Consider the following 72089-nt stretch of genomic DNA (forward strand, 5'->3'; position numbering starts at 1 on the left):
TATGCCTTTAAATGAATCCTGTTGCAGACCTGACATTTTAGCAAGAAGCTGGATGGAAACTTAGTTAATTGGTTCATTGTGCTGGGGGAGCATGGCTAGCAATTAGAATATAGGCTCTGAGCGTGTAAATTCTGCTACACTGTAGGTGGAAAGGGAACCTCCAAGGTATTTTCTACCTTTTTGTAGTAATTATGTATAAAATGGCTATGTCTCAAAATCATAGATGCCAGCATGAATTAATTTATTTGTATGGAATACAAAGTAAAAATCACCTAACTGGTCAGTGTTCATTTCTGTTTGTTTGGGCTGACACAAGCAACAGTCAATAAAATAGGATTAAGGGAGGAAGGTGGTGCCCCACTATAGCAAATTCTGTACCCCAACCAACCTGGATTCAAGTCCTGACTCTGCTGCTAATTAGCATTCTGACCATAATTAAATTACTTAAATCTCTAAGACATACTCTCCTCTAAAATAGAGATGATAAAAATAATATCTACTTTGAAGGCTGTAAAGTTAAATAAGAAAATGAATGTGAAATACCAATATGCCTAGCGCATAATTAAGAGTCAAGGATGATTAGCTATTGCTACTTGTATAAAATAATTTTTACTGGTATCAGTTATGAAAGTAAAAATCATGAGAACTTGAAAGCAACAGATGCAAAAACTTCAAAAACAGGTCAGCATCTTTTGGAAGAAGTCTTTCTTAGTCACCTTGTCTTTATGGTAAGTTGTAAACATTCTTCACCTTTTTCTGTACCCACATCCTGTGTCCTGTGACTTAGCAGCTCCTTCCTTCAGAAGGTAGAGACTTTGGCCACAAGAATAAAGCAGAAGTGACCCTGTACCCATTATAAGCCTATGCCTCGACAGCACTACACATGTCCCCAGGCTGTTTCTAGGAAAACACGCCAGCAGAGGCCGGTCTGCTGGAGGACAAGAGACCACGTGGGTCAGAGAACAGATGACTCAGCTGAGATAATCCTGGACGAGCCAGCTAATTTGCCGCTGACCACAGACACAGCAGAGATGGGCCCAAATCAGCAGAAACACCAAACCACAGGCTTGTAAAAATAATAATAATAATAATAATAATAATAATAATAATAATAATAATAATAAAATAAAAGTGTTTATTGATGTATCATTTTTGGGAGGGAGAGAGAGAGAGGGAGAGGAAAGCATCAGTGTGAGAGAGACAATCTGCTGCCTCCCATACATGCCCTGACCAGGGATCAAACCTGCAGCCTGGGTATGTGCCCTGACCAGGAATCGAACCAGTGCCTGAGTCACACTCCAACCAACTGAGCCACACCGGCTTGGGCTACTGTTCTATCTCATTGAGGACTCTACTAGTTTATTATTCATCATGATTGTGGCAACAGATTATTGTTCATTCTCTCTGTGTATAAGAATCTGAATGCATCTTTGATGAAAGCAGTGGGGAAAAAATGCCTGATTTGTGACTGAAGACTTAAATACCATCAAAGAAAAGAAAAAGGCAAAACAGTAATACAAGTTACCATTTGGGCACTAAGTGGTAGATAGTGTCCTAAATAACACACATACATATAAAAATATAGTACACACACACACACACATAAAATGTAATTTCATTTAGTTCTTATGAGAAGCCTTTGAAACTGAGGAGAAACCAAAGCCGAGGAATTTAAGTAACCTACCCAAGCAGTCGCTGTGATTTCTGCTCAGGTTTGTCAGACTCCAGAGGTGTATTTCAACTCCTCTGTGACGCTGTCTTCCAGGGTAGGTTTTTTCATAACTCACAATACCTCTGCACTTGTTGACTAGAGGCAGATAAATACATAGCTTCATCAATGACTTAGAGATGCCGTTTCTAGGTTAATCATGAATTATTACACCAAACTGTTTTGGGCTCCATTTACTAGAAAGCAAGAATCAAAATAAGTAATCTAGATAAATGCAAATTTGGCAAAACACTTTCTAGTAATGATACATTCTTTATATTGTTAGCAAAGTAACACATTCTAAAGAATTTCAAAGTGCAGTTGAGGACTCACTGATCCAACCAAGGTGAGAGGGGATGAGACAAACCAGGGGAAGGGATATTTAACTGTCTGCTTTCAAAGCCTTCAGAGAGCAGCGTCTCTTTCCTCAAGGCCTAAATACATAAGATAATTTTGTGGAAATTATTAGAAGAGAGGCAAATGATGCAAACAGTTCCACAAACAGAAGGCACTCCCCTTTGGAACGGATGATCTTGAAATTTTATGGACTTAGGACGATTACTGTACAGTGATCCTGGGAGAATTAGGGTGTCCAATTTAAAGAAAAAATGTCATCAGCTTTGCCGAATGAAATGTTCTTGTGCTGCTTACTCCCCAAAGAAAAGGGAAAGTCTGTTTTTCTGTTCTAGACGCTGCCAGTCATGCAGCAGTGAACAGGAGCCATCATATGTCACTTTCCTTTCAGCTCTAATCTCTTCTCACAGTGACAGATGAATCACAGAAATCAATCTCAACTCTGACTGAAAAATCTTCTGCAGGGTTTTTATTTGAAGAGATTAAGGGCACCCTAGGAGGCAAAGTGAGTGTCGCCTAAGTTGGGTGCAAGTGTGTGCTGAAAGGGTTTCAGAGCTCTCTCCAGCATTTTGGGGAGAGCTCAGGCTCTGGAGGCAGGACAGGGCTCCATATCCTGTCCCACGGCATCAGCTGTGTGAGCGGGTAAGTCAGTCAGCCTCGGTGGGACTCAGTTTACTCATTTATCAAAAAGAAAATAATATCTACATAGGTCGATTGTGACGAGTATTAAACAACATATTTATGTTTTTGTTGCATTCTAATAGAAGCATTGATCAAAAATCAAATAACTGCTGATCAATTCCATCATTTGACACTATATTACTTAGTGCTATAAAAAATTCTGTTTTGCTACTTTCTATGTGAATATGTTTATTCCACTGCCCTACTTAAACAGTTGTTTCTAAAAAGGATTGCTTTCTATTTCTTTTTTAATGTACCCATCAGTTCTGAATACTCTGAAGGCACTCTGCCCATAGAAGTCAATAAATCTGGTGGATAACATTCGAGCCACTTTTTTTTTTTTAATGAGTGATATATTGCTGATCTATGTATTTATATAGATTTAGAAGGCATTGCAGGAATGATACCAAAACAGAAACAAAATTAAACGTATACTGATGCTATTTCTGTTCATTAGCAAAGTTTTATGCTATCTCCATGGTTTTCTCCTGAACCAGTGCCTTGTGGCCGATCTCAAGGCATGCAATTTGTTTCCCAGTCATTAGTGAGAATTAGTAAGGTAATACTGGGTACCTCAGTGGAACTTTTGCTGAATACTCTGGCCTGTCTACTTATTAGACATAATTACCTCTTCATGGTTGCTGAGCTCCCATTGCTACTCATTAGAAAATTCTGGAGCCAGGAGCAATACAGAAGGAAAGAGGTTTATTAAGGTTCATTTTTTATGCTGAACAAAAGTTCAGTTATTAGCACACATTGAGGCATTCCAGTTTATACTAAATTAGCTGCCTTTTAAAAGACACCTGTATGCAATATCATTACATGAAAGTAGTGTTTGAAGGGATCCTTGATCTGTCACAGAACTTCTGATGAATGACTATGTCTTGCTGTAAATAAAATGCAATGTAAACATGTCCCCAAGTGAATTTTAGTGGATGATTGTTAAATGTAAATAATTATAAATACAGAAGCTACTATTTTGTGGTTAGTCCCATGGGATCATCACAATTTTCAGCTTTGGCTTTGGTTTCTTTTATTCCATTTTTTCAATCTCAGCACAGAAGTAGTTGTATTTGAGTGTGTATATACGTGTGTATGTTGTGTAAACAAACAATTTTCAAATGATTCCAAATGTAACTTTAGATTTTAAAACTCACTAATTGGCAACCTTTTTATACCCAGGTTGTTCCTATAACTTGAAAAGGAAGAAGAGTAAAAATATGAGAAAAAAATTATACTGAGTAAAATATTTTAAACCCTCCCCCTCCAAATGAATAGCAAACTTTTAATTTTAAATTATAGCCATTAAAGACAAAGGTAAGTATATCATTAGAGAGTGATTTGCCAAGCCTTAGGAATTGTTTTATTTTAATCCTTTGATAATATTCATCTGCAATCTCTAAAATATAGATCTTAGTTTATTATTATATCGCCATCTTCTGGCAAACAGTAAGAAAAGCAGTTGGTTTTGTATCCAAAAAGTATTGAAATCATTTAAAGAATTTAATGAAAAATTGATCCATTGTAACAAATGTCCAGAATTGCATTCTGCAGGGCTCTCTTAACTGTTCAGTGTTATATTAATTTGCTACTTAATAATTTTGACTTCTAAAGTTCTCCAAGAAGTTTAAAGTTGTCAAGTTGCTACAACATGGCATAAATTCAATTAAGCCAAATTGTAAGATAAAGTTATATATATGTCTTTTATATATAATATATAATTTAATATATAAATATATATGTAATACAAAATACATGCATATGTAAAAAAAACTAAAGCTAAAAACAAAATGCCAGTTTTGAACTGCAATTTGAGGAAAAAATAAGACTATTAATTTATTACTTTAGGAATATAAATTTGTACCATATTTCTGAAGAATTATTTGGCAATATGCACCAAAAGTTTTTTAAATGTATATATCATCAGAAAATACTCTAGCATATGAGAAACATATAAAAAGAAAACTTAACATTTTTAGTTTAGTTTTTCTTGTTTGTGTTATACACACACATAGGGACTATGTTTAGAAATGAATGGAAAATCTTTGGAAACAATCCAGATATCTTTTTAAAAGTCATTTATGTAAATTGATAGAATGATTTTATTAATTGATAGAATAATGTTCACAATATATTGTTCAGAGAAAAAATAAACAAAGTAATATATATATTACAATCTCATGAAAATGGGGGATGGAAGTACATCAATTACTCACAGGTCATCTCCAGGTGTTGAAATTATAGATGAATTTATCTTTGTATTAATGCATATTTTCTATGTTCTAAATACTGACTTACTTAGAAAAATAGAACTAAAAATAACAAATAAATTTTCAAGCGCACAGAAATTAATTTAATTTTCAAGCACACAGAAAATGAGATAAATCAGTAAATAGTTAAGAGCCTACTTTTTGTGGAGTAGCACGAATTATAATTATACCCGGTATAACTGAGGAATGAGAATTACAAATCTACAGCATAGCAGGGCAGATGAAAATTACTATACAGTAAATGTATCAATCAGGCCATCTTGGTTTTAAAAACCTGAAACATGGTTGAATGTGCTTCAGCAAATAAAGAAAAAGGCAGATTATTTGCTTAAACAAATGGAAAGGGCAAAAGTAGAGCTGACCTTACATACGACTGTAAAGAACTTCAAAGCAGACAGGCCTGGGTTCTGTTTCTGTCCGTGTGACATCTTCATTGTCTAACGTCAGCTTCTCCATGTGGTGGTAGCAGGAAACATTCCTGAGCAGCTTAGGGCCATATAACTCCATCAAGAGAGGTGAAGTTAAAAATATTCTAACTGGTTAAACTTGTATTACATCCGTGCCCTATAGCCCAGGGCGTGGGTTAACATGATTGGCACTCTCCATTGTTAAAAATACATATTCTGACACTTGTTAAAATAGTAAGAAAGACTTTATTCAGGACTGTTGTAATAGGTGTCAAGGCTATCACAGCAGGAGAGAGAGATCAGGCACAACTCCAAATACAGTAAAGACAGCTGGGGATTTATAGTCAAGGAGCAGAGTGAGGGGTCCCTTGAAAATTACAAAGAGGAGACATCAAGGGTGAGGGGATTCTTGCTAAACCCACTTAACAGGACTCCTGCTGAAGGCAGGACGGGGCGACTAGGCTCCAAGGGCAGAGGATTCTTAATAAAATAACAGCAGGATCCTTGCTACGGCTGGACTATGCAGGCTGAAGACAGGGCCCAAGGACAAGGTCTAGTCAAAAAGTGGGCTCAAAGGAACATGACTAAAGTTTGGTCAAGGAGAGTGTCTTTGTCGTCACTAAAATCAAGTCTTTGAAAGGAGCAGGGTATGCGGACAGAGTTCTGTTCAAAACAAGTAATTAATATTTAAGCACCACAGTAAAACTCAATAGACACTTGTAAGAAATCTGTCCTGGGATAGTCTGCTTCTAGCTTAAAGGTTTTTAAAGAAAAGATAAATACGAAATTGAAAATTAATCAGCACTTTATAGGCAGAGATAAGAGCAGGGAGGAAGCTATTGCTAAGGAAGTAAGTTGTGAACAAAGACAGGAGAGCAAGAAAAGAGGGGTGAGTCTGTGTGAGGCCAAGTCAAACGGTTTGGCTGAATAATATTCCATTCTCTGTATGTTTATGCATATATCAAATCATATCATATCATCATATCTTCTTTATCTATTCACTTATTGATGGACACTTAGGTTGCTTCCATATCTTATTATAAATAATGCTGCAATGCAAATAGGGTAAACTTATCCTTTCAAATTAGTGTTTTCATTGCCTGCAGACAGATGCCCAGAAGTGGAACTGCTGGGTCATATGGTACGGAAGGACAAACACCATATGATTTCACTTATACATGGAATCTGAAAACAATAAACAAACAAACAAACAAACAAACAAAACAAAAAACTCATAGATACAAAGAACAAACTGAAGGCTGCCAGAGGGGAGGGGGATCTGGGAGGAAGGGCAAAAAAGGTAAAGGGGAATCAGAGGTACAGATTTCTAGAAATAAAATAAATAAGTCACGGGGGCTATAATGTACAGCATAAGGACGACAGCAAGCAATACTGTAACAACTTTGTACAGTGACAATGGTTACTAGACTTATGGTGACACTTCGTTAGGTATACAAATGTTGAACAACTACGTTGTACACCTGAAATGAATGTAATATTATATGTTAATTATATTTTAATTTAAAAATAAAGTGGGGATAATAGCTCCCCCAAAAAAGAATACAGTAGTCCCCCTCTTATCTGCAGGGAATGTGTTCAAAGACCCCGAGTGGATATCTGACCACAGGCAGTGCCAAAGCCTATATATACTATGATTTTTCCTGTGCGTACATACCTGTGATAAACTTTAATTCATAAGTGAGGCACCGTAAGGGGTTAACAACAACTAATAATAAAATAGAACAATTACAACAATATACTGTAATAAATGTTATGAGAATGTGGTCTCTACCAGAATATCTTATTGCACTGAATATACAGCATAAATAAGCTGGGCGAAGATGATTCACGTCGCAAGTGAGACAGAGCAGAACAGTGCAATATTTCACCATGCTGTCAGAGTGGTGGCATGCAATTTAAAACTTGTGAATTACTTCTGGAATTCTCCACTTAATATTTTTGGACCACAACTGACCATAGGTAACTGAAACCACAGTGAGCAAAACTGTGGATAAGGGGGGACTACTGTATGTAGAAATTTTCATATAAGAAAATGGGATACATCAATCTCAGGGAAGTAAATTTGAAAGGGGACATAACTGAATTCTGTAAAAGATTGAAAACAAGATAGAGGTAATAATAGGTTATGGAACAATAGCACCCACTAAGTGCTGGGAAATTGTATTTACTATAATCTATTCTATTTTTTATTTTCTTTATTCATTTATTTTACTCTTTAGAGTTTACATATAAGTGAAATCATATGGTATTTGTCCTTCTCTGATTGATTTATTTCACTGAGCATAATACCATTTATGTCCACCCAACCTGTAGCAAATGGTAAGATTTCATTCTTTTTTATGGCTGAGTAATATTCCATTGTGTATATGTAGCACATCTTCTTTATGCACTCATCTATTGATGGGTACTTGGGTTGCTTCCATATCTTGGCTATTGTAAATAATGCTGCAGTGAACACAGGGTGCATATATTCTTTGGAATTAGTGTTGTGGGTTTCTTTGGATATATTCCCAGAAGTAAAATCACTGGGTCATAAGGCAGTTTCCTCAAAAAATTAAAAACTGACCTGCCATTTGACCCAGTGATCCCACTTCTTGGAATACATCCTAAGAATCCTGAAACACCAATCACAAAGAACTTATGTCCCCCTATGTTCATAGCAGTGTAATTTACAATAGCCAAGCTCTAGAAACAGCCCGAGTGCCCATCAGTAGATGAGTGGATAAAAAGCTGTGGGGCATTCACACCATGGAATACTATGCAGCTGTAAAAAAGAAGGAGCTCTTACCCTTTCAGACAGCATGGTGCAGCCTGGAGAGTATTATGCTAAGGGAAATATGCCAGTCAGAAAAAGACAAGTACCACATGATCTCACTCTTATGTGGAATCTAATGAACAAAATTAACTGATGAACAAAATAGATCCAGAGACAAAGAAGCTTGGAACAAACTGAGGAATCTCAGAGGGAAGGCAGGGGTGGGTGGGTGGGAAGAGATTAACTAAAGAACTTATGTGCATATATGCATAACCCATGGACACAGACCTGGGGAAGGGTGGGGGGCAGGGAAGGGGTAGAAAGGGTCAATGGGGGGAAAAGGGGGATATCTGTAATATTCACACAAAAATTAAAAATGTATTCTATTTTGAGAATAAAACTGATCATTATTATTATTATTCTAACATTTTAAATGAAGAAACTCAGGCTCAAAGAATTTGGGGATTGTCCCATAATGAGTGAATGAAATAGTGTCAGGTAATACAAAAGAAAGCAATACTTTACCCCCAGTGCATTGAAGACAAGAGGTGTTAGAGGCTGAAAATAAAATTACATATAAGTGAATAAAAATTCAAGGAAAACTCAGCATAAGTGCTAGCTTCATCGTGAATAGTGAGTACATGTTATGAGTTACGAAGTAGAAGGCTAGCCTTTGAGATTGCAGCATGGAAAATAATTGGGAAGCCTTATAACCACCCTCTGGGCTCTCTCAGGAGCAGCATGTTGAGTGTGCTACAGCCTGGTAAACGTCAAAGCTGTTTATGTGTAACAAATATTTATCAAGCACAGTGCTTAGGATATCTTAACTCAGTGAACATCCCTAATAGGACATCAATATGCATAACAAATACCTGCATTAAAAATACTGTTTTCTTTTTTACCAATTGCCTTTCTTGGTCCTAGAGACCTAGAACTAGACTGTAAGGCTACCCACAGGATCCATGCCATGGGACTCTATTACAAATGAAGCTTTGGTAGAATGAAATGCTTTTAGTATTTTTAGTAATAAATCCCCTTGGATAGGATCAGAAACACATCCACACTATCCTAAATTCTGCACTCTCCACAGTAGTGCTGTGAGGCTCCCACCTTACATCATAAATGTAAACCCTCAAAATTTTTTATTTGGATGGAAAACCTAAGAATTGTCTTTAATATGACCGTGTAATGCTACACAGAATTCCAAGTAGCTGTTGTATAACTGCACTCTCCTGTCTCGGGAGATCTATGTACCAAATAATAACTGCCAACCAAGTTGAATTCAAAGGCAATTTCTAATTCATTACTTGAGAGGGAGCTTTGAAATATGCTTATTTAAAACTTTGCTACATAGCAGTAAGTTCCGTGCCACCCTTCTGCAATGTCAGTATAATATCGCCAAGTACGAGAGTGAAGCACAAATGTTGACAGTTAATTATGGATATTAAATTCAATCTCCCATTTTAGATATATGCCAAATGTCACCATGTTCAAGAGTTCATAAATGATCAGTTCGCTTCCGCTAGTCAATGTAATATGAATTATAGGGTGAGATATATTATGTTAAACCACTCCTCTTTGGTTACACATCTATAAAGTATTCTTTTGCATCCTAGAAGTTCTGAATCCCAGAAACTTCCCAAATACTTTGTCCATGACTATAATATAGTTACCCCTAGGGTGTGATTTCAACAGTCAAGGGTGAAATGGAGCATAACAGGTCATCACTTCTTACTAATTAATGATTTAAATTGTTATGCCTGGCAAGCTTGAGCATTTTTCAAAATGAGAATTGCAGTAGCCTATTTTTAGAAGCAGGACAGTCTAAATTACAGCTACATATCTATATATGTGTGACTTTGCAAAATAAAAAATATGAAAGAATGTGCTGGTTGTAACAGGGATATTTAGGGTCATCTTTTCATTATTACCCGGATGTTCATTTGCAGGAACTAAAAAATAAGGCTTTATATTTAGCATTCTTTGACAACTTCAGTTGTGCACTGAAAGGTTAGAAGTTATATCAAAAGTTAAAGTTTTACAATCAATTGTGTCTTAAACTCTAACCTTAGAGCTCAGCAGCCATAAACATTTTTACAGCTTCTCTGGAGACTTTCTGTGCATTGCATTCACGCTGTGAAATCATATCATACCTGAGGCATTTGTACAACTTTCTGTGATAAAGGCCTTCAGACGATGGCCCCAGATCTAGAACAGATTTCCTTACGGAGAATTCTATAGTAGTTTGTGCTACAGTGAGGGCCAAAATAACCAAACAAACCAGGTCCACTTTCAAGTGAGAGTTAAACAAACATTTCACAGTCCCTAAATCAAATTCCATCTGCTTCCACCAGTCATGATTACTTTTGATAGCCAGTAGCCTATAAAACATTTTAAGATGTGTATGTATCACACATTGATGACTTATATTGCCAATTCATTATTCCTAACTCTCTTATTGCCATTTTATCATTCCTGACTAATTGCATGTTCTGACAGTTTCTATGAAATGTATGATACCCAATAATAATTATTGACTATTCATCCAGCAGTAGTAGGAAGCATAGCCAGGGGAAAATGAGCTCCCAATGACACATCAGCAGATGCTATTTAGACTTTAATAATTTCGTGTTAATTTGGGCTTTGGCAGTAATTAGGGAATTTATGCCTTAAATATTTTCACTTTCATTGACATCCTTAAATAATTTCAGTGGTTAATAAAAGAAGTTTCTTACTGATTAGTTTAACATAGTTAGCTTATCAGTATAGTCAATTTAAAAGCTTTTTTTAAAGGGAAATTTTCTACCAATAAAGAATGGCTTGAGATTTATTTCATCATAGGTAGAAGTTTTGTTTTATTAGCAGTTAGTTTCCTTCTTCAAAAAAATTCAATCTTATTTCCTAGATTAATTTTCCATTTTAGTGTGGTATATATAAAGGGAGAGTCTTTATGTGGACAAACATCAGAACCAAACTGTAACCCACAAATGCCGTAGAGCTACTTGTCGAACTTCAGTGATGCATTTCAAGAGCTGCAATTCAATCACAAATAACCCTGCAGCAGCTACACCTGAAACCCCAACAAAGTCTGGTTTTAACTATGGCTGTTCAGTGATATTGCAAACACAATTCACTAAGCTTTTATATACATTCTAGCTCTTTAACTCAGTCATGCAAAGAACCCAAAGGCATCTGACCTGCTAAGTTGCCTGAAAATATGGAACTGTCTTTCTGAATAGTTTTTCTTTGAAGTAACTCAAGTATGGCTTTGGTCTTATTATAGATTTCACTTGGAGACAGTGAAGAAAATAACATGCTTCACAGGCTGTCCTTGCTAATCTAGTGACACCCAGTCTGGGGCTAAGCATAGAGAGGATACTTAGGAAATACTTGTTAAATGAACAGCTCTTGCACAGTAAAACAGCGTCAGTGATAGAGAGCTAGCTCTGTAACTTCAAACTCTACAATGTCTATATAAATTCATATTTTCTTACCTTAGACCATCACAAAATTAAGAGAAAAATGTATGTCATCAAATAATCAACTTGTTCATAATCAGTTGACTTATTTAGCAAATAACTAATAAGAATCCATGGTGTGTTAAGTAGTAGAGATACAAAAGAGGTAAAACTAGCCCCTGATATCAATGGCTGTCCAGGTTTATATAAAGATTACTAATATTTTAAATGTTACCTGGAAGGTAATTTCACATAATATGTTGTAATAGCACTTCAATTTCTGCTGTCAGATATTTAGACTGAATCTGAAGGGTGACCTATGTGACTCTTAGTGCACCAGAAAGACATAAATAACAGCAATAAGATTTAAATCGGAGATGGGGAGAGAAATGTAACCAAACCACTCTATTTTCTTACAGATACAGCTCTCCCTGGTTAGGCACATTTGTACATAATGTAGACAGAAAATGTCAGACTCTGACATAAACAGCAATGAAATAGGAATTAGAGCATGAAAGATGTCTGAGCCTCAATTTCCTCACCTGTAAAGTTTAAGTAGTGTTTCTATATTATTACTCAGATACACATGTGTATTGAAAACTGTTAAAGCAGGGTAAAGTGATTTTGTACCCCCGAATATCTAGAGCTACAGAGATACAACCACAAAGTAAAGAGAGAAAAGTCTCTGAAAACCAGATAATAAAATCTGCCTCATTGATTTATTGCCACATCCCATCATAAGCAAGACTGTATTAGTTATGCAAACTATATGCAACACATTTACGCTATTTACGATAAAATCATTTCATCGTATGCCATTTCTCAAGAACCATAAACTTGGCTTTAATGTTTCTGCTTATCTGAATGAGCCAGAAATCATCCACTAATCATGGCCCAGAGTCTTCTGCAACATTTAGATAATGAAGAAATATCACTATCTTAGCATATATTATGCACAACACCTATGGAGAACGTTCCTGAAGCTGTGTAAATGTGGAAGAATCATTTGAGCAGTATGGAGAGGGAAACAAGCAGTGTTATTTCTGAACCAACTGGAATTTTTCTCTTTAAAGCATTCTCAGCTCAGAATGATGTATTTGTAAGCAGAAAGGAGTTGTGGATGAGGCATCTGTAATAGTAAAAAAAATGGCAAACACACATTCTCATGTGCAGACCTTCCTTCTTCTGTCCACCCCCAGGAGGGTCATCACAATCACCAGGAATTTTTGCAAAACTCTCGAAATGCCTAGTAATTCTGATACACACTTAATCCACACACTACCTTCCACTTATTCAGATTCTTTCATTTAAGGGTATCCGAATAAAATCAGTAACAAAACCATTTACTAATCATGCATGAACTCAGCTTCCACAAATACTATTTTTGAACTTTGGGATTCAGAGAAGCCCTGGGCCAAATGTGGTTCACATATGTATCTTGGATGTTTGTTATCTTTGAATAATGATCTTAGAATAGTGAGGTAAAAGTCCTCACTAGATCAGGCAAAACCGTACTACTACTCACTGGTTTGTTAAATGGATGTGCTCGATCACTTTTGTCTCTGTCTCTGTCTCTCTCTCCGCAGTGGAAAACACTAAGTCTCATCTGTAATTGAAGAAATCTGAACTAACCACCACCAGAACTGACATAATTTCCCTAAAGGAATGAGAATATGGGGCCCCAAATTTCCCAAAACAAAATATTAGTATTGAAATCACTGTAGAAATATCAAAGTTACACTGTCCCTACCTCAATTTTTCATTTACATCTAGAAAAAAAAGAGTAAAGAATTGAAAAAAGGTTGGTACAGAGTACAATGTAAGGGAGATGAATGTTAGATTTTCAATGTCCATATATGTCTACAATGTTTATAACCTGCTACAGGTATTCTATTGTAAATGTATTCATTCAACAAATATATATTGATCACTAACTTTGTGCTTGACACTGTTGTAGACACTAGAGTTATCCTTTCCATTTTTGCCTATTTAAAAAAATCAAAACCCAGAACTGTACATAAATTTGTATTCTCAATGAGTAAGATAAGTATTATAAGTACAATACATTTTTCCATAATATATTTTGCAATGTCAGTCATAACCCAGATATTCTGTAAGAAGTTGATGTCTAATGCCCTAATTCTCTACATATGTTTCTTCACAGGTCAAGGATCATCTATTATAATGTTGGTAATACCTTTGTTACAACAATGACCATCTTAGGTCCTTGAAGCAATTAATAATTGAGTCATTTTCTTCCTTAAACAAAACTCAACTTATTAGTTTATATAATAATGTTGCTCTTACCACTTAATTTGTTCTGAATTTTGTAGAATAGATAAGAGTGGTGGGTAAGGATGGGTTCTAGTTAATATTCTAAAGAAATAAATGTTATTGACTTCACAAAAAGGGTCTTTGTTCTCTGATAATTTGAAAAACATTGTTTCTTAACCGTGCAACATTTTTCTTCCTGTATTAACAACTTGGAGGTGGAAAGAAGGCTATGAGAGTTTATTTATTTTTACTTTTTAAAAAATATATCGTTATTGATTTCAGAGAGAGGAAGGGAGAGGGAGAGAGAGAGAGACATCAATGATGAGAGAGTCATTGATCGGCTGCCTCCTGCACGTCCCTGACTGGGATCGAGCCCACAACCCAGGCATGTGTCCCAGCCAGAAATCAAACCTCGATCACCTGGATCCTAGGTCGATGCTCAACCACTGAGCCACACCCAGCCAGGCTATTTTTTATTTTTTAATTACAGTTTACACTCACTATTATTCTACATTAGTTTCAGATGTACAGCATACTGATTAGACAATCATGTACTTTACAGAGTGGCCCCCTCAATATTCCAAGTACTCACCTGGCCCCATACCTAGTTATTACAATATTATTGACTATATTCCCTATGCTATACTTTACATCTCTGTGACTCTTCTGTAATTACTAATCTGTGTTTCTTAATCCCTTCACCTTTTTCACCCAGTCCCTACCCTTCCCACCTCAAATCTGTTCTCGGTATCTATGAGTCTATTTTTAACGAAGAGAATATAATTAGGTTAAAGGAAAGTTTCTTAACCCAGATTTCCCAGTTAGACCTTTATCAGTTTACACTGGTTTCTACATTTTGAAACTCTTCTCACTATTTCTTCCCTTAAATGCATTGGATTCATTTCAAATGAATTTGGAAACCAGATAATGGTAAGAGAAGCAATCTCCTTGAGAAAGGTTCAGCAATAATTAACATACAGTTAACTGACATTTTTAAAGATTTTTGCATCACAAAGAAATGTTAGTAAATATTAAGAGACTGTGAATTCTCCCCTGGCATGAGAATGGAAAGGATGGGTTAAATCAAGGTGGGCGGTATGGGGGTAAACGTGTGAAGCACGGGCTTTGTTCCCCAGGTGTCAATTAGCCCCACCAAGATAGGATTCATAGTCTGGAAATGGGGGGGAAATAAGGTGTCAGTTCAAAGCTGCAACCACCTACTATATTCCAATTTCCCTCTCTCTCGCCCTCCCCACTACGAAACTAAATCAGAATCTTCAGGAAGAGACTGGAGCACATACTTTGAGAAAACTCTACAGACTTACTTTTACCACTGTTTTAATCTCATTTTTCACCTTCATCTATATGAAAAGTTGGCATCTCCTAGGCAGAATTATATTTTTAAATACGCAGATGCTGCTAATAAAGTATCTCATGTCTTTTCAACAGAAACATAAGGCCACCGATATATATTAGTTTGTTGGTACACATGTAAATGTGGCTAAGAAAAAATTTACAGAAGAACAAACATTCTCACAAAGAAAATACAACACAGTAAAACACAATTAATAAATACAATTAAATGAACCAAATTATAACTCATCAATAGATGAGAGAGGCGTGCCAATGGCTCTGTCTGCATGGTTACTATACAGCCAATTTTCTGGGCTATTAGACAAACTCTGCACAAAGCTTTTTGATGATTAACTGCGTATATTAGAATCCAATTAATTTAGCCAACATTTATTGAATACCTATCATATTCAATGTTCTATGACAAACAATGGAGTTATAATGATGAAAAGGCATTTCTTTATTGCACAGGCTTAGGTGTTTTATATGTCACCTTACATTTCTTGAAAATCAACAAAAGCCTGATACAACATGATTTTTCTATGTTCCGCAATGCCCTTGCCTTGCATGAGCACATAAAAATGCAGTTCAGTTTACACTCTGTAATATTCTAGCAGTATATAGACAGTAAAAATATATTTCATTTATAAATGTCTCATTCATTCAAAAAATATTTATCAAGGGCCTATTCTGTTCCACATTCTGTGCCAGTAACTGAAGACAGAGCAATGAAATATCAGCATAGTTCTTGTTTTTCAGAACCACAATTTTATCTTTATTCTTTTCCCGATAACAAAGCTCCTGGAGCCTTCCATCTGGGCAGATTATTCGCTTTGTCTGCTGCTGGAGTTTGCCTTCCTCCCGAGGCTATCTAAACTTCTCTCATCTCCATCAGACTTATTTGGCTTGATTTCTATTTCCTTCCCTATCCAATCTGAATACTAATATATGCTAATGAATCAATAAAATATCTCTCCCTTTCTGTGTGATAGTTGTGCATTTGTGCAATGTCCTTCTAGAGACCATGTATTTATTTTTTTAAATATATTTTTATGATTTCAGAGAGAGGAAGGGAAAGGGAGAGAGAGAAACATCAATGATGAGAGTCATTGACCGGCTGCCTTCTGCACGCTCCCTACTGGGGATCAAGCCCAAAACCCAGGCATGTGCCCTGACTGGGAATAGAACCGAGATCCCCTGGAGCCTAGGTCGATGCTCAACCACCGAGTCATGCCAGCTGGGCTAAAAGCCATGTATTTAAACCAAAGTGACTCTGATGGTAGGGATTTCAAACTCTGAGATAGGCAATTTGAGAAAATAATTAGACTGAATTCATGAGTAGTTACTTACATATCTTTGCAGAGATTATGCCTGTAGCCACCTGGTATAAAAAGCTGTGGAAAGTATTTTGGTATTTAATTGCACTGTCCATCTCACAGTGAGGTCCCAGTATGACGCTCACACCTTCTGTTTTAGAGACTTAGACACAGACCTTTGATTGATGAATACAATCACTACATTACAGGAGTTTTTCATCCTATTGTGTCCTGCTAATCATGCACTAAAATAAGCAGAGAACATTCATTCTCAAGACTCTGTTTTAACAGTGTCTAGTTCAAACACACCATCAATACAGTCTGCAATCTAGCCTGCAATCAGGCTAAACCATCACCGGGAATACTTTCTACTTCTTGTGACAAATTTCACTTTTCAAAATGCAGTTTATTTCAAGGATACTCTTTAAAGAAAAATTAACATTTATGTGCTAGAAACTGTGCTACTTCTCTATATCTGCCATCTCTCGCAGTTCTCTTTACGGTTCTATGAAGTAGACGCATGTGCATCTCCATTTTACAGATGAGGAAGCTGAGATTAAAAAAGGCTAAATCTTTGGCTACTGTCAAATAACTAGTAAGTGTAACAGCTCTGACTGAAGCAAGCAGAACAAATTTCAATGGTGCCAGAAAAGGACCCTGACCAAAATATATCAGCCACCACTTATCACCATGATTGAAAGTCTACCTTTAGTAAATAATTCTTTGGAGTGCTAAAATTATTTTATTTGTCTTTTTTTCCATTTTAGAAGCTTATTAAATATATATGTATCACTAAGAGAAGTGACACCTAAAGATTTTCACCTAAATATTATTGGACACCTCTACCAGGAGATATTACTTTATGAATGCTACAACTTATATATAATTTCACTAAAACTAAGATGCCACTAATTGTAAAATGCACCATTTTTTGGTATACCACTAAGAAAAAATGCCAATTAACCCTGATAATGGTAATGATTTTTTATCACATCAACTTAAAGTCACATTTCAATTTCAGGGATGTTGATATGGAAAAAAATGAGTTTCTTATCATTGACAAAACAGTGTAGACCCTTTGAACATGAACTAAAATAAGATGGAATTTAGAGTATCACTAAAGACTAATTTTACCTGTTTCGCCATTTTAATAAAGATTACTGAAATTGCTGGATTACTTAAACTGGTTTGGGAGATTAAAATTTAAGAAGTTGTATTACTGCAGAACTAGACTATGCATAATTATTATATTCAGGGGAATGTAGTTGCTGTAGTTGAGCTCAAAATTGGTTACTTAGTGGAGAAATTTATTTCTTGATTTTAAATATTATCCATTTATCTTTAACAACTAAGCAAACATCAGAGTAGATACTAATGAAAATATCATAAGCCTTAGAGTTGGAGTTGAATTTAAATCATCTTGATTTCTTCAGTTGTAAAATACAAAACTTAAAAGGGATAACACATAAATGTATAGTATTTAATGTGTAGTATTTAATGGGTACTCAATATTCATTAGTTTCCCACATATACATACCTTGTAAAGAAGACACTTTATTCCCTTCTTTAAGGAGTTCCTACAGTGTGACACTTTGTAGCACTCGCAGTAAAAAAGAGAGGACACCATCATGGTGGCTGAGGCTGGAGAGAAAATAAACACACAAATTCTGTGGGATGCCTAAGCTATATTTTACATTTCTAAAAGGTGTAAAAGCTGCCCATTCACATATACAATCTACTTCAAAAGGCTCCCACTTAATGCTTTTTTTTTTTTATTTGTTCCTTTCCCTCCCATTTTTCTCCCCCTGCCACTTTTCTTACTGTCATTTTTCTTCCTGACTCTGCCCCAAACCTATTACTGAATAGCTGGGGCTTTGCTGGCCAATGCTAGGAGCCTTTCCAATTATTTTGTCCCTTCACCTCAAGCATATTGGATGAAAATCAAATATGCAGACAATAAACTCCAACGGCCTTTTAGTTCTAATCCTCACAGTGGGAAAAACTATTGTATTTCTCTCGAATTGCCACTCACCTAGTTTTTCTATCCATATTTAACACGGCTGCCTTTGATCAAATCAACGAGTTGCAAAATTCTACAGACATTTCAGTGCCTTTTTAAAATTAGTTTAAATGAGCAAAAATTCTTATTTGTTACTTACTGGTCCTTGAATTAATTTTTCAAAGAGTTACCACTTCAGGTCTTCTACTGTAATCAGGATGGTAGATACAAGTCAGTTACCATATTGTGAAAATCTTCAAGCAGCAATTTGGTAAGATCCTCCCACTCCCCATTCCCATCATATTGAAAATGTATCTGCAAATATTTAATCTCAATTTCACATTCAATTATTGTCTGACTTCTTATTTTGGTTTTTGACTACTTCTTGTACTTTGGTAAATAAATATCCACATTTTCTATTTCCATATTTTAACTATTTTATGCACATCGCTACTTTGTATTAAGAATGTAGAAAAGATCAGTATTAGTTAGTGAAAACTCATAGCTATGGAAAATATTTAAAGAATCAAAATATTCATTTTTTATTTTACTTCTAGTATTTCAAAAGAGGCAAAACTTTGTCTAATAATTAGTTTTAGGAGACAAGTTTTAATAAGTGGGAAAATTTTTTAAATACTTCAAATTTCTTTTTCTGATGTGCGTGATTATTACCATAGTCCCTATAATTATTTTTGTCTGTTTAATTTCTCAGCACAATATACCTACTTTTAGAAAGAATAGCAAAGGTATTCTTTATATTATTTCTTTACAGGACTTTCCAATATTCTCTCATAATGAGGTTTTATCATATAATCACCTAGCCCCATGGTTCCTGCTCTACTTTCTTCATATTTGTATTATTGGCAGGGAGCTGCTAATATTTCCTAAAATACATAATAAACTGTTGTCAGCTGGCAGTCAAATTAGTTATATACCTGAAGCTATTATACTTGAAGCAACTTTGCCATTAATACCAAATTACACTGTCAGGTTTTATTAAACATATTTATTCAACATAAACCCTTCTGAAGCAATTCACTGTTATACAACAGAACTTTTAATTTTAAGGAAGTCCCACACTGAGAAGCCAATAATATTTTGTAAGAAAAGCATTTTTTCTTTCAAACAAGTAATAGAACATTTCCCATGGCCAAGTATACAATGCACAACTCTTAGGTGAAGAAACGCTTCCTTTACCTAAATTCTAATCTTAGCAGAGATCCCCCACACTAACTGGCAGAATGGGCGGTTGGTGGGGACTTCATCTCTACAACCCAGTTCCTGAGCACTGTACCTAAAACACTGTAATTGGGAGAGTTGATATCATAGAAGTATTTTCAAAACAAAACAAAACACTTTAGAAGCCTTGACTCTTGTCCAGTTACCTATTTTACAAACAAGGAAACAGAAGACCAATGCCTGCCTTGTCCACAGTGACTTCTGTCCTGTAGCCTTTTCCTCACTCAAGGAAAAAAATTTATTGAAATCAGATCTTTTTCTGCACAATATTTCTTTTCTCAGAGAAAAAAAACATTTCTAATCTTTCACATATGGGAACTTGCATACCTTGAAAAAGTTTGAGGATTTTTGACTCAGTTTAAGATGAAAATTAATATATTTTACTAATTAAGAAATTGACCATTTTCAGCCAATAATAAAGAAATTCTTTATATATGCTATGCATTTCATTAGATACTGAGGAGCCGGCGATGAATAAATATGGTTCTCTAATCTGAATGACCTTAGAGTCTAGTGGGGGAGGCCAAATGACAATAACAAATTCACTTACTGATATCATAATAAAGTTGCATGCAATGTGCCAGGAAGCACACAGAAGGTAGGGAAACTATTTTCCAGACAAACTTAGAGTAACTTTTTATATCTGACCACTTTTCCCTCTGACCCTGTCTGCCATTTAAATAAAGACCATTTAAATCCTGGCATTTTTAAAATTGATGTTCTTAGTACTGTGCTATCTGGCATTTCATCAGACTACTTCTTAAATCTATAATATAGAGCACATTGATTCCCAGTATTCCCTTATCTAATAAATCCATCATCACATAAGGAAGAAGAAAAGAATAATCTTCTATAACCTTGCTTTAATAAATATGTCTTATTGATCACTTTTTAGACATTTTGTTCTCAAGTGTTCACATATCAATAGTATTTCTTGGGTCATAAATTTAAATCCATCTATAAGTCATGTGACTCAACTTTGTGAAAACTTTCTAGACTTTTGTGCTACTGTTTGCATCCCAGAGTGGAAAAGCTTCAGTCTAAGCTACGCAAAGCAGCGATTTTCAACCAGTGTGCTGCATGAATTTTTAAAACATGCACTTCCTGGCTATTTAGTCAGGGCACTGATCCCTTTTCCCTTAGATTATCATATTCAAAAAATGAAAACAGCCGACACAATAGCCACCCATGTGAATGAGTCAGAATTATAACTATTTTTTTGTCAGATCAGCAAAAAGATATACTGTTTGGTGTGCTTCAGAATTTTAGTAATGAGTTTATGTGCACCCTGAGATGAAAAAGGTTGAAAATTGCTGATGTAGGGCATTGAACCTAAAAGGAAGTTGAATAGGCTTTCCTAATGCTGTTACAAGGGTGATTGGGCAACTCTTAGGTAAGCTCTTAACTTAGTAGATACCCCCCCAACACACTCACTGGCTATTTGATTTTTAAAAGTATAATAATAAAAATCATTAAGATAAAAATATATATGAAATTGGGAGAGAAACAAGAAGGCGGTGTACGTAACAGCTGCACCCGCCGCCTCCCACAACCACATCAAAATTACAGCTAAGATACAAAACCACCATCACTCTGAGCCTCCTGAGATCCGGCTGCACAGAAGCCCCGCAGCCAGGGAGCTGAAGCAGCACCGAGACCAGGAGGAGGGGCGGAGACGCGGGCGGATCGGGGCTGGATCCTGGAGAAACCGCCTCGGGCCCACCCCCGGTGCTGCGGTTGAAACCCGGGAGGGAATCTCGGGGTGGAGGTTTCCCGGAGGAGTGAGGGGTCCCAGCCCCACAGCAGGACCCAGCCCAGGGCTCCAAGGCCGGGAAGAGACGTCCCCACAACTCAGGCTGTGAAACCAGCGGGGTCTGTCCCTGAGGGTCGCGAGGCTGCGGGAGCCCCAGCAGCTCCTCTAAAGGGCCCGGCGCGGACTCACTCGGACGCTCCCTCTGAGCCCAGCGCCGGGAGCAGCCGGAAAGGACCCCGGACACTCTGGGAGGAACTAACCTGCCTGAGATCCCGGCAAGAGCTGAAGGGCGGCTTCCTCCCAGGCAGAAGGGCTGGCGGAGGCCATGGCTCCTGTGGCGAGTCCTCCCCGCACAGCCGGCAGGCAGGCGCCATGTTTGAATCGCCAGCACGTTACTCACGCCTTCGGCCCCGCCCCGTGATTCCCGGAGGCCCCGCCCCTCCCCACCTGCAGCTCATCCAGGCCATTTCCAGGGGCTTTTCTCTGCAAGTGGCCTCTCGAGCCTCATGTTTACTGCAGGCCCCATACGGCTTGATAAGTGGCCCCAGGCCTGGCACTAGCGGCAGCTGCACTGGCTCATAGCTTGGCCTCTCCTGGGCTCCTCCAAGCCCAGCACAAGTAGCAGCCAACTACGGTTTGCTGTGTAGCTCATGCTGGGTGGCCCTGGGCAAGGCACTGGCACAGGCTGACTTTGCACCTCCCAGGAGGCCCCAGAGACAGTGCACCTGGTGGTCAGACTCAACCACGCTGGATTACAGCCCTACCACATCCACGAGTGACACACTCGAGGGGCACACTTGGTGAACACCAAAGCCCCACTGAAGTAAATCCTGCTCCAAAGGGGTGTCTCCAGCAAAGCAGCTCTCTGACTGTAGTTGCAGCTGGTCCTCACAGCTGATTGGCCTGGGGGTCAATTCCTCCCAGTGACGCCAACAGCTACCAAGGCTCAACTACAATAGGACAGTGCACACAGCCCACACAGGGGAGCACCCAGAAGGCCCAGCTCAGGTGACCGAGGAGGCTGAACCACTGGACCCTACAGGACACTGACTACACAAAGCCACTCTACAAGTTCCAGAAGACATAGCAGCTCTACCTACTACATAGAAACAAACACCTGGAAGCAGCCAAAATGTGGAGGCAGAGAAACATGTCACAAAGGAAAGAACAGAAGAAATCTCTAGAAGAGGAACTAAATGAAATAGATCCAAGCAAGCTAACAGATACAGAGTTCAGAATTTTGGTTATAAGGATGTTTAAGCAGACTATTAGGGAAATAACTGAGAAAATCGATAACATAATAAAGTGCCAATTTGAAATGAAAGCTACAGGAACTGAAATGAAGAATAATTTACAGGGAATCAACAGTAGAGTAGAGGACGCTGAGAATCAAATCAGCAATTTGGAACATGAAGAAACAAAAAACACCCAACCAGAAGAGAAAAAAGAAAAAAGAATCCCGAAATATGAAGGAGCCTCTGGGACAACTTCAAGAGGCCCAACATTTGTATTATTGGGGTGCCAGAAAGGGAAGAAAGAGACCAAGAAATTGAAAATCTATTTGAAAAAATAATTACAGAAAACTTCCCCTACCTGGGGAAAGAAATCAACTTACAAGTCCAGGAAGCACAGAGGGTCCCAAACAAGGGGAACCCAAAGAGGCTCACAGCAAGACACATAATTAAAATGCCAAAGGTTAAAGACAAAGAGAGAATCTTAAAAGCAGCAAGAGAAAAGCAATTAGTTACCTACAAGGGAGCACCCATACAACTGTCAGCTGATTTCTCAACAGAAACCTTGCAGGCCAGAAGGGAGTGGCAAGAAATATTCAAAGTGATGAAAAACATGGAACTACAACCAACATTGCTCTACCCAGCAAAGCTATCATTTAGAATTGAAGGTCAGATAAAGAGCTTCACAGATAAGAAAAGCTAAAGGAGTTCATCACCACCAGACCAGCACTACAGGAAAAGCTGAAGAGTCTTCTTTAAGAAGAAGCTAATGAACAAAAGAATCTGATGAACTAAATAGATCCAGAGACACTGACACATGCAACAGACAAATCTCAGAGGGAAGAGGGAAGGGGGTGGAGGGTGGGAAGAGATTAACCAAAGGAGTTTTATGCATATATGCATAACCCATGGACACAATTAATAATGGGGTGAAGGCCTGGGGAGGGGGTCAGAGCAAAGTGGAGGGGGTCAATTTGGGGGGGGAAATGGGACACCTGTAATACTCTCAACAATAAAGATAAATTTAAAATTTTTAAATATATATATATTAAATCTATCAACAAACTAATGAATACATTGCATTTTCTATGTATTTCATATACATGTAAATAATTTAGTTCTCAAAAAAATTCTATGAAATACTGGTTAATATCCTCACATTAAACATGTAGAAACTGAAGTTCTGAAATTTTAAGAGATTTGCATGATAACCACACATTAAGTAGGTAGCCTAGGCAGAACTTCAACATCTTCTTTGTTGAAATCTCACAGTGACACATTTTCTAATCTAAAACATACTTTTATTTGTTCTAAACATCTCCATTTATACTAAAATATATAGCAACACACAACTATGATTATAAGCTTCAATATATTTAAATACTTATAAAATAAGTTAAAATGACAAAAGATTATTATAATTAATCAAAAAAATCACATAAAAAAGTAGACAGACTCTGGGGTTAGAATCAAAACAAAGCTCTGTCACTTACTGTGTGACCTTGAGCAAATGACTTAAATTCTCTAAGCTTCTGTAAAATATCAACAGTATTACATTGCACATAGTACTGCTGTGGCAAATGAGCTCTAGGGAACAGATACAGAGCAACAGTGGCACAGAGCAGGTACTTAATAAGTAGTAGCTAATATTTATTTTAAGAAAAGTTATCTTAGGAATTGACATTATTTTAAATTTGTTAAAATTATTTGTCATAGACTAAGACAACTTCAAAGTTCAATTTGAAGACATTATGAATTTCTTTGGTCCATAAATTTCAAATAGCTAATTTACCAGTCTTTTCTCTTTAAGTAATAATTTCTTTTTTTTGTGTATTTGTTAATCCTCACCTGAGGATGTTTTTTCCATTCATTTTTAGAGAGATTGGAAGGGAGGTAGAGAAGAGGAGAAAGGGAGAAACATCGATGCAAGAGAGACACATCAATTGGTTGCCTCCCACAAGTCCCTACTGGTCCAGGATTGAACCTGCAACCCAGGCACTCACCCTTGACCAGGAATCAAACTGCAACCTGTGGGGAGCTACAGCAATTCCCCAGCCACCCCTCCTGGAGCTAGATCCAGCAGAAACAGGAGGGTGCCATAGTGGGCATCAAGGGACCCCTTCAGTTGGAGACTGGTCCAGCAAAGACTTATCCAGTGAGTATGGCAAAGTATGGCTCATTCATGCACCCACTGGCTTGTGCTCACATGCAGGGCTTCCCTGCCTGGAGAGAGTGTGATGCTAGAAAAATACTGCAATATCCACCTGCAAGGCTACTCTGCCCAGAGAAAGTGCAGAGATAGTGGGATGTTACCTTGTGCTTATGTGGGGCTGCCCTTTCTGGAAAGAGTGCAGAGCTAGTAAAATGCTGCAGTGCCCACATACAAGACTGCCATATGCGGGGAAAGTATAGAGATAGTGGGGCACTGCTGCATGCACATGTGGGGCTACCCCACCCAAAGAAAGTGTGGAGCTAGCTTAACTTTATGGTACCTACACTCAGGGCGGCCTTTGCAAGGTGAGTGAGGAGGGCTGTGAGCACGCAGGGCTGTCCCTCCTGGAGAAAGGTTGGAGCCAGTAGGGCACTGAGACACAGGCAAGCAGAGCAGCTCTGCCATAATCTACTCTGAGGGAAGACAGAGCAACAGGGCATGCACACAGGGCTGTCCATGAAAGTGAGTAGTGAGCAGTTGAGTGTGCAAGATGCTATACTGCCTGGAAAGGGTGTAGAACTATCACAGTACAGCTGTGCACACACACCAGGCTGCCCCACCCAAAGAAAGGGCAAGGCTAGTAGGACATTGAGACACAGGCATACATAGCAGCCCACCCAAATCCTGTTCTGACAACAGACAGTTAAAGCACCAGGACATACCAAGAGAGCCCTGAGCAACGTTATCTGTACCAGGCAGCCTGACCCAGATTAGGTCAAGGAAACACCCACACACCAGGCTGCCCCACCCAAAGTGCAGGTGATCCACAAGGCACCACCTATGCCCACCCCAACCACAACCAGCCTGCCAAATCTATTTGACACACGGTCTACACAGAGACCACTTTTTCAAGACTAGGAGACAAGCTATTCCATCCAACTCACAGGAATAAATACAGAAAGCCGAACAAAATGGGGAAACAGAAGAATATTCCCCAAATGAAGGAACAAGAAAAAACTCCAGGGAAAAATCCTAATAGAATGGAGATAAGTAAATTGTCTGACCACAAATTCAAAGAAATAGTCATAAAGATGCTCAACAAACATGAGAATAGAATGCAGAAACTCAGAAAGCACTTCAACAAAGAGAGAAAATGTAATAAAGAACCAGAGATGAAGAATACAATAACCAAAGTGAAGAATACATTATAATGAATCAATAATGGATTGATTAATACAGAAGAATGAATCAGAGACCTGGGAGACAGAATCCAATCAGAACAGCAAAATGAGAAAATAATTTTTTAAAATGAGGATATATTTGAAGAAATGATGGCTGAAAACTTTCCTAATCTGGGGAATGACAGAGACATGCAGGTCCAGGAAGCACAGAGAGTTTTAAACAACATGAAATTAAAGAGATCTACACTGAGACATATTGTAATTAAAATGGCAAAATTAAGGATAAAGAGACCATCGTAAAGGCAGCAAGAATGAAATAAGTCGCATACAAAAGAAACCCATAAGGTTATCAGATAATTTCTCAGAAGCAACTTTCAGACCAGAAGGTAGCGGCAGAAAATATTAAAAGTCCTGAAAGAAAGGAATCTAAAACCTAGAATACTATATCTGGCAAGCTTATCATTCAGAATTGAAAGAGAGTTTCCCAGACAAGCAAAAACTTACAGAGTTCACAACCTCTAAAACAGACTTATAAGAAATGTTAACCCAGTCAATGTGGTTGAGCAAGTGATTGAACATCAACCTATGATCCTGGAGATCATGGTTCAACTCCCAGTCAGGGCACATTCCCTGGGTTACGGGCTCGATCACCAATAAGGGCCGTGCAGGAGGCAGCCGATCAATGACTCGCTCATCATTGATGTTTCTATCTCTCTCTCCCTCTTCCTTCCTCTCTCTAAAATCAATAAAGATATATTTTTTTTTAAAAAAAGAAATGTTAAAGGGTTTTTTTATGCAGAAAAGGAAAGGCCATAATCAGAAATTTTTTAAAAATAAAGAGAAGAAAAAAATCTCATTGGTAAAAACAAATATACAATAATCACAGTGAATCAAGCACTTAAAAGCTAATATGTGGAATACTACTGTGCCATAAAAATATAAAATGTTACCATTTCAACAGCATGGATGGACCTAGAGGGTATTATGTTGAGTGAAATAAGTCAGAGAAAGACAAATACCAAACAAAGTCGAAATGGAATCATAGATAGAAAACTGGCTGATAGTTGCCAGAGGGAAGGGGGGTTGTGGGCTGGGTGAAAAAGGTGAAGAGATTAAAAAGTACAAATTGGTAATCACAAAAGAGTGACAAGGATCTAAATTACAACATAGAAAATATAGTCAATAATATTGTAATAACTATCTTTGGTGCCAGGTGGGTACTTGAAATATCAGGGAACCACTGTAAAGCACATGATTATCTAACCACTGTGCTGTACACCTGAAACTAATACAAATAATATTGAACATAAACCATAATTGAAAAAGTTTTTATAAAGTTAATATGGTTAAAAGATAGTAGCAAAATTAACTATAACTATAATGAATAATCAGGGGATACACAAAACAATAAGATATAAAATATAACATCAAAAACATAAAGAGCAGAGGGGTAAATAGAAATGTAGTGCTTTTATTTTGTGTGTGTTTAATTTATCTTTGTTGTTGAAAGTATTACAGATATCCCTTTTTTTACCCATTGATCCCCTCCACCGCCCCCCCCCTTCATCACACTATTGTCTGTGTCCATAGGTTATACATATAAATTCTTTGGTTAATCTCTCCCTCACACCCCCACCTACCCCCACCCACCTTCCCTCTGAGATTCTTCAGTCTATTCCATGCTTCTATGTCTCTGGATCTATTTTGTTCATGTTTATTTGGTTCATTAGATTCCACAGAAGAGTGACATCATGTGATACTTGTCTTTCTCTGACTGGCTTATTTCACTTAGCATAATACTCTCCAGGTCCCTCCATGCTGTCTCAAAGAGAAAGAGATCTTTCTTTTTTACAGCTGCATAGTATTCCATAGTGAAATGTAGTGCTTTTAGAATACAGTTGAACTTAAATGCCTATCAGCTTAAAGTTATATATATATAAAATGTACTTCATGGTAACTCTAAACCAAAAACATATAAAAAAATACACAAAAAAATGAACAGAAAGGAACTTAATCAAAACACTAAAGAAAACCAACCAAAAGAAAAGAAATCAAAAGAGGAATACACAGAGAAGAATATCAACAAAAACAAATAAAAAATTTTTAAAAATTAACAAAATGACAATAAGCACAAACATATCAATAATTAATTTAAATGTATATGGACCAAATGCTCCACTCAAAAGACATACAGGATGAATAAAACAACATGAGCCATCTATGTGTTGCTTACAAGAGACTCATTTTATATCAAAAGACACACAGACTGAAAGTAAAGGAGTGGAAAAAGATATTCCATGCAAATAGAAAAGAAAAAATAGCTGGGGTAGCCATATTCATCGTATCAGACAAAGTAGACTTCAAAACAAACAATGTAGAAAGAGACAAAAAGGGATATTATGCAATTTTAAAGGGCTCAATCCAAGAAAAGGATATTCCAGTTGTAAATGTCTACTCACTCAACATAGGACTATATAAAGCAAATATTAATGGACATAAAAGCAGAAATTAACAGTAATACTATAGTAGTTTGGGGAGTTTAATACTCCACTTACCTCAGTGCATATATCATCCAGACAGAAAATTAATAAGGAAACAATGGCCTTAAAGTCCCATTAGACCAGTTTGACTTAATAGACATTATAGAGCATTTCATCCAAAAACAACCAATTAGACATTTTTCTCAAGTGCATGTGAAACATTTACATACAAGGCCACATAACTAGATTCCATAACTTCAAGAAGATTGAAATTATATCAAGCAAATTTTCTGATAACAATGGCATGAAACTAGAAATCATCTACAGAAAAAAAAACTGAAAAGAAACACAAATACATGAAGATTAAACAACACAATTGTAAACATGCAATGTCCCAATGAGTAAATCAAACAGGAAATAAAAACTACCTTGAGACAAATGAAACACAAACTTACAAAGTTTATAGGATGCAGCAAAAGCAGTTATTAGAAGAAAGCTTATAGCTATACAAAGCCTACCTCAAGAAACAAGGAAAATCTCAAACAATCTAAATTTACACTGAAAGGAACTAAAAAAATGGAAACAAACAAACTCACAGTAGGTACAAAAAAGAAATAATAAAGATTAGAGCAGAAATAAATGAAATAGAAAATATTAAAACAATAGAAAAGGTCAACAAAACTAAGAGCTGGTTTTTTGTAAGGATAAAACTAACAAGCTTTTAGCAAGCAAAAAAGAGAGCAAACCTAAATAAATAAAATCAGAAACTAAAGGAGAGATTACAACTGACACCACAGAAATACAAAGGATCATTAAAAATTACTGTGAACAACTATATTCCAAAAAATTGGACAATCTATGAGAAATGGAAATATTTCTAGAAACATACAACCTTCTAAGACTAAACCAGAAAGAAATAGAGAATCTGAACAGATCACTTACTAGCAATGAAATTGAAGCAGTAATTTAAAAAATTCCCAACACAACAGCCCAGGACCAGACAGCTTCAAAGGTGAATTCTACCAAACATTTAAAGAATTAGTACCTATTCTTATGAAACTATTTCAAAAAATTGAAGAGGAAGGAATGTTCTTACTATGAGGCCAGGATTACCCTGATATCAAAATCAGACAAAGATAACACACACAAAAAAAGAGAGAGAGAGAGAGAGAGAATGACAGGCTAATATCCCTGATGGACATAGATAGCCAAATTCTCAACAAAATACTAACAACACAAATTCAATAGTACATTAAAAAAATTATATCATTGCCCTAACTGGTTTGGCTCAGTGGTTAAAGCATTGGCCTTTGGACTAAAGAGTCCAGGGTTTGATTCTAGCCAAGGGCACATACCATAGTTGTAGGCTCCATCCCCGGCCCCAGTCACGGTGTGTGAGGGAGGCAACCAATTAATATGTCTCTCTCACATTGATGTTTCTCTCTCTCTCTCATCCACTCTTTCTGAAAAGCAGTGGAAAAATATCCTCAGGTGAGGATTAAAAAAAATAAAAATTATACATGATGATCTAGTGGGATTTATACTAAGGAAGCAAAAGTTGTTCAATATCTGCAAAACAACTGTGATTCATTGCATCAACAAAACCAAGGATAAAAGTCATAAGATTATCTCAACAGATGCAGCAAAGGCATTTGATAAAATTCAACATTCACTTTTAATAAAAACTCTCAACAAAGTAGGTATAGAAGGAACTTACCTCAACTTGGAAGAGGCTACATATGACAAGCCTACAGCTAACATCATATTCAATGGTAAAAAGCTGGAAGCTTTTCCTATAAAATCAGGAAAAACAAAATGATGCACACTCTCACCACTATTATTCAATATAGCATTCAAAATTCTAGCTACAGCAATCAGACAAGAAAAAGAAATAAAATACCTCTAAATTGGAAAAAAAGAAGTAAAACTGTCTCTATTTGCATATGACATGATGCTATACCTTAACAAATCTAGAAAACCTTGTAGAAAACTTTAACAAATCTACCAAAAAATTAATAGAATAAAATAATTCAGTGAATTAGCAGGATACAAAGTTAATATACAGAAATTCATCATGTTTCTATACACTAATAACAATCAGAAACAGAATTGTTTTTAAATCTTATTTATAATTTCATGAAAGAAAAATAAAATACCCGGTAATAAATTAACCAAGTAGGTGAAAGACCTGCACTTGGAAAACTATAAGACATTGAAAAAAGAAACTGAAAAGGACACAAATAAATGGAAGGATATACAATGCTCATGGATTGGAAAGATTAATATTGTTAAAATGACCATACTACCCAAAGCAATCTACAGATACTATGCAATTCCTATCAAAATACCAATGACATTCTTCTCAGAAATAGAACAAATAATCCTAAAATATATATGGAAACACAAAAGACCATGAGTAGACAAAGTAATCTTGAGGGGGGGGGGAATTGGGGGTATCATACTCCCTGATTTTGAACTACACTACAAAGCTATAATAATCAAAACAATACAGTACTGACAAAAAATAAAACACACACACGCACACACACACAGATACACAGATCCTTGGAACAGAATAGAGAGACCAGAAACAAACCCACGCCTATATGGTCAGTTAATCTATTACAAAGGAAGCAAGAATACACAGTGGGGTAAAGACAATCCTTTCAATAAATGGAGCTGAGAAAACTGGACAGATACATGTTAAAAAATGAAGCAGCACCATTCTCTTACACCATATAGGAAAACAAACTCAGAATGGATTAAAGACTTAAATGCAAGGCCTGAAACCATAAAACTCCCTAGAATAAAACTTAGGGAGTTGTTTATATCAGTGTGAGTAATATCTTTTTGGACATGTCCCCTTGAGTAAGGAAAGCAAAAAATAAAATAAACAAATGGGACTTCATCAAACTAAAAAACTTTTGCACAGTGAAGGAAACCATAAATGAAACAAAAGACAACCTACTAAATGAGAGAATATATTCTCAAATGATATATCCAATAAGGGGTTGATATCTAAAATGTATAAGAAACTCATTCAACTCAATTATAAAAAATTAAAATAAACGATCCAATCAAAAATTAGGCAGAGGACATGAAAAGACATTTCTTCAAAGAAGGCATACAGATGGCCAACAGACATATGAAAAGATGCTCACCATCACTAATAATCAGAGAAATGCAAGTCAAAACCACAATGAGATACCACTTCAACAAGTCATTGTGGCTATTATCAAAAAGTCAACAAGTAACATGTGTTGGGGAGGATGCAAAAAAAGGAAGCCCTTGTGCACTGTTGGTGGGACAGCAAGTTGATGCATCCACTATGGAAAACAATATGGAGACGCCTCAAAATACTAAAAATAAATCTGCCATACTACCCAGCAATTCCATTTCTGAGTATTTACCCAAAGAAAACAAAAACACACTAACTGGAAAAGATATATGCACCCGTGTGCTTGCAGCATTATTTACAATAGCCAGGACATGGAAGCAATCTAGGTGTCCATCAACAGATGAGTAGATAAAGAAGTGGTATAAATATATATACATATACAAAACTATTATGCAGCCATAGAAAAAAAAGAATGAAATCTTGGTATTTAGAGCAACATGGATGGACCTAGAGGGTATCATGCTAAGTAAAATAAGTCAGACAAAGACATACTGTATGCTTTCACTTTTATGTGGAATCTGAAAAACTGAATCAAGTGAACAAATGAAACAAAACAAAAACATACCCACAGAAACAGAGACCAAAAGGATGATTACCAGAAGAGGAGAGAGGATGAGTGAAAAAGACGAAGGGGAATATAGTCATTAATATTGTGATAAACTTGCATTGTGACAGATGATTACCAGAATTAGTGGGTGATCACATTGTAAGGTATGAAAATGGTGAATCATTATATTATACACTATGTACCTGAAACTAATATAACTAATATAATATTGTATAGCAACTGCACTTAAATTGAAAAAAATTACATGAATCTCCTCAAATGTACAGTCAGCTGGGAAGCTGTCTGGCAATGGGACTACCAAAGCAGCCATTATTTGAAAGATCATGACCTAAAGAAATGGGAACCAAAAATAAGTCATGGCAACAGACTGCATACAATTTCTCTTTGAGACATTTGCAGATAGCCAACCTGAATAGGCAGAGGAGAAAAATTAAAAAAAAATAAGAAAGAGCTTTTCTAAAAGGCTCAAAAGTTATGTAGAGTTTTAACAATCTCACAATTCTGAGGTTAGTAAACAAGAATTCAAGGCTTTCCATTGAGATTCCCAAGGGGCTATTCGCTAGTGTACAGGCAAATTGAAATTATAACTGGACTCAAAAATTCTGAAATGGTTTCAATCCATTTATGAATAAAGATGATTTCTTTGCCTACCAAAAGGAAATTCAATCATCTCTGGAGGAAGAAAACATCATCTAGTGCCTCTATAACTTTTCCTACAAAATGATGGCATTCCCCAAATGACCAAAAAAAAAAAAGTAAGAGCCAAATGACAGAAAAAAATCCACAGGTAGTTAGTTCATTTATACATTGTAGTAATCAGGCAGGGATTTTTAAATAACTAGGATTAATTTGTCCAGAAAAATAGCTAAGAAGATGGAGAGTTTTATTAGGAAACTAAATTATATTAAAAATAATAAATTAAAAATTCTAGAAAATGAAATATTCAATAAATTAAATTATGAATTTAAAAGGTATATTTAACAAATAGACACTGCAGAAAAGATTAAGTGAGAAACATATCAGCAGAAAAACAAACAGATTGAAGTTTTTGAAAAAAGAATTAAATATATATATATAAAAGAGAAGTAGAGAGTCATATGGGTACCTGGAAAATATCTAACAGGCATGAAATTGGAGGCCAAGAGAGAGTGGAAAGAAAGAATATCTGAAGAGATATCGGACAGGGAGTTTTCCAAGATTGATAAAAACCAGCCAGCAACATCTAACACATAAAAGATGTGTAAAAGCTCAGAGCCAAGAGGATAAACAAAAAACATACCGAGGCTCATAGGTTGCATACCTGTGAAAAGGAAAAGAGAAAATGACATACAGACAATAGGACTGACAGCTCACTGAGCAGACGTGATACAAGTCAGAACACAATGAGATGAGAGCTATAAAGAACTTCAGAAAATGCCAATCTAGACTCCTCCCGCCAGTGAAAACATTCTTAAAATGATATGAAGAAATTTTCAGAAAAATAACATCTGAGAAAAGTTATTTCAAGGACAACTGTACTAAAAGATATATTAGCTCTTCAGGAAGTAGAAGCATAATAATGCAAAAGTTTAAAGTGCAGGCCTGCGGCTAAACCTAAACGAAGATTGACTGTCCTGAATAATAATGCCGTGTGAAATTTTCAGTGTGTGCGTGTGTGTGTGTGTGTGTGTTTGTATTTATATACAAATACAGGGTGGCGCAAAAGTAGGTTTACAGTTGTCAGTATGTGAAACACAGAGTTTATTCTTGTATTATTTATTTTTATTAATATTTATTAATTATTTTATATGACAAACTGTAAATCTACTTTTGCCCCACCTTGTATATATACATACATACACATATATGTGTATGTATATATAGTTGTATATGTTTTATATACCATTAAATTATATGACAGCAGTAGCACAAAGTTCAAGAAGTTGAGAAAGAAACTTAAAATGTGGAAGGTCTATGTAATATCCAGGAGGTAGTAAAAATATTAATAGAAAGTATACTGTTGAAACCTCTGGAGATCTGAAGATACCACTTAAGGAATAATAAACATATGTATATCATTAAAAAGCTAATAGGAAGATAAATATTTTAAAATTGTATGCTTACTCCAAGAGAAAATAAGAATATAGGAAAAAATGAGCACAATCAAATAAAAAAACAAGGAGAAAAGTAAGATAATAAATTTAAATTCTACATACAACAGTATTTATATTGATTATATAAAATTTAAATGGATTAAATACTTTAAATTTTTTTAAAAGATTATCAGAGTAGTCAGAAAAATGAAGCCAAACTGTACAATGTTCACAATGGATGCACATTAAATATGAAAAGACATAAAATTCTAAAGAAAAAGAATGAAAAAATATGTCATGCTTAAGGCAACCAGGAAAAAAACAAGCTTATTAATATGAGATAAAATACACTTCAAAAGAGGGTTCTTCAAAGAAACAGAACCAATAGGATCTATATCTACACAGTGAACCCTCAATTTTTCAGACCTCAATTTAATAGACTTTAGATTTAATGGACAAAATTTCCAGTCCGTATGTCATATGTGAAAATTAACACCCTGTTAATTTTAAAATGCTTTTAACCAAGATTTGCTTATAATTAAATTAACAGGTTATTTTTTGTTATTAACTCATTGTTATTTTTAACAAATTTTAGCAAATAGATATGTTGGATAATTTCCCCAACATAAATAAATATTACATATCTACAACTATAGTCTACATATTTAAATACAAGAGTCACCGCTCATAAACAATGTTCGGTGAATGGTTAGCATGGGATTACATCTCATCATGTGTGGTAATTGGTTCTGCTGTCGCTTGTTGAGACTCTCTGCAGCAGTTTTAATGCCTGACAGTAATCGCTGGGGAGTGGCTTAGCACTAAGCCACACCCAGCTATGTGCATTTGTTTACTGGCAGTGACAGGTGAATCCATGCATTCACTAGACCTATTCAGTATAAATTTAAAATTACAGTAATACATATAGAAAACTTTTCTGTGAAATTCAACTTTTCATACATACTTAGTTTTTAATTACACAAACATGTCTACATAAGTAAAAACAGGCAAACTAACTAATTTGACAATTTTTTAACATATGCATTCAGAAAACCTACTTTATTATGTAACAGACTTTCATCTATCATGGACACCCCCTAGTCTGAATTAGTCTGTTATATGGAGGTTTTACTATATCTATATTTATCTATATCTGTAGAGAGAAGAGGGAGTGGGAGGGAAAAGAGACTTACGAGGAATTGGCTCACCCAGTTATGGAGGCTGACAAATCCAAAGATCTGTAAGGCAATTAATTAGGCAAGAGGAGTTCCCTGCTACTCTGGGTAGAGTCAGCCTTTTGTTCTATGGAAACTTTCCACTAATTGGATGAGCTCCACCCCCCAAACTGGGGGAGGCAATCTGCTTTAATCAGTCTACCAATTCAAATATCAATCTCATCCAAAACACCCTCACAGACACACACACACAATAATGTTGGCCCAAATAGCTAAGCACCCAATATCCAGTCAAGCTGACATGTAAAATTAATCATCACAATAGTGAAAAGGCTAATTCAACGGAAAGATACAACAATTATAAATTTGTATGGACTTAATAGTACAGCACCAAAATAGATGAAGCAATGAAACCATGCCCTAACACTGAAACCAGGTGGCCCTGAGGGACCTAACACTGAAACCAGACCTTAATAATTTTTCTTCCTAGATAACTGACAAGATCCCATCTCCTTATAGCACTCCAGAAACTACCAGACTTAGCTGAGTCAAATTGGTCCCAGAAGCCTGGACAGGTGCAGCCAGCAGCCAAATGATCCTAAGGTGACTTCGAGAGCATAAGGGAACCAAGGCTCTCAGAACTCAGGTAACAGAGGTGCTGTTGTTTGCCATCCAGAACCCTTTAAATAGCAAGAGGTCCATCACTAAAGAAGATCCAGTGCCTAGATGAAATATGGACACATACAGGGCTGAGCAAACAAACTCTGCCAGATGGAAAGTATTTCATTCCCTCCTGCCTTCTATCAGGTTCCTTACTTTCAAAAGCTTAGTTTCAAGAATATCTAATCAGACCCCCTGAGTTAGAATTAATGAATATGCATAGCCACTCCTCACCTTATTCTTAAAATCAAAGAATTAGTCAGAATGGAAATTAGAAAGTATTTTAAATATGAAGTAACAAAACTTGTGGGAAACGCCTAAAGCAGTGCTTGAAAGGAATCATATAGCCTTATATGCAAGAAGAAAGACCAAATATTAATGTATTATTTGTATCAAAAATGAGGAAAAGAATGACATACTAAACATCCCCAATAGAAAAAATAATAAAACTAAAAACAGAAACCAATGAAATAGAAAACAAACATGTAACAGAAAAAATAAGAACACTGAAATCATGATGTTTAAAAAAAAAAAAAGCTAATAAAATGATGAATCTCTGGCAAATCTGCTCAAGAAAAAAAAAAGACAATAATATTGTGAATGGAAAGAGGGCACTATATATCCCACAAACATTAAAAAACACTAAGAACAACTTGATGCCTATACATTTGAAAATTTAGAGGACCCGACTAGACAAATTCTTCTAAAAATTCAACTTTCAAAATATCAATGGGCCTTTACCTGTTAAAGTAAATGAATCCATAATTTTAAAGTTAAGAGAGAAAAAAATAAACAGGTCTAGACAGAACACAATATCAAACAAGAATGTCCACCATCACCACATTCACTCACAATGTCGCACTGAAAGAATATTTGTCGCCAGTGGGATAAGGCAACAAACATTAAGTGTACTTCTCTATTCAATATTTTGTTTTAGATTTTTTATGTGTACAAAAAGTCTACCTGCAGGTAACATTTCTCTTCCTCCTTTTTAACATTTGTGACTTATGGCATCTTCCACTGGCCTCCAGTATTACGTGGGGGCCTCTTTCTAACCATAAGCCTAGTTAAAAGGTTTTCTACAGGGCTCCCCAGAAAACAGCACATGTCTCCTGAAGTTCGAGGGGGCACAGTTGACTGACAAGTCTAACAGGCAGAGACCCCAGGTACGTGTGGCAAAAGTGCGAAATGAGCAAGGCAGGGGCTGCTGGTTCGGTAAGCATCACTTACATCTCCCTAGTTAACTCATGGCGAAGCCTTGCCTGTGGGCCAGTGGAGGAACTGAGAGAGAAAGCTACTGTAGATTCTCTTACAGGAAAAATAATATAGTGATCATGAATATTGCATCATGTTTACTAAGGGTGAGCAGAAAGACGAAAGAGAGAGAGAGAAAGAGAGAAAAGAATTTACTTTCAGTGGCTCTATGAAATGAGTTCCCTTTATTTATTTATTATCATACCACTTTCAGATTGTTAGTGTAGGTAGATAGTTAGTATTAATAAAGAAAGGGAGCAAAAGGAATCAGACATTAAGCCTAATAAACTAGGGAGCAAAATCCGATACTAAGCCTAACCTGCTAGGGAGCCTGCTGCACTAGGAAGCCGCAGCATTCACAGCCTCCCCAAGAGACCAACACATCCTCCATCCTCGGGCCTTAATCCCCGAGCGTTTCCAGGAACAATCTCCCCGGGAACAACCATCCTGGACCCGGGCTTCTTACTGGGGAGCTGGGGGTAAATTCCACTGCTGGGTGCATGGCCGGTAGAAGCCAAGATGGCCCAAGGGGAGCTCCTTCCACTTTGAAGCATGTACAGTAAGAGCCAAAATAGGGACATAAAGGGGTGGGAAAAGAATCAGGTTGGATGAGGGCATGAAACCCCAGAAGGTCCAGGAAAGGCCCTGGCTGGGGGAGGGCCCAGCACTAGCTCGGGAAAAACCCAGGGAGTAGGTTGGGTAGTTTGAAAGCAATCCTGCTTGTTCCCAAAAACCAAGAAAATACGTGGAAGATTCTCAAGGATCTCAGAACAGTTGCTGCTAGAGCTTGTCCACCCTCTGCATATCCAAGGGCATATTATTTCCCTTCACCCCAATAAATCTTGCCATTATATTGAAACTCCTCCCAGGGATGTACCCTTTGAAATTCCTTTCTTGTGACACCACAAGAACCCATTGTCACTGGCAACAAGAAGAAACTGAAATAAGAGATACTAACCCGCCCAAGGTCACACAACTGGTAAGTGGCAGACCAATATTTGAACTCAGGCAGCCAAGTTCAAGAGCTTCTTTAGCAACACTCTATGCAACATAAAACATAAAAAAATTAAAAAGTCTAGGTAAAGTGGGCTCCCAAAAAAATGAAATGGGAAGGAAGAAGGGTAGAAGCCATCCCTGCATCACTATTAAAGTGCACATGAAAGAAATAGCTTAAAACAACCTACCAGGCTCAGAAACAGAAAGCCAGCTCGGCACTATCAAATGAGTACTCTTACTGGGCACTGCTTTTATCCCTTCTTTCCTCAGTTTCACCCTACAGGGGTTTGGGACTTCTGTTTCTGGGAATAAAATATTAGCTTCTTTAGGTTTCCTTTATTCACCCACAACACTTTAAAAAAAAAAAATTATAGTTTTATAAAACAGCTTAACTCATATTTGTCAGGTTATTTTCTTATTCTGACTTTTCTATAAGAAGAATTCACACTATCACTTGCAGTTCATTATACTTTGCAAGCTTCTAGCCTCTGTGGGTGCATGCCTTCAGTTACAAAAAGGATCAGACACTTATATTTGTGAGTTTGGGGGACTTTTCTTACTTTAAATGGTTAACTTTTTCTTCCTTTATTTTATTATTTTTTTCCATCACCATTTATCCCCCATGTACCCTCTCCTACCTCCACTCACTCCTCTCCCCACCCAGTCACCACACTCTTGTCCATGTCCACGAGTTCTTTCTCTTTTTTTCTTTTTTGCTCAATCCCTTCACCCCCGAACACCCCACCATCACCACCAGAGCTGTCAGCCTGCTCTCTCTCTATAAGCCTGTCTCTATTTTGCTTGTGACTTCATTTCAGTTTGTTCATTAGATTCTACATAGGAGTGAAACCATATGGTGCTTGTCTTTCTCTGACTGGCTTATTTCATTTAGCATTATGTTCTCCAAGTCCATCCACGCTGTTGCAAAGATTTGGAAGCAGCCCCTTGTCCATCAGCAGATGAGTGGATAAAACAGCTATGGTACACTTACACCATGGAATACTATCCACCAAAAAAGGGAGAAAGTTCTACCCAACTGCTTATATTTGGAAACAGGATAAATGGAAAGGACCACAGATTAGTTGTTCTGTTTTTCTCCTAACAGTTTTAGTCCTTTCCAAACCAATTAAGTAAACAAGCTGTAGTTTCCATTCTAAAAATTAAAAGCACCCATTTACAGTTGCCCAAGTATGTTTTCCTTCTCATGCATCAAGGAAATCCTCAGAGGATTTAATTATAACAAGGCTCTTTGACATTTGTGGCATAAATATGATACGTTAGTTAATGTTTGTGTCCTTTATCTAAACACAGAAACAAACAAAATTGTCTAGCAAGCCAGCCTGAATGCTGAACAGCAACTGACAAGCTGGAAATTCGCCATATGTATGCTATGATAGTGGCAATGAGCTGGCAGCTCCTGGACAAAAAAAATGCTATCATTCCTTATGGATACTGGGAAAGTTAATATATAGTCTTATGCAGGTGATAAATGTTAAAGAATAAAAATGATTAATAGAAGCCTGTGCTGTGAAACTGCAAGAAGCCACAAATGAGGGCCTAAAATACTGCTTTTAAAGGGGTAACGTTGAAGGCCCTCAACAGCTGCTTTTACTTTACTCTACAGATATTTTAAACTTCAAAGTTTAGCTGGAGCAGGTGATAGGCAAAGACAGAAAGGACCCTGCTAGGAAATGATTCACAATGGGATAGCTGCTAAGAATAGGAGCAGGAGCATTAAGCAACAAGGATTGTCCAAAGAAGGAATTTTCCAAATCCCGACTAGAACACTGGCCAAAGGATCACATCTTACCTACAGTTTGCTAGCTTGAAATATTGACTATTAATCTAAAGTCTCTTAAACAGAGAAAGCTTTTTATAAGCACTTCCATTATTTCCTGCTTCTGAAGACAGTTCTAAAAGGGACTGATAAATTCTATTTAAAATCCAAATTGTGCTTCTAAAATGAGGAGTTTGTAGGTTTACTCTATTGATGGATTCATAAAATGGAAACAGAGCATTGAAACTCATTCATGTGCCATTACTGTGTTTTTCTTTTTTATGGTTCTTTTTCTTGCCTCTATATATTATTGTGAACAGTTACTTCAGCTTAGAACACTCTTAGTTCAATTTGAAATTCAGTTTAGATATTCCTTCCTCTAGGAATCTTTTCATGACTCTTCCAAGCATTAGAAAGTTATGGGGGAATCCTGGGTTCTCCCAAAAATATGTAAGGACACGTAAGAATATAAATGTTTCATATTCTCAATATGTGTTCCCACAGTATCCTATATTTCTTCTCTTATACTACAGAGCATGCACTGTATTGAGTTCACTTATTTATTTTTTTGCCTTTACTAATCTTATAAGCTATATGAAAACAGAAGATCTGCCTTTATTGTTCATTGTTACACCCCAGAGCTTAGTGCAAAGTTTTACATACAGTGAGAACACTGCAAATATATGAAAGGAAATGGTAAACTCAAAAAGAGCATACACAAAAACCCACATAGTGATGTTCTCGTGCGACAAATATTTTATTTTGGACATCGCTCTAAATCAACAAAAAGGACCAGAAATCAGGGAGAAGTGGCATATCTAAACCATATCAGAACTTGGAAAAGAAATCAAAGGGGGGAAAATCATAAAAATGAAGACAAATTTTGAAGGAACATAAAAGGAGAAAAGGAACTGCTGAAAATACAGTAAGTGCCACAGAAAGTACAAATTTAAGTATCAAATATAAACAAATGGAGTTAAAATTAAGAATTCACGAGACTGTAATAAATATGGAAGACAGGCAAAACAAGCCAATACATTCATAATTGAAGTCTCCAAAGGAAAAATTGAAACAAATATCTATAATATTTAAATATTCAATTCCAGAAAAATATTCATTGAATATATATCCTGGAAGAGCACACTTTCAGCTAGATAAACGTGAGCCAAACTGATCAACACTGAGCTATATCCCTGTCAAGTTGTTCTGCCTTCACAATACTGAAACAATGGGTAGAAAGTAAAAAAAAGAAGAAAGAAAGAAAGACAATAGGATAAGGCAGGCTTCAAATTTCTCTGCAGCAACAGATAAAACCATAATAGAGTGGAGCAATACTAAAAGATCATCAAAGAGACAAAGTATAAGCCCAGGATTTATTATCCAGACAAATTGTTCTAAAAGCGTAACATAAGCTAATCCTAGAAATAGTTTCCAAGAACTTTTGTGAGGATCAACTTAAGAAATTGCTGAGGAAATCAAGAAAAAGTCCATCAGTCGGACTAAAATCATCTAATTGTAGAACTTAGACTAAAATAAAAATGAAGATTAAAATGGTTTGACCACATAATTTCTATTTTTATTGTTCTTTATTTCCTCCTGCATCTCCGAGTTCCCATATGGAAAAGTTTTTCTTTTGCCTGAATAAAATCCTTTAGCCAAATGGGAGAAGATATTTGCAAATGACAGCTCCAACAAGAGGTTAATATCCAAAATATATAAAGTACTCATACAACTCAACACCAAACAAAAAATCAGTCCAATTTAAAAATGGGCAGAGGATCTGAACAGACATTTCTCCCAAGAAGACTCATGAATGGTGAACAGATATATGAAAAGATGCCTAACTACACTATGAGGGAAATGTAAGTCAAAACTACAGTGAGATACCACCGCACACCTGTCGGAATGACTATTATCAATGAGATAAGTGATAACAAGTGTTGGAGAGGGTGTGGAGAAAAAACACCCTCATTCACTGCTGGTGGGACTGAAAACTGGTACAGCCACTGTGGAAAACAGTATGGTGGTTTCTCAAAAAATTAAAAACAGAGCCACCATATGACCCAGAAAAATTTGAAAACATTTTTTTGCAAATATATATGCAGCCCTATGTTCATTGCAGCATTATTCACAGTGGCCAAGACATGGAAACAACAAAAGTGTCCTTTGATAGGTGATTGGATAAAGAAGGTGTGGGACATGTACACGATGGAACACAACTCAGCCATAAGAAAGGATGAAACGTTGCCATTTGCGACAACATGGATGGACCTTGAGGATAGTATGCTGGGTAAAATAAGTAAGACTGAAAAAGTAAAGGACCTTATGAATTCACTCATATGTGGGATATAAAACTGAAAGCAACAAATGAACAAAAAGGAAAAACAAACAAAAACTCATAGACACAGACAACAGGATGATGGTTGCAAGAGGGAAGGGGGGATGGGGTTAGAAAAGGGTAAAGAAGATTAAAAATAGGGTGACAGAAGGTTTGACTTTGGGCGGTGGGCACACATGAAATATATGGATGATGTATCATGGCATTGTACACTTGAAACTTATGTAATCTTATTAACCAATGTCACCCCAATAAATTAAAAAAAAAAAATCTTTAGCATTTTCTGTGATGCCATGTTATAGATGACAAATGTTCACAGTTATTGTTCATCCAAAAATTTATTAACTTCACCTTCATTCTCAATGAATTTTTTCACTCAATTTAGAACATGCAAAAAAATGAAACTAGACCACCAACTTACACCATACACAAAAGTAAATTCAAAATGGATAAAAGACTTAAATGTAAGACACGAAACCATAAAAATCCTAGAGGAAAACACAGGCAACAAAATCTCAGACATCTCTCATAGCAGTATGTTTGCTGATACATCTCCTAGGGCAAGAGAAATGAAGGAGAAAATAAACAAATGGGACTACATCAAAATAAAAAGCTTATGCAAAGCAAAAGAAACCATCAACAAAACGAAAAGGGAGCCTACTGTATGGGAGAACATATTTGCCAATAATACATCTGATAAGAGATTAATATCCAAAATATATAAGGAACTCATACAACTTAACAAAAGGAAGACAATCCAATTAAAAAATGGGTAAAAGACCTAAAGATATTTCTCCAAGGTGGATGCACAGATGGCCAAGAGACATATGAAAAAATGCTCAAAGTCACTCATCATTAGTGAGATGCAAATTAAAACCACAGTGAGGTATCACTTTACACCTGTCAGAATGGCTCCATCAACAAGTCAACAAACTACAAGTGCTGGTGAGGGTGTGGAGAAAAGGGCATCCTAGGACACTGCTGGTGGGAATGCAGACTGGAGCAGCCACTATGGAAAACAGCATGGAGTTTCCTCAAAAGATTGAAAATTGACCTGCCATTTGACCCACTTCTAGGAATAGATCCTAAGGAACCCGAAACACCAATCACAAAGAACTTATGCACCCCTATGTTCATAGCAGTGTAATTTGCAATAGCTAAGACCTGGAAACAGCCCAAGTGCCCATCAGTAAATTAGTTGGTAAAAAGCTGTGGCACATTTACACCATGGAATACTATGCAGCTGTAAAGAGGAAGGATCTTTCATCCTTTGGCACAGCATGGAGGGAACTAGAAAGTATTATGCTAAGGGAAATAAGCCAGCCAGAGAAAGACAAGTACCACATAATCTCACTTATATGTATAATATAATAAACAAAATAAAGTGATGAACAAAGTGGATCCAGAGACACAGAAGCATGGAACAGACTGAGGGATCTCAGAGGGAAGGTGGGGAAGGGGGAGTTGGTGGGGAAAGATTAACCAAAGAAGTTATATGTATATAAGCATAACCCATGGACACAGGCATTGGTATGGGGAAAGCCTGGGGGTGGGATGGATGTGGGGTGGAGGGGATCAGTGGGGATAAAAAGGAGACATCTGTAATATTCTCAACAATAAAGATAAAAAAACTTAAAAAACAAAAAAAAGGTAAACACATAGTTAGGATATGACCCAGGAATTCCACTCCTAAGTAAACATATGAAAACATATGTTTACACAATAAATGTTCATAGTAGTGCTATTCACAATATCCCAAAAGTGTAAACAACCCAAATATCTATCAATTGATGAATAAACAAAATGCGGTATATTCATATAATGTTATAATATTTGGCAATAAAAATAAATTAATTACTGATACATGCTACAATATGGACACTATAAACATGGGGTTGTGTTTATCCACTCCTAGAAACTGAAACGTTTCAGAGCTGACATCAGCCTCTGTCAAGGCCTTTGTATGTCCATTTCACCCTTCCTGTCAGGTTGTAGCCCTTTAGGACCCCTCTTCAAGGCTATAAGCATCCACCAAAACCCAGTCTCCTTCAGGGCCCTTGAGCTCCAGTTTATGCTCTCCCTGAAATCAAGAAAACAATTTGGAGTGATTTTTTTTTTTTTTTACACACCTCACAAGTAATGATTATAAGCAAAAGTGTAATTGTAATACAATTAAGAAACTTCAGAAGTACTGGAAGAAACTATGCAGAACTCACATATAAACTTGGAGTGGGAAAGGATGTTCTAACCATAACTCAAAATTCAGTCCTCAGAGAAAAACTGAAAACTATCACTACCAAAAAAAAAAAAAATCAAAAAAAAAAAAATCTTCATGTCAAGAAATACCATAAATGAACTCACAAGGCAACTCCTCCCCCAAAATTGTAATTCTATCAGAGACAAAGGACTACTCTTATTAGAATATATAAGTTGTTAAAACTAAAAAAAGTTATGAAAAGAAAATGCAAGTAGCTTTTAAACATATAAACAAATGCTCAAACTCACTTCTAATGGAAAAAATAATTAAACTTACTTTGAGATGCTGTTTTATTGTATCATGTTTACAAAAGCTGAAAACTTGAAAAAATAATCCATTAGTAAGACTATAGGGAAACAGGCATCCTCATATATAGGGTGTCCCTCCAAAAATGTGCTTTGAATGATTATAAAGTCAATGCTTTTTAACATACAGTTCATTTTCAAAATTTTAAAGAATCTACAGAAATGAGTAATTTTTTTTGGTCTGTTTTCAAACTGATGAGTGTTCTGGTCCAGCCACTGCTGATAACGCGAAGCAATGGAATCGCAAACATCAAGAATCATTTCGTTTGGTAGTTGTGCTCCCTCAATTCATCAACTGTTGCTGGTTTTGTACCATAAACTTTATCTTTTATGTCTCCCCATAAAAAAGTCTAGTGGATAAATTTTCTTTGTTCAAAGCTTAGTCTGGCTTCACCCCTTATTTCAAATCAATTAAACATGAAAATTAAGTGAGTTATCAGCTGTTAAAGTGTGTATACATTTTGGGGGAGACACCCTGTGTCCCAAAAAATGTACACACACTTTGAATAATTATAAAGGCAGTGTCTGTACTTCAACTGCGTTTTCATTCATTTTAGGATGAATTTCCTTTGTTCGAAGCTTAGTCTGGCTGAAAAGAAAGAAACATCAATTGAGCTATCAGCTGTTAATGTGTGTATACATGTTTTGGGGACACCCTGTAATGCTGAGTGAAATATATATTGGTGCAATTCTTATGAACAGAAATTTGGCAATAACTATCAAAAATGCAGAAACCTTTGACACAACAATCCAACATATGACATATTTTTTAGATATGCTGGCACAGGTTGAAAAATTATATAGATGTACACACTCACTCAAAGTATATTGTCTAATAGCAAAGTCTCACCTTTGTAATATCAAAATATGCATCAATATGAGACAAATCAAATACTTATGAGAACTGAAATCATTGTTTTTATTTTCACAGAAACACCACAAGCCTAACATTTTAATATATATTATTATTTAATATACATTTTAAATTATTATTAATAGTACAGACTAAAATTAAAAGCACAGTAGCAAAATGAACACAAACTCTATAAAGTGATAAATGAAATAAAGTAAATAATAACACGTGTAAGCATTCAAATTGAGTTTGTAGATTTCTGTGTGGACAGGAAGAATAAGGGTTTTGTCGAGAAAATGAGAGTGAGAAAAAGACTATTAGAATATATCATCCAACAATGTGCTTTAGGAAAACATATGAGTGGTATATTTTATAAGCCTTTCAATAGCAAAAAATAACTTTCAGTTACCTTCGGAACTGAATGACAAATTGGTTGGAAATAAAATTCTAAGATCAAATTCTTTTTCCTTCAAACTTCCACTGAAAGGGCCTCCATCACACCTTACATTAGATCAGGTTATACACACAGACAAACATATAGTGTGTTTCTGCTTTTATTACAATATCAGGTATGTAATTATCTCACTAATTTCTTACCCACTGTCCTGTAAACTCCATGATAACAGAGACTGTATTTTATTTGTCTCTTATTTGTCTAAGCTTATGTCTGATATAAAGGCACAGGAAATATATTTTAAATAAATACATAAGCAGACGAGTAAACACAAAGAAATATATAAAAACCCTATTTGGCCTGGCCTGCATTGCTCAATGGTTGAGCGTCGACCTATGAACCAGGAGGTAAGGGTTTCGATCCCTGGTCAGGGCACATGCTAGTTGTGGATCGATCCCCAGTAGGGGTCACGCAGGAGGCAGCCGATCAATGACTCCCTCATCATTGATATTTCTATCTCTCTCTCCCTCTCCCTTCCTCTCTCTGAAATCAATAAAAAACATATTTTAAAAAATAAATAAAAATAAAATCCTTATTTGCATTGCTTTATTTTCCTCTGGCATACAGCATTAGAGTAAAGGTACCTAAGGAGAGGTAAATTTTGCTCTGTAGTAAAAAAGCTTTATATTCTAAGGTCATGCTTAAAAGAATGTTTAATACTCATTTGAACTTGGTAAGAATTTGTCTGTGTGTAGCTTCCTAAATTCTACACCATAGAACTTTTTTCTTGAGTTGAAATCATTTGGATTCAAAATTTAAATACACCTATTAAAATATAATTATGTCAATCAGTGATGCAAGATCTTGGGCAAAAATATGAACATAGTAATAGTTAACACCAAGTACTTTCCTTGTGCTAGATGCTCTTTCAGGGGATTCATGTGTAATAACCAATTAATCCCAAATGGACTCTACGAAGTTGCGTTAATTATATAGATGAGGCATCTGATATAAACAAAGGTTAAGAAAATTGTCCAAAAAAGAGAATGATTGGGCGAGACGAGATTCTTCTTGATGCTAAGATAAACATCATCTACATGTATGTAAAATATATGTGCATAGTCATAGAACAGATATACAGAAGAAACTCAGCAGCGGTTACTCCTGGGGGAGCCTAGAGGAACAAGAACCTACAGCGAGAGGATGATTGATATTTTACCATGAACACCTCTGTACTGTCGGAAGGTTTACTGTGTATACATGTTACACTTTCCGTTGGAAAAAAAGATAAAGACGAAAAATTATGCCTATCCTAAATGTGAGATATTTGTGCTCCCCTTGGCAAGGGATGCCAAACGAAGAGAGAAAAGCCAAGGCCCACATTGTCAGTATCAATCTTGCCATGGTCAGCCAGTCCTGGGCAAGTGTTTAACAGAAAGCATTTAGGGTAATTTATAAACATAAAAAATATGCATTTTGTAGGTGCTACCAATATGCCTTTGAGGAAAAACATATTTAAAATATACTGTGCTTCCTTTTATTTGAATTGTTTTCTATATCAATTCATTTTAAAAGGCCTTTGTGAAATATGTTCCCACTGTAATACATAATTATATATTAGTCATTTATTTATTAATAGAATAATTGCATCGTGCTCTACCTACATGTACTGATATTCAGAAGTATTTCTTTGAAAACAGCACTGGCTTTTTGATCCCCATAATTCCAGTCTTGTAATCATTCAACATCAAATTAGGACAAATCTCATCATTTTTAAAGCGATACTGAGGTGGTACTGTGAGCTATCAGTCTAAGATATTGTTTCCGTTGTCACAAAAAGCACCTGTAAGAACTAGCTGATATGTCCGTTTCAAAATGAGCTTCAAAAAAAAATCTATAATATGAAAGACAAGAAATAAATTACAAAAGACAAGACTTATAGTAGGATGAGCCACTACTGTTATTTTGCCTTCAGCTCAATCACACTCAACAAAAAATAATCATAATTCAAAGGACACAAGACAGGAGGGAATGGGGCTGGCAGTGCTTTTTTCATTTTGAGATAATTACGGGCAAGCAAGGACCTTGACCCTTAATAAAAGAACTTCATCTTTATAAAAAATATTTTAAATAAATATATATTTGATGTAAGAGCAGCACATCATTTGGAGAGATAAAGGCAAATAATAATAGCTGACATTTAATAACACATTCCAATCAACCTTGCACTCTTACATTCATCATCACATTTAATATCCCATTTTCTAAATATTCAAGATAACAAACAGGTGCCACAATGATAAGTAATTTTTTCAAAATAAACCACCATAGAAACAGAAGGGAAAAAACTCAAATCCAGGATCTCAGTTCTAAGCGTGGAGTTAAGCATACAGCATTTATTCACCAAATATTTATTTAGCTCCCCTCTGCAAGTGCTCTCCTAAGACCTTAGTATGCAGTTCTCTCAAGGAGCTTACTTGTTAGTGGGAGAGACTGATGGTAGGTGTCAAGTGAACTAATTTATTTTTTAATTACATTTTGTGATAAATTATATAATGGAAATGAATAGTGTGTGGTGAGTGAGGCTGAGGGGAAGCTCCTTTGAGTAGTGGAGTCAAGGAAGGCTTCCTGGAGGCTGTGGCACAGAGCTAAGCACTAAAGGATGTGAAGAACAAGAGGGAGGACACTGCAAGCAGAAGGAAAACAAAGTCCCTGAGGTTAAAAACAAACAAAAACACCTTCACATGTTTGTGGAACAAAAAGGAGGCCAGTGTCTTGGACTATGGAACAAGAAGGAGAATGGCATGAGTGAAATCTGTAGAGGTGGAAATGGGGCCAGATTACATAAAATCATAAAAGGAGTCTGAATTTTACTCTAAACGGCCTAGGAATTCATTTAAGGGATTTACCCAGAAAATAGCTATCTAATTTACAATTTTAAATGTAAAATTTGCTTAGCAAATAATTAGATGGTAGCACTATTTATTTAAATTGACTGTAGAACCTACACTTAAACAAGGATAGTTTTGAAAATGAAAGGAGGCATTACTAAAAATTACACTATGACAACAGGTCTAAACTAGGACTGTTCTAGGTGTGTGGGTTGGCTTTTGCTCCATAGGATACTACCCACTAGATTTAAGCAACATTTATTTAGCTCATGATTCTCTGTGTCTGTTAGGAGCCTACTTAACTTATTTCCTCTGGGTTCACAAGCAGTTGGTGGCTGAATTATCTAGATGGCCTCTGATTCTCTCTAGACTTATATGTCTGGCTGTCAACAAGCAGGGGTATGGGAGCAAATGTACCAGGATGGCTCACCCACATGGTGGCAACAGAGCTCTACAAGCAATAAAGTTAAAGCTATAAGACCTTTTGAGACCTAGGCTTATAATTCATATTACAGTGGTACCTCAGTTTTTGAACATCTCCCTTGAAGAGCATTTCAGTTTACGAACGCCTTGAACTTGGAAGCAAATGCTTCGGTTTTCGAACACGCCTCGGAAGTCGAACATGCCACACGGCTTCCACTGAGGGCAAGATCCTGAGGCCTAGCTACCGGCTGTGGATCCCTTGGTTTTTGAACTTTTCAGAACTCGAACGGTCTTCCAGAACGGATGACATTCAAAAACCGAGGCACCACTGTACTTGTAATTCATCATTTTGACTACACTCAATGTTTCAAAAGAAGATCACACAGCCAGCTCCAGATTTAAGGGGTGAGGAGCCAGGCTCCACCTTTTGGTGATAGTTACTACAAAGTATTACACCCATTTTGCACTCTACAACACCAGGCACACTGGAATGTATGATCACCCTATATTTACTGAAGTGAGGAAAACTAAAGAAAGCACAGCTTCTTTCCAAGTACCAGAAAACCAAAGCAATGCCACTCCCTCTGACTTCATACACAGGTCTTAGAATTTTGAAAATATCTTCTTTAAAAGCCATACCAGGACTTCAAAACACTAGAGCTGACAATCTGGGAGGTTGTCTAAGATGGACCCTCTTCTTAGAATAATCCTACAAACCCTTCCTAAACCATTCATATTCTCAGAATGAAGTAGGCATCTTTAAAGCAGATGTTTAAATCAGGTATATTCACTGAATATACTGGTCAAACATAGAAGATATTTGCAATTCCTTGTCCTATGCTTCCCGATTTCTCAAGCTGTCCCTTGGGCAAAATACTCTCATAGCCCTAGGATTCTTACCCTTGAGGGGACATGTTGATGGCAGCTGAAAAATTAATGATGACAACTGGACCATTAATAATTTGTCTGTAGCTTTGCCAAATTTTCTAAGGAAATTCAAATCGAATCAGGATAAAACCCTGAACAACAGGAAGTATGTCTCACAGCTTGACATGCTCTCAGCTTTAGTTCTCTCTGGGTACTCCCATTCCCTCCTGCCTTGAGGGCAAGGTCTCCACTAGGCCTTGTGTAACCACATCCCCACCTCCTCATGCACCTAATCAGCTCTCAGTGGACCAAGATTTTACACAAGTCTCTATTCTAAAGAGTTTCCCAGAGTATATTGATGAGCTGCCAGGTTTGAGACCACTAAAGTTATTGACAAATGTATAGTTGAATCTAGATGCTTTGCTTAATCTTGCTCCAAATCACACTTATGTTGCCTTGAAACAAAAGAAATCATAATGTATAAATTATTCCCCAAGAAGAGACAAATCATCCTTTTAATTTCTCTGAGATACTTTTACCAGAAAAAGAAAAGTCTATGTCACCAAATTAAAAAATCCTTCTCCTATTAGTACACTTTTCAAATTTCAGACACCTGGTTCCTGTAAATTAGAACAGTTTCTTAGGGATATGGCTGGCAGATCCCACTTTTATGTAGTCAGTCTTCAAGGCCGCACGTTATTCTCTTAAAAAGAATGCTGGAGTATATAAAAATAAACAATAGCAACCACAGAGCACACAGAAAAGAAAATTCCTGCTCAATCACACATAAACTAACAGAGAGCAAAATCCATGCAATGAACAAGGTTTGCTATTTTTTTCTTTTGTGTACACCACCATCAAAGCAGTAATAGCAATAACGGCTATAATCATTGAGTCCCTGCACTGTAGCCTCCACCGGGCCTTTCCCTAAGCATGTTACTTGCATTAGACTATTTAATCTTCACAAAGTCATGAGGTAGGAGTGCCATCCCTATTTTAAAGATGAAGAACCCAGAACCTAAGAATGTTAAGTAACTTGGCTTAGTCACACAGCTGATAAGTGATAGAGATGGGTTAGGACTCAGGTCATCAAATCCCAAAAGCTGTGAGTTCCACCATTGCATTGCTACAACCTGCCATGGAGGGAGTTTCCTAGGTGTGGAGCAAAGGCAAAGAGGATAACAAGATCTGAAAACATGGTTGTGATTTCTCAACATGTGTGTAGTAATGACTACAAATTTTACTTCCAAACTTAGGATTCTCCCAAATCCAATCAGAGAGCAAGCCATAATTTAGGTAAATACATAACTACTCCCAGGGAAACATGATCACGTTTGATCACATGTTCATATTTCAGTCCTTTATACTTAGAGAAAATTACTAAGCTAAAATGTGAATGTTTTATAGGGGCAGTATTTGTCTGATTTTGTTTCTATCGCATTCATGTCTGTCAATGAGATCAAACTTTCTTTGGTGCTTGACCAGTAAAAAATAATAGAATTCAGGGGTTGCCCACCAAATGAACAGAAGTCACTGGTGGGAATTAATTGATCCAACTGAATGGCTCCCATTCAAGGGGACAAACAGGAATCAATGCAAGTACTCCTTTCCCATATACCATTTCTTCCTGCAAGAAAAAAGACATTTCACCAATTTGCTAAGTGGTTCAGGAATTTTCACAACTAGTGAAGCAAGTTACTCGTATATGGATTATTCCTGGGAATAATTTTGTTTGAAAGTGATTTATGTCTCAACTAGTGGTAAATAGTCAGTGCAGATCATCTGAACATAATTTGCACTGTGAATTTTTGAGGGGAAAAAAGCTTTCCAAATGATTAGTAAAGACTTTAAAAAATATCATGCATTCATACATCTTTACCTTTTTTGCTTCTGTTATTATTTATCTTCTGAGTGGAAATTTGTCTTTTCACATTTCCATAGCAAATACTTTAAATTGTTTTAGATATAGTCCAAAAAGACGTTGTTTCCAGTAAATGGAATACTTAAATAATCTATTCTTTATCTTCTCCTGAATGTTATACACAGAGTTTCTCTGATATTATGTAAGATTTTTATTGAATTATGTTAAGAACTGTTTAAGGTCATTTTAGGTAGAGTTTAACAAACCAAATGTAATCATTTTTATACAGAAAATCCTCATGATTCAATGCCACATGCTGGGTCTAGTTATTTGAATGTATCTAGATGAAAGTCAAGAGAATAAAACCATATATTTCCTGGGACTATGCTCTTAATTTCATAACCCCTCTCACCTCCTGTTTTCAAGACCAAAGGACCATTTGGCCCAAATATCAAGACCTGTGCCTACATTTTAGCAAAGGTAGGATGAAGTTTTATCGAGCATACAGACCTCCTGAAACCTATTAGTCCTAGCTAAATCTGAGAGGGAGAGGGCAGATCCATAGGTAAGGATTCTCATGACAGGAAAATTGCAAGAATCATAACAAAACTTGGAAAGGACATTATTTTTCTTTCAAATGCTCCACTGAAATTAGTTCCTCATAATTGCTGGTAGGAAAAAAAGGAACTATATCTTTTTTCTTTAAACAGCTTTATAAAATCTTCTATCTATAGCTAACCAGTTTTCTAATATGTCAGGAAGCGCACTTAAAGGAAGTACATAAGAGGCAGATCTACACTCTGCTCATCTACACAAAGCAGCCTGAAAGTTTGCTTTGTGGGGTTAAGTGACTAAGATGAGCTATCCACATTAATAAAATTACATAAGAAATGTCCAAAGCATATTTTGTGCTGTGTGGAGACAGACACTGTCAATCAAAGATAGAGAGTTTTAATAAGGAGATTTAATTAAGGCACATATCATCTTCAGAAATATGAGTCCTTAATTCTGACAAAATCTCTGCCAAACGTAGTTCAGCTGTGCCAATTATCAAAGATTGGAAATTCAGAAAGTCAGGTTGTAAAAAAAAAAAAAAAAAAAAAGTGTGCTAAAGAGTGACTTCTAAACGGGAATAGACTGCCCAGGCAATGTATTGCTGGGGACCTGATCCTATCACTACACAGCAGAGCCAAGGCCTATTACTCCATCCTTTAGCTGTCCTTTCAATTTTTGCATAATTCAGTGTAACTGGAAGTATTGTCTTCATTTGAGCCATATCTGTCTCTGAAGTTTTATTGTTTAATTCTTGCACTCTAAAATTATCCAGATGTAGTCTAACACTACTTCTCTACAGTTGTATCTGGTATGTTTTTTTCTTTCCTGACACAGCTGGATTCCCTGTTGTTTCTATTGTTACCATATGACCCTGTTTTAGACCCCACCACTATCTGGGTCAGTCTCTTCTGGAAGAAATCTTAGCTTCCTAATCCAAGGGACCACAAAGTGCGATCCATTCAGTGTGTCACATGACAGGACTATTGCCTCTAGTCCTCTGGACTCCAAAATTTTGTAATTGCTACCTAAGTTTGCATTAACATTTTGGCAGTTACAGCACTGTTGGCTGATTTTGAATTTGTAATCAATTTAAAAACCTGTCTTTTTCTTATGAACAGCTAGCTATTGAGCCAGGTTTCTCTGTATTTTGCACTTATCTGTTGATTAATTTAAGTCTAAATTTGTTCCATCCTTATTGAACAAATGATCAACATCTACTTGTAGAAAAATTAGAAAATACAGCAAGATAAGTGAGAAAAAGTATAAATCATCCCTTTATTCGCAGCTTTTGAAGACATCTGCCATTTACATTTTGGAAAATACTTTATCAACCTCTTTTTCTATTCATACACATGCTGACTGTGGGATATTCATGTTCATTTCTGTGCACACACACACAAAATGTAATTATATATGCTCTTATGATCTCCCCTTTTCCAAGTTGCACTTTGTAAATGTCTTTAAAATTTTAACATATATATTTATTCATCTATATTTTCATTTGTAATGGTTTTACAATATTCCAGTTTTAGATAAAACATTGTTCCAGGTACTATAGCTACATAACAAATGACTTCAAAACATAGTGACTTAAAGCAATATTTATTTTGCTAACAAATCTGCAGTTTCAAAGAGCTCAACGACTTGTCTCTGCTCTACTTAGAATCGCTGTAGTGGCTCAAAGGCTGGAAGGTGGATCATCTGAAATCTCATTTACTTACATGCCCAATACATGCGGGCTGTCGGCAGCGACCTTAGGGGGACTTTCTGCTAGAACACCTACGCATGACCTTGCCATGTGGTCTGGACTTCCTCACAATAAGCTGGGTTTCAAGGCAGAAAAATTCCCAAAAGAGAAAGAGCCAGGTGGCTAGTCACACTGCCTTTAAAGGTCACCCAGTTTCACTTTTATCATATTCTATTCAGTGAGACAGCCACAAAGTCCTGCCTAGGTTCAGGGGGGAAGGAAAACAGACTCAAACTCTAAATGGGGGAGTGACAATGTTAAGAAAGAGCATGTGGGACTGAAAGTACCGTCATGCCTATTTTTGGAAAGTAGTGCCACCACAGCCACAATTCATTTAACCTACTTAACATTTTTAAATTTCCACCATTATAATACATGCTGCAAAAACAATTCTCGAATAAATATACATTTGTGAGTATTTATGCAATTACTTCCCTAGGATACATTCTGAAAATAGTGATTAATGGGTCTAATTTTATGCACTTTTTTAAGACTTTTGATAGATATCAGCAAACTGCCATTCAAAGAACAGGACGGCTATTTAGAATCCGACCATCAGTGTACGAATGGAAAGGCCCATTTCCTGACTCCAGTTTAAACACTAAGTGTTATCAGGCTTCTTAATATTAGCCAGTGGTACATTATTGTTATTTAAATTTAAATATCTTTGATTAGTAGTACATTTGAACATTTTATGTCTACTGGTTATTTGTATTTCTTCTGAGAAATTGCTTTTTTCTTGGCCTTTGATCACCTTTTCTTTTGATCTTTCCTTTTGAAGTCTTAAAGAATTATGTATTAATGACATTAAAACTTGTCAACTATATTGCAATGTTTTCCCTGATTTATTTGCTTTTTAAACTCTATGTGAAGTTCTTATATTTGCTTGTATTCAGAAGAAAATTCATTTCTTAATAATGGTTTGAGGTCTTTTTTAAGACTCATACATTACATAAAAATTCATCTATATTTTTTTATAATACATTTTTTAATTTTTATATAAAATCTTTAATAAATCTGAATTTTGTTATATGGGAAGAAGTAAAAATATTTTTTTTGAAATACTTATCTGTTTTCCTAAGAACTATTTCTTTAATAATCTATTGTCTCCTGTTATTGTAGATCTCACCTTTATCATACACCAAATACATAAACATACTTTTTAATTTTTTTATATGCTTCCCCTTATCTGTCTATTCCAACTTATTTGTCTATCAAGCTATTCTTCTACCTATTAATGTATTCTTACTACACTATTCTAGATACCACTGCTTTATGGGCAATGATGTATAAACTTTCTTGTTTCTTACAGCCATTTGAGAATCTGATAGAAGTTTTAAATTCTTTACTAGAAAAAATGCATATATGTGCATACACAAAACTGTTTTCATTCAGTCCATACAATTACCCATCCCTGAGGCCTATATAAGAGTTTGATTTGGGTTCGTGGATTTTCACTAGTGGGGAAGTCAGCACTACTCAGTAGCCCGGCGGGGGCATATTCCGGTGCAGGGCAGCCTATGATTTCACTACTCTCCCCACTGTGTCTGGTGTCATCAGGTACATAGGTGCCAAGATCCAGCTCCTGAATCTCCCAGGTCTTAGCGAGGATGCCAAGGATGGGCAAGGCAGAGGCTGTCAAGTCATTGCAGTGGCCTGAAGGTGTAACTTGACCCTGATTGTTCTGAATGTCCTGAAAGTCTTAGGACATTAGGTCATTGAAAATGAGCGGGAAGGCTTTGGCACTCGCTGGAGCAGCACATCCCCTAACACAGGCCAAAAGAACAATAAGGGAGACGTTCATCTGCCGGCCACTTGCCCTCAGACAGAGTGAGCTGGGTGCTGGAGCTCTGACCAGAGTTCAGAACTCAGAATGCTGATGTGACTCTGCAGAGCGACGCCACATCGGATGACCTCACTGACGTGATGGAAGGAAACTGTATATCCTCAGTATCCATGGGTAAGGCTATCATCTATAATGTGCCTCACTATTTAGCCATCTCTGCCCATCATTGCTGGAATTTTGACTACCTGTTGGGAAAGATATGGGACTATTTGAAACTAATGAGGATTTATACCAAACCCAAGGCCAGCTGACAGATTACACATCCCCAGTGATGCTATCTTACCCTAGGGTCACTGTAAAGGATTTCTGCATGAAGATTCACAAAGATCTTGTCAAAGAATTTAAATACGCTCTGGTCTGGGGCCTCTCTGTGAAGCACAATCCTCAAAAAGTGGGTAAAAACCATATACTTAGAGAAGTAGGATGTCATTCAGAGTGTGTAGAAGTGACAACCACACCAACTTTCTGCAAGGCCAACCACACCAGCTTTTCCCATGACCAGACACCTTGCCCCAAGCCCTCTGGCTTTGGCAGCCACTGGATCAGGATTTAAGGGATTGAGGTGGAGGTACCCAAACTGGAATTTCACTTGCCTTATCTTGTAATCACTTTGTATACTGAACTATACAAAAAAAACCTGCTAAAAAAAAAAAAAATGACCATATTCAGTAAAGATTTCACAAATATCTATTCATAATTAATGTGGTCATAGGATCACAAACATTTTTAAAATCTTGTTCGGGGCATGCATATGCAAATCTGCAAATATGTAAACAAGGACACCTTTAACTAAGGTGAGACTAATGAATGTTTAATGAATTCTTGAGTGACTTAAACTTTCAGTGACAGTGTTCTTTCTGATTTTAATGCTTGCTTATAGGGACACATCAGTAATTAATTATTAAACTTTTATCTTTCATCATTTAATTAATGGGAAATAAAGACAACCTGAATATATTCTATTACTGAAGAAAATAACAAAATACAATAACTACCAAAGAAAAAAATTTGTGAAAGCTCATATAAGGCAAACTTCGTTGATTTTTAAATCAGCTATATTTACAAAAATCTATTAAGATAAATATAAGCTTTATATCAACACAAATATTTCATGGTTGATTTATGAATATGATGGATAGGAACAGCTACAAAACAGAAGAAAAGGAAAATCTTTAAAATATGTAATTCTAGCATGTGTCCATGACCTTTTGTGCCTTGTGCCACATAGTGAATTATTCATTCACAGAACGTTGATAACAATTTGACATACAGTCTATACACAGTGGATCAAATCATTGAGCTGGGAGATAGAAGACTGCAATTCTCCTTTGACTCTGCCATTACCTGTGTGACCCTGGCCAGTTCATTCATGCACTCAACAAAATTTTAGGAAACTTCTGCCATGTGTTATGCACTCTACCAATCAGTGGAATACAGCAGTTTACAAATTGTCCCTGATTTCATAAAGTTTACAGTCCAGTCATTTAACTTCTATTCAAGTCATTTACTTTCTAGTCAAGACACAATTTTTTAGTCTCAAGTGTTCTTATTTATGAAATGAAAGGACTGGGTATTTATAATATCTTATCAAAGACTCCTGAGTCTTCATCAATAAAACATGTGCTTTCAGTCATGTTCTCCATAATGATTGTAGGTTGTCCTTAGTTATGCTTACCATGTTGCTAGATCCCCATGTGACCTCTAGCATTTTTTCCTTGAGTCAATTGGCATTTTTGCTGTATAGTATATCAAATACTATCATAATACTTGCTGAACAATGCAGGTGTCCATCCCATGAGCATGACTTCTTTAAGTTCCATTTCATAACTCAGAGAATTCCAACCAGTGTGAATGGGCTGTGGGGACATAAGGAGAGAGCAATTTTCTCCAGCTTCAGAGTGGTATAATAGGGTGTGTAGGCCAGAGTACCTGGCTTGTGGTCTCCTAAATCAAGAAGCCTTCTATTGCCTTTAGGGACTGCATATATACATGTACCATTTTCTAGGTATGCCATAATGTGAAAGAAATTGGTATTTCTTTAACAAAGTATTGTTCTAACTAACCAAGTTATAAAATCAAAACTGTAAATATTACAATGTAGGTAAAGAAATAAGGTAAATAGCAGAAGAGAATTAAAAAAAAGGTCACAGTCAAGTTCTAAAATATCTTTTAGAGCACCAAAACGAATTTAATATTATCTAGACTCAATAAAACAAATAAATTCATAATTTCAGCTTATGAGGCAGTGTCCCCTTCCCCTTTATTTAATGTGTTTAAGTAGCATTCACTAAAGATGCAATAAATGGCTTTGACATGTGTAAAGTTAAATAATACATATGGCCAAATCCAATTTCCACTGATTTTGTCCATGAAACCACAAGGGATAGTTATAATTATTTTTAAAGCTTCCTCTTCTCTCTTAAATATGAGGAAATAAGTTAGATCAAAGCCCTGATTTATATAAGAAGTCTTGTCAATCCTATCAGCCCTCAAGTCACTCAGACCTGCCCACCTCCCCATTCTCACAGCCAAAGTATAGCTTTCAACTCTGTCATCCAGTCTACCTCCTTATTGTTTCCAGAATGCTCCTCTGTGCTGTGAAAGACATTTTATAGGATGCCCTTTGTCTATGTAAATGATTTCCGCAGAAGGAGGAATGCACAAACTACTATAATCTCAAACTGATTCAAGAGGGATTTGTGTGTTTTTGTAGTAGATTTTCTTTCAAAGTACATAACACTAGATAACCAAATAAAGTCAAATTTCCTTGATATGATACACAATGTTCTTCTTGATCTGGATTCAGCACTCTCTTTAGTCTCATCTCCTACTGTTTCTACTTTAAACAATTCTAAACTATTTACAGTCTCCCACACCCCAAATACTAGTACATCCAATACTGGTGTATTTGAGTATGTCTTTGTTAGTCTATAATATCCTCTATTTCCACTTGTCATATCCTTCCATTCCACTTCTCTGATCTACACAGATAAAGTTAATTACTCCATGGTTTAAAAATGCTGCTCTTACAACAGAGTTAAAAGTGTGCTTATGATTATAAGGTCCCTGGCAACCTGAGTCCAAAGCTCCCATCTCAGTAGGCGCAGTCACCTAGCAGAAACTTGGCAACTGACAAACCACAAAGTGACCACAAGCCCCTGCCAAACAGTCAATGACCAGTGAGAACACCTGTACCTGACACCAGGAATGACAGAAAAAACACAGAGAGAGAGGGAAGATGGCAGCACTGTGAGAAGTAGCAGAGCGCCCCCACTCCCAGCCACAGACTCGATTTACTCCTAAAATACTATGTAGCTAGTTTGGAAAAAACAGAGAAACATACCTGAGTGGACATATTGCAAATAGGGAGCACTGAAGAAACACCACAGAGCCTGCACCCATACACCAGCTTACACAACAAGGTTGGGGCTGAGACACACAGTTAGCCAACCTGAGAGGAGAGTCCTCCCAAGGACTGATCAACAACAATCTAGACCCAACCACAACAGGAGATCCCAAAGAACCCACAAAAGGGGCCCACCTAGAGCAAAGAGCTCAGAAGTATAAGGCTCCACTAGACTCACAATACAAAATCCCTCCCCATAAGACAGGGAGACAACAAATATATTTAATATATAGATACAAACACTAAGAGCCACCAAAATGAGGAGAAAAAGAAACAACCCCCAAATTAAAGAAAAGGAAAAATCACCAGAAAAAGACTTTGATGAGATAGAGTTAAGCGAGTTATCAGAAAGAGTTCAGAGTAATGATTATAAAGATGCACAAGGAAATTAATGAGAAAAACAAGCCACTAGATGGTAAGATCAAAGATCTTAGTGAAAACATGAAAAAAGAGTTATGTAACATAAACAAAAAACAGACAGAAATAACGAATGCTGTATCTGATATCAAGAATACACTGGAAAGAATTAAAAGCAGGCTCAATGAAGCAGAGGATAGAATAAGTGACTTAGAAGACAAGGCAGAAAAAAATCACTCAATCAGAGCAGCAAAAAGAAAAAACACTTAAAAAGCATGAGGACAGTCTAAGGGAGCTTTGGGACAAAATGAAATGAAACAGCATTCACATTATAGGAATGCCAGAGGGGGAGGAAAGAGAGCAAGGAATAAAGAACATGGTGGAGGAAATAATGACAGAAAACTTCCCTATACTGGTGAGGGAGAAAGTCACACAAGTTCAGGAAGCACAGAGGGCTCCAAACAAGAGAGACCCAAAGAGACCCACTCCAAGGCACATCATAATTAAAATGGAAAATGGCAGGGACAAAGAGAATATTAAGGGCTACAAGGGAGAGACAAGCAGTGATCTACAAGGGAACCCCATAAGATCTCTCTACAAGGGAGAGACAAGCAGTGATCTACAAGGGAACCCCCATCAGATCTCTCAATAGAAACTCTTCAGGCCAGAAGGGAGTGGCATGAAGTTCTCAAAGTAATGAAAAGCAAGAACATGCAACCAAGATTGCTTTATCCAGCAAAGGTATCATTTAAAATTGAAGGTGAAATAAAGAGCTTCCCAGACCAAAAAAAAGAAAAGAAAGGCTAAAGGAATTCAGTACCACCAAACCAGCATTGCAAGAAATGCTAAAAGCACTGCTTTAAGAAAAAGAAGGAATAGTGAGAGAAAGGTTCATCAGCATAAAGGGGAAAAATGACATTAAATAAGTATATATAAATAGTAACCTTAAATGTAAATAGAATAAATGGTCCAATCAAGAGACACAGAGTAGCTGAATGGATAAGAAAACAGGACCAAAATATATGCTGTCTACAAGAGACCCACCTGAGAGCAAAAGATTCACACAGGCTAAAAGTGAAGGGATGGAATAAAATATTCCATGCAAATGGAAAGGGGGGAAAAAGCTGGAGTAGCAATACTTATTTCTGACAAAACAGACTTCAAAATAAAGACCATAACAAGAGACAAAGATGGTCACTACATAATATTAAAGGGATCAATTCAACAGGAGGAAATAACACTTATAAACCTTTATGCACCAACTATAGGAGCACCTAAATATATAAAATATTTCTTGGGGGACTTTAAGGGGGAGATTGACAGCAACACAATCATAGTAGGGGACTTTAATACCCCACTGTCAGCATTGGACACATCATCAAAACAAAAAATCAACAGGGAAACACAGACCTTAAATGACTCACTAGACCTAATGGACTTAATTGACATTTACAGAACATTTCATCCCAAAGCAGCAGCATACACATTCTTCTCAAGTGCACATGGAACATTGTCAAAAATAGACCACATGTTAGGGCACAGGGCAAGTCTCTACAAATTCAAGAAGATTGAAATCATATCAAGCATCTTCTTGGATCACAATGCCATGAAACTAGAAATCAACCACTATAAAAAAAATTAAAAAATATTCAAACACATGGAAGCTAAATAACATCCTATTAAACAATGAATAGGTTACCAACGAGATCAAGGAAGAAATCAAACAATTCATGGAAAAAACAAAAATGACCAGACAACAACCCAAAATCTATGGGACACAACAAAAGCAGTCCTGAGAGGAAAATCCATAGCATTACAGGCCTATCTCAAGAAACAAAAAGTTCTAATGAACCATCTAACACAACTAAAATAACTAGAATGAGAACAGCAAGAAAAGTCCCAAGGAAGTAGAAGGAAGAAAATAATAAAGATCAGAGCATAAATTAATGACATAGAGACTAAAAAAAATACAAAAGAATCAATGAAACCAAAAGCTGGTTCTTTGAAAAGATAAATAAGATTGATGCACCTTTACCCAGACTCACTAAGAAACAAAGAGAGAGGACCCAAATAAATAAAATCAGAAATGAAAGAGGTGATATAACAACTGACCCAACAGAAATACAAAGGATTGTAAGAAAATACTATGAGCAACTATGTGCCAAAAAACTGAACAATATGGGTGAAATGGACAAATTCCTAGAAGCATACAACCTTCCAAAGCTGAATCAAGAAGAGGCAGAAAACCTGAATAGGCCAATAACGACTAATGAAATTGAAGCAGTAATCAAAAAACTCCCAACAAACGAAAGTCCTGGACCAGATGGATTTACAGATGAGTTTTACCAAGCATTCAAAGAAGAATTAACACCTAGTCTACTCACACTATTCCAGAAAATCCAAGAGGAGGGAAAACTCCCAAAATCTTTTTATGAGGCCAGCATCATCCTAACCCCAAACCAGATAAAGACACCACAAAGAAAGAAAATTACAGGTCACTATCCCTGATGAACATAGATGCTAAAAATCCTCAACAAAATACTAGCACACCAGATCCAGCAATACATTAAAAAGATCATACACCACAACCAAGTGGGATTTACTCCGTGGATGCAAGGCTGGTATAACATCCGCAAATCAATAAATGTGATACATCACATAAACAAAATGAAGGACAAAAATCATATGATCATATCAATAGATGCAGAAAAAGCATTTGACAAAATGCAGCACCCATTTCTGATAAAAACTCTCAGCAAAGTAGGAATAGGGGGATCATACTTGAACATAATAAAAGTCATATATGACAAACCTACAGCCAATATCATACTCAATGGGCAAAAACTAAAATCTTTTCCCTTAAAAACAGGAACAAGAAAGGGATGTCCACTTTCACCACTCTTCTTCAACATAGTACTGGAAGTCTTTGCCACAGCCATCAGAGAGGAAGAAAATATAAAAGGTATCCAAATTGGAAAGGAAGAAGTAAAACTGTCATTTGCAGATGTCATGATATTGTACATAGAAAATCCTAAAGACTCCATCAAAGTACTACTAGATTTGATAAACGAATTTGGCAAGGTAGCTGGATACAAAATCAACATCCAGAAATCAATGGCACTCTTATATACCAACAATGAACTTTCAGAGAGAGAAACTAAAAAAGCAATACCATTTACCACTGCAACTAAAAAAGTAAGATACCTAGAAATAAACTTAACCAAGGATGTAAAAGACCTGTACTCAAAAAACTACAGGACACTGGAAAAAGAAATAGAGGAAGATTTAAACAAGTGGAAGAAGATACCATGCTCATGGATTGGAAGAATTAATATTGTTAAAATGTCCATACTACCCAAAGCAATTTATAAATTCAGTGCAATTCCTATTAAAATACCAACAGCATATTTCACAGATCTAGAACAAATATTCCAAAAATTTATACGGAACCAAAAAGGACCCTAACGAGCCACAGCAATCTTGAGAAAGAAGAACAGAGTTGGAGCAATCACTTTACCAGATATCAAACTATCCTACAAAGCCATTGCAATCAAAACAGCCTGGTATTGGTACAACAACAGGCATATAGATCAATGGAACAGAACAGAGACTCCAGAAATAGACCCACGCCATTATGGTCAGTTAATATTTGACAAAGGAGGCAAGATCCTACAATGGAGTAAAGACAGTCTCTTCAATAAGTGGTGCTGGGAAAATTGGACAGATACATGCAAAAAAAATGAGACCAGACCACCAATTTCACCATACACAAAAATAAACTCAAAATGGATAAGATATTTAAATGTAAGTCACAAAACTATAAAAATTCTGGAAGAAAACATAGGCAGTAAAGTCATAGACATCCCACATGGTGGGATTTTCACTGATACATCTCTTAGGGCAAGAGAAACAAAAGAAAAAGTAAACATGGGACTACATCAAACTAAAAAGCTTCTGCACAGCAAAATAAATCAGCCTCAAAATACAAAGGAACCCCATGAGCTGGGAAAACATATTTGCCAAGGATGTATCTGATAAGGGGCTAATTTCCAAAGTGTACAAAGAACTCATACTGGTCAGCAAAAGGAAGACAAACAATCCAATTAAGAAATGGGCAAAGAACCTGAATAGACTCTTCTCCAAAGAGGACATACAAACACTTCTCCAAAGAGGCCAAGAGGCATATGAGAAAATGCTCAGTGTCGTTAATCATCAGAGAGATGCAAATTAAAACCACAATGAGGTATCACTTCACACCTGTAAGAATGGCTGCCATCAACAAATCAACAAATGACATGTGCTGGCGAGGGTGCAGAGAAAGGGGAGCCCTAGTACACTGCTGGTGGAAATGCAGACTGGTGCAGCCACTATGGAAAACAGTATGGAGGTTCCTCAAAAAATTAAAAATGGAGCTACCTTTTGACCCAGTGATCCCACTTCTAGAAATATGTCCTAAGAATCCTGAAACACCAATCAGAAAGAATATGTGCCCCCCCTATGTTCATAGCAGTGCAATTCACAATAGCTAAGATCTGGAAATAGCCCAAGTGCCCATCAGTAGATGACTGGATAAAAAAGCTGTGGGACATTCACACCATGGAATACTACCTAGCTGTAAAAAAGAAGGATCTCATACGCTTTGGGATAGTATGGAAGGACCTGGAGAATATTATGCTAAGTGAAATAAGCCAGGCAGAGAAAGACAAATATCACATGATCTCACTTATATGTGGAATCTAAAGAACTTAATAAACAGATGAACAGAATAGATTCAATGACATGGAAGCATGGATCAGACTGACGAGTCTCAGAGGGACGAGAAGGGAGGGTGGGTGGAGGGGGAGAGATTATCCAAAGAATTTATATGCATATATGCACAACCCACGAACACAAACAATGATGTGGAGAGGGACTGCGGAGGGGGGTGGGAAGGAGTGGAATGGGTCATTGGGGAGAAAAAGGGACATCTGTAATATTTTGAACAAAAATAAACACCAAAAAAAAAAGAACACAGAAAGAACAAACAAGGTTGAACTCTTTACCTAACTCCCAACTCCCCACTCCCTCTCCCATCCAACTAAGTCCTATAAAAAACAATCTCTCCTGCCTCAGGGTGGTAACTGCCCATTGAGCCTCTCTCCACCTGCCCCCAGGTGGTTTTCAATAAATTTGTTTTTAACTCTCAACAAGCCTTGTACGTCTCTCCCTTGGCAAATCCCCTTAACAATGATGTCCATCTTATCTACCAAATAGGATCTTTTTGAGAGTAGACATTGTGGATTGTAACTTATTCAACCAGCATAAGGCCCAGCATATATTAGATATATAGTAAATATCTATTATATTAAAGGACAATTTTTCCTACAAAGTTTTTCATAATATTCTTTGAAGCTTTAGAAGTCAAATTATAATTGAGGATCTCTGTAAGATGTGATTTCAACCATGACAAAATATTTTCAACTGTTTACAAAATTAACAACATATTACTTCCATGTAGTGAAAGAAGGCTTTGAAGTTATAATGCCTATATTCAAAATTCCTTTTTCACTTTAACAATGACTATGAAGCAGACAGATATTTTTCCATTGATTTTTAGAGAGAGCTTAAGAGAGGGAAGGAGGGAGGGGGAGGGAACATCTATGTAAGACAGATGCATCAATTGGTTGCCTCCTACAGGGCACTCACCAGGGCTAAGGATTTAAACTGCAACCCAGGTATGTGCCCTTGCCTGGGAATCAAAACCAGAACCCTTCAATCCGCGGGCTGATGCTCTAACCACTGAGTAACCAGGCAGGGCTGCAACCTGTTTTTGTGGCCCTTGAGCTAAGAATTTTTTTTTTTAATTTTTAGAGTTGTTCAAAAATAGAAGAAAGAAGAATATGTGATAGAGACCTGCAAAACCTGCAAAACCTATTAGATGTCTGGATTGATAGCAGATCATATGGACCTGCAATGTGATCTGGAGTTCTGGGACATTCAGAGTTAAACTGAATGTAGATGATATGTAGAACCAAGCACTGGATGTGAGTATCTGTGGAGAAAGGGTAAGGCAAAAAGACAAAAGGCAAAAAGGCTGAAGTGTGAAACCCGGGGCATGCAAATGTTCAGATATCACCAGAAAAGGGAGATGAGAAGGAGCAGTCACTGGAGAAGTATAGTAGCAGAGAAGTCAAGAGAATACAGTGACCCAGGAAGGCAATATCGGTTTGTTGTGCCTAATGCTGCTGAAAAATGGAGTAAGTTAAGGACAGAAGAGTGACCATGAGGGGGCAACATGCAAGATCTACTTCACGGATAAGATGGGGAAGACAGCCCACGTGGAGGCTGTTGAAGTGACAATGAAGTGAGACATACAGACCGCAGAAACAGCTTTCTTTAATGAGTCTTGCTCGCAAATGATACAAAAAATATATATGTGGTGTAATTAAAATAGGATGGGAGGTCAAGAAAAGGGACAATTTTGCTTTTGCTTTTGCCTCAAGATTGCAAGTGCTAAAGCATGTTATTATGCTGATGTGAATTGATACTTTAAGGATGAGTGGATGTTAGCCAGATATGGAGGAGTAAAAAGACTCTCTTGGGGTGGGGTGGGGGGTGGGTAGGAGGCAGAATGTGTAAAAAAAGAGCCTGAGGAGAAAAAAAGAAAAGCTTAGTACTTTTAAAGAAGTGATATCTGGGCAGTTTGCCCAAAAACTGGTGAGGGAAGCAGGAGACAGAAGTTATATATAGTAGGGGCAGTGTTGTGCTCTTAGGCCTGATTTCTGAATTGGCTCCCAAGGAGAAATTCAAAAATTTGCACCCAATTTATAAAGAATAATAACATATAAAATAAAGTCTGTTATAAATGCTATATAGCCAATTGGTTCTCACAGACAGTTTTGTTGATTTTTGCTAAACTCTTATGTCCGTAGTTAATCTATGGTTGCAATGAACAAACAAGCATAGCTTCAACATTAATGTTGGTTGATATTTTTATGTCTATGAGCAAGTAAGATGAAAGTGAAACAATGAAGATATATCTTTGATATCATACTTGTTGATCAATGACATGCAGGGCATCTTTGTTGAATCACAGAATAGTTTTCCAAACCCGAAAGAATATTTACTTAATTTGTTATGATACTTAAAATATAACAGCTACATACATGACACTTATCAATCTGTATTATTAATATTTTCTCTAACACTTTCTTAAGTTGATACAGTCAACAAAACAGTAAGTCCAGTTCTGAATAATCCTGATTTCTAGCATTTGCCAATTTCTCTATGTAATACTCCCACTACTACCAATTTTGAGCTAACAAAGTGACATCACTAAATGCTGAGCTGCGAAGAGTAACACAGCTCTTCATCATATGGCACTTCCATAATGCAGACACAATAGGTGTAAGATAAGAGTAAACCTCAAAATACTAGTAAAATGTAGTCAAATAATTAGGAAGTGATGAGTTTTGAGTACTTATTACCTTTGTTTTAAATGGAATGTATTTAATTTTAAGTTTATATAATACTGTTTGTAAGGTTATATAATACTGTCTGTAAGTATTGAAATAATGTCCGAGTTTAAGAACCTGCTCACAAAGTTTAGCTCTTGCAAGCTGGTGCAAACCAAGTCCCTCATGCCATTGTGTAGGGCCATATGCTGCAGTGCCTCACAGGCCATGTTGCAAATGCTGGATATCAAACTAAGTGCAAGGGGAAGCCATGATGTGCTTTAAACATTTTAAAGTGTAGTAGTAGTGTTATCAGAGAAATGCTTGGATGGTCTTTCTTCATCGCTAGTGTGTGTTGGGCTCTTGCAGGCCCCCACGGGAGGATGAGGTGTGGTAGAAAGCTTTATTTGTGTGGAATTACAGCCTTAGGTTTCCAAAGTCCCATTTCCCTTAATCCAGTCCTGGAAGATGTGCAGCTGGGGATTCAATAGAGCAAGAAGCAAAGCCAGCGACCAAAGTTTCCGTTCCATGGTGGAGCTGGGTCGGGTTTAGTATGAGGCTAGTTGCAGTCCATTGGGCCATTGTGTGGGGGGTCCACATGGCTATGGGCCAAGTAGGCAAATGCAGGAACATGAAAGCCCCTGTAAGCCAGGAGCCAAGAGCAAGCAAGCAAGAGAGCAAATTCCTTTGTTTATGACCTAAAGTATCTCAGACCATGTCTACTCTGCCCAATGACCTGCTCCCAGGTGTGACTGACATACAAATACCTCTTATTTCACCCCAACTTTGCTGGGAATGCATCTATTCTTCCCCAGTCCACTCATTCCCCTTCCCTTGGGGGAGGGGGCCAAGGTGGGGGGTGGGAGTAGCAGATCTGTGGCTTCCTAGGGAGTGTTAAACTGCAGCTTCCTAGCAAAGCTGCGCAAATGACACGCCTATACTATTTGGCCTTCCATTTGCTCCTTCCCACTTCATTAATAACTGGGTTTATTACAGATGTATCAGTAGGAGCAATTAGACCCACAGAAATATAGCTACTTTTTTCAATAAAATCTTATTGGTTGCTTAATACATTCAAAAAAACAGGAGAATTTAAAACCAAGGTTTGATGGCAGTTGAGAAGAGTTACATTGTAATATGCCACAAATGTTTGCAACTAAATGATTTTTTTAAATCCATTCCAGCTTAGTCCTTCTGTGATTCTCCATGACTACACTAACTTCTGGGAACATGAAAATATAGGGCTCACCGCTGACACTCCATGAAAGAGATCCTGGATATCTGATGCTTGAAGCCCAGTGGGCTCTGGTAGAAAGCATGCTGATCTCAATTCTGGTGAGCTGTTTTGCAAGTCTGAAATCTTCTGATAAATCTGCTATAATTAAAAAAATCAGTATTGTTAAAAATAAAATAGTACCCCACAGTTTCCAGTACGAAACTAAAAATATGTGAACGACACATATAATAAAAGGTGAAAATGAAATTTGTTTTCATGCTATAAAGCTAATGAAAAAGTAGTTTAAGAAAGAAATGAGATCATCATAGCTGCTTGTACGTACCATTCCTAGCAAGAAAATTTTTAATAGAGAGAAGAGATGAAATCACTCCACAACGAATAGGTAGCCTGAACAAACATGAAATTTTACTAAATGCTTAGGAAATCTAAAATTAAACTGCAGAATTAAAAGATATGATTTTTACACTTGTGACACTAGCAAACTGGTTGTTTTCAATGTCGCTCTAAAAAGTGGTTTGCTGGGAGCCAAAGTGTCTTTTGGCTTGTGAGCCTAAGTGATAAATTGCTCAGCCAGCATGTTTTCCCTTTCCAAGACAATAGAAGCTTTTCATTACACTGTCAGTGGCAGTTGGTTAACAAGTCTAGATAATCAAACTAAAAACTTATTAACAGTTTAAAGCTTTATTGAATGTCTTGAAAATAACTTGAAGAGTATACTTTGTAGTTAAATAATATTATAAACCACAACATGTACTAGTGGCTCCAAGATGTAAAAATCTTTTTTTTTTAATTAAAGAAACATGATAATTAAAGGTGAACTCTCAAGATAATTGATTGAAAATTTATCTCTTTCAAATTATCATAAAAGTGACAATTTTACTGCAGTTGTGAATAAATAATATTCTTGAGAATGTAGAGTTAAGTGGACTTACCTATTGTTCATAATTTAGATATATACTTAAGAATCCTATTAGTGCATCTGTTTCTCATTATTGATCCATGTATAGAAAGGGTAGAGTACTTAAGTTATTCTTGTTAAAATATTATAATTTGTAAAAAAACATTATTAAGCATTATCATTCATTGACAAGCATAGATATCTAATGTAACATACACAGAGGAATAAAAGACTCAACTAGAAGCATAAAAACTAAAAATAGAATGAATTGATTTGCATAAAGTAATTTAACATTGAGACACCATCTTGCCAAAACTCCTTTTCTATCTCATCCTGTATCATTGGTCAAACAGAATTATCAACTAATGAGATGTTACATAGTCTTGAATATGTGTTGCCCGCATTATTTCACCCACATGTGATGTAATATGTAATATGGTTTCAACTACAGAGACTTCTTAACCACCCCCCACTTTCTCCTCTATAGTATCTTTTCATTTGATAGTAGGATTAATTCTCATCAATTTTCTTTAGAAGTCAGTTCTGTTTTTCAAGTGTCTGATTCAGAAAGAAGGACTTTATGCACAGGCTCTTAAGGAGTACATGGCTATGAAATATCCATCTTGCTTGGAGATAACAGCCAGAGAGGAAGGTAATAATAAGAATGGTAGCAAATAGTTGTAGTCACAATTTGATTTGAAAGAAGGTCCTTGTCATAATTTCATGAGTGAGTTGGCAGGGTAATTTTCTAGTTTGTGCCTCTCTAAGTTAAAGAATAAAAGATCTGTAAAGCACAGGGAATATTAACAGTATTAATTTAAATTTTACAAAAATAAGGATTTGTACTGCTTACACGATCTAATATATCAAAAATATAATAAATTATTAAAATCTTAGTTGCATCCTCCAAATCAGTAAGTTATGCATAATAATAGTAAACACCAAAGTTTTGTTGTACCAAATAAAAATTTAAATCCTTGTAATGTGGGTTGTGTTGAGCACATAGTAAATGGTCGAGAATGGTGACTATGATGAGAAGGAGAATTTTGAAGTCACCTAAAATTTATTACCAGACATGAGTCTTTAAAAGTATCTTCTGGAGCCTGGCTTGTGTGGCTCAGTGGTTGAGCATTGACCCATGCACCAAGAGGTTGCTGGTTCGATTCTCAGTCAGGGCATGACCAGGTTGTGGCTCTATCCCTAGTAGGGGGCATGCAGGAGGCAGCCAATTGACATTTCTCTCTCTCTCTCTTTCACTTCTCCCTCTCTCCTCCTCCCTAAAAAAAAAAAAAAAAAAATTATATATATATATGTAAGTTTAATCCCCCTTTGACCCAGCAATTTCCACTTTGAGAAGCTATTTCTAAAGAAATAATTAGATATGTGTGCCAAGATTTATATGTAAAGATTTTCATAAAGGTTCATTGGAATTAAGATAATGTTAGCAACCTACAAGTTAAACAAAAGTGGAATGGTTAAATAAATCATGATTCATCAATTAAAACACATGCAGCCATTATAATGACATTGCAGAGTAATATTGGATGACAAGGTACATTTTTCATAGTATATTGTTAAATATACTAGGAAAGGTATTTACGACATACTATTAAATGTCTAGGAAAGATATTTACTGAGTACATTGATCTTATTTGGAATTTGAGGTTTTAAAGGACCCTAGAATCATAAATCAGAGTGATAACCAATGCTGGAATGAATGCTGGAGTGAACAACTCTGGGAATCTATAAAGTCAACTTTAACTATTTTAAGAATAACCCACTACAAGCAGTTTAGGACACTAGTTCACTAAATCAAGAGGCACTTCTTTGACAAGTTCATTTTGGGATGATCTCAATGATTACTAATGCCTTAAAATCTATAATTAGAGAATGTGGCCTTCCCTCCACATCCTGAACAACTGAGGGAAAGCCTAATGTAGAGAGCTGGTTAAGTGGGTGTGAAATTCAAGCAGCAGTTGGCTCTGGTGGTCTTCAGCAGGTGTTCATTTACATATTTTGGCCATCACCTCCCTCGTCTTTTGCCCAGCATGCCAATATGCTCTGGCCTGAATGAATATTTACACCAAAAGCTGTCTGATCTAGTGAAA

The 72089-nt window shown here is 36.5% G+C and overlaps 1 pseudogene; it reads left to right on the forward strand.

Annotated features, from left to right (window-relative positions):
• The first annotated feature begins 863 nt into the window (after positions 1-863).
• On the forward strand, positions 864-57203 carry LOC107537312 (developmentally-regulated GTP-binding protein 1 pseudogene; annotated as a pseudogene).
• The last annotated feature ends 14886 nt before the right edge of the window (positions 57204-72089 follow it).

This window comes from Miniopterus natalensis, chromosome 10 (assembly GCF_054644295.1).
Source record: "Miniopterus natalensis isolate mMinNat1 chromosome 10, mMinNat1.hap1, whole genome shotgun sequence".
NCBI lineage: Eukaryota > Metazoa > Chordata > Mammalia > Chiroptera > Miniopteridae > Miniopterus > Miniopterus natalensis.